The sequence below is a fragment of the Budorcas taxicolor genome, chromosome 14 (assembly GCF_023091745.1).
Source record: "Budorcas taxicolor isolate Tak-1 chromosome 14, Takin1.1, whole genome shotgun sequence".
Taxonomy (NCBI): domain Eukaryota; kingdom Metazoa; phylum Chordata; class Mammalia; order Artiodactyla; family Bovidae; genus Budorcas; species Budorcas taxicolor.
Window position 1 is genome coordinate 34,412,526 of NC_068923.1, and position 72,089 is coordinate 34,484,614.

At 42.5% G+C, this 72,089-nt stretch overlaps 1 protein-coding gene across 8 annotated transcripts; it reads right to left on the reverse strand.

Moving 5' to 3' along the window:
- Positions 1-10,390: 10,390 nt before the first annotated feature.
- Positions 10,391-58,152, reverse strand: PCMTD1 (protein-L-isoaspartate (D-aspartate) O-methyltransferase domain containing 1). Of its 8 annotated transcripts, none has more exons than XM_052651979.1 (7): positions 58,026-58,152; positions 44,284-44,366; positions 26,655-26,757; positions 20,670-20,859; positions 15,924-16,095; positions 14,328-14,451; positions 10,391-13,373 (listed from the first exon to the last, which is right to left on the reverse strand). In XM_052651979.1, the coding sequence occupies exons 5-7, from the start codon at positions 15,975-15,977 to the stop codon at positions 13,009-13,011; spliced, it is 543 nt and encodes a 180-aa protein (XP_052507939.1). In that variant the 5' UTR covers positions 15,978-16,095; positions 20,670-20,859; positions 26,655-26,757; positions 44,284-44,366; positions 58,026-58,152; the 3' UTR covers positions 10,391-13,008. The 8 variants fall into 8 exon arrangements, 7 of the variants coding, with proteins under 7 accessions (XP_052507939.1, XP_052507936.1, XP_052507937.1 ...); XM_052651976.1 differs by lacking the exon at positions 20,670-20,859 and adding an exon at positions 39,175-39,606; XM_052651977.1 differs by lacking the exons at positions 20,670-20,859; positions 58,026-58,152 and adding exons at positions 39,175-39,606; positions 46,687-46,792.
- Between the last annotated feature and the right edge of the window lie 13,937 nt (positions 58,153-72,089).

The following is a 72,089-nucleotide window of genomic DNA, read 5'->3' on the forward strand; positions in this document are numbered from 1 at the left end:
ACTGCTTGCATGCCCTTGACCGAGGACTGGTCCTCCTCTACTGGGGATGGTTGTCCCCTTCAACCGAGCATGCAGCTTTGGGAGGGATATGCAGGGAGAGGTGAGAAAGGAAAGGGGACACCCACCTAGCCAGCCAGATCAGCCAGATCAACCCTGGTGATCAACGAGGTGACAGACGTCAAAACCAGATCGCCCTCATGATGTGTCTATCCTAGATGCTCATACAAATAAAACCATACAATATATGTTGGTTTGTGTCTGGCTCCTTTCACCAAGCAAAGCATTTTCAACACTGTAGCATGAATCAGTACTGCTCTTTTACTGCTGAAGGATATTCCAGGGAATGGACAGACCACATGGTCTCTATCCACTTATCGGTCGATGGGCATTTGGATCACATCCTGATGAATCCTACTGCTAGGAGCCGATTCATTGGGAAAGAATCTGATGCTGGGAAAGACTGAGGGCAGGAGAAAAAGGGGGTGGCAGAGGATGAGATGGTTACATAGCATCACCAACTCAATGGACATGAATCTCAGCAATCTCCAGGAGATAGTGGAGCACAGAGGAACCTGGTGTGCTGCAGTCCAAGGGGTCGCAGAGTTAGAAACGACTTAGCGACTGAACAAGGAAACACTACTATAAACATCCCTGTACAGCCGTTTGTGTGGAAACACCTTTGTTTATCTTGGTTATCTGCCTAGGCTTAGGGTTACTGGGTCATATGGTAATTCTACATTTAAGGGTTTGAGGAATTGCCAAGTTCGCCAAAGTGGTTCATTTCACAATTCCATCAACAGGGTTCCTCCACTTCCTTGCTGACACTTGTTTTTATCTTTTCATTTTCACCATTCTCAAGGGTTAAAGTTGTAGCTCAGTCTGGCTTTGACTTGCATCTCCTTAGTGACTGATGATATTGAGCATCTTCTGATGGGCTTTCTTGGCCATTTGTGTATTTTCTTTCAACAAACAGCTCTTCAAATACTTTCCTCAGTTTTGACTGTGTTACCCGTTTTGTTGTCGTTGTTGTCGAGGTGGAAGGGCTCCTTGTTCTATTTACAAAAGACTCTTGTCAGATATATGATCTGAAAATTTTCTCCCATTCTTTGTCTTATTTTTTAATGGCGTCCTTGTTGCTAATTTTGGTAAAGAACTATTTATCTACTTTTTCTTTTGTCACTGTGCTTTTGGTACTATATCCAGGAATCTATTGCTGAACCCAAGACTGAGAAGGGATGTGGTGGAGGATGGGACCCTCAGGGTAGCCCAGACTCCCCTGGGTCAGATCCAGCCAGCCCCCTTTTCCAGCCTGCATTCTGCATAGGGGTTCCTCTTGGAGGTTCCGTATAGCAGATCACTTTGCTATAATTTGGTTGGTCCAACTCTTTGCGACTCCATGGATTGCAGTCCATCAGGCTCCTCTGTCCATGGACTTCTCCAGGTAATAATACTGGAGTGGGTTGCCTTTCCTTTCTCCAGGGGCTCCTCCCAAGCAGACATTTTACCATCTGAACTACCAGGGAAGCTTCCCTGATAGCTCAATTGGTAAAGATTCTGCCTGAGATTCTTTACGCGTTAGGGTCTGGCCTGGAGAATTCCGTGGACTGTAGAGTCCATGGGGTCACAAAGAGTCGGACGTGACTGAGTCACTTTCACTTTCACTTCCTATAGTTTGACCAGACTGGTCACCTTTGTTTGTTTGTTATTTGTTGTTTAGTCTCTAAGTCTGTCTGACTCTTGCGACCCCATGGATGCCCACCACGTTTCTGTGTCCATGGGATTCCCCAGGCAAGAATACTGGAGTGGATTTTCATTTCCTTCTCCAGGGGATCTTCCCAATTCAGGGATCAAACCCTCATCTCCTGCATTGGCAGGCAGGTTCTTTACCACTGAGCCAACAGGGAAGCCCATGCCTTTATTTACCATGTTATCAAATTCAACATTCTGCTAAGAAACAGGGCATCTTGAGTCTTTCACATTGAAAAGTCCTTTCACTAAGTGTACACAATTTATACCATTTCCAGCAGCGGTCCATTTTCTATTACCAGGTATTCAAGGCTGCTCTACTGAACTGAATCTTTATGTGCAACATGAAAAGTGGCTTGCAATCCTCTACAGCAGCCTTTGCCTTTTCTAGGAAACACTCTCCCCAAAAGAATCCTGCTCCCGGGAGTCATGTTTAAGAAAATCTTAGGAAACATGTAAATTGATATAAGAAGACATGGCTACTATGTAGAATATGATTTTAAAAGAGCATCAAATACTGATTGCAGTGTAATTTCAATGCAGTGCCTTGATATGAGTGTCTTATTTAATCCATTGACATATAATCTATAGGAAAGCTGTTTAATATCTCTGCAATTTTAATGGTTTAATGGTGACTGAAACAACAGGATTCTTTCACATCATAATATTCAGAACTTAAAGCAAATTTTCAAAGTGAAGTCTATGTTTTACATTTGGTCCCATCAATTCATGGCAAATAGATGGGGAAAAAATGGAAATAGTGACAGATTTTATTTTCTTGGGCTCCAAAAATCACTGCAGATGATGACTGCAGCCATGAAATTAAGATACTTGCCTCTTGGAAGGAATGCTATGACCAACCTAGTGAAAGTGAAAGTTGCTCAGTCGTGTCCAACTCTTTGTGGCCACATGGACTACAGTCCATGGAATTCTCCAGGCCAGAATACTGGAGTGGGTAGCCTTTTCCTTCTCCAGAGGATCTTCCCAACCCAGGGATTGACCCCAAGTCTCTCATACTGCAGGCAGATTCTTTACCAGCTGAGCCACAAGGGAAGCACAAGAATACTGAAGTGGGTAGCCTATCCCTTCTCCAGTGGATCTTCCTGACCCAGGAATCAAACCAGGGTCTCCTACATTGCAGGCAGATTCTTTACCAGCTGAGCCACAAGGGAAGCCCAAGAATACTGAAGTGGGTAGCCTATTCCTTCTCCAGCGGATCTTCCTGACCCAGGAATCAAACCAGGGTCTCCTACATTGCAGGCAGATTCTTAACCAACTGAGCTATCAGGGAAGCCCTATGACCAACCTAGACAGCATATTAAAAAGCAGAGACGTCACTTTGCCAACAAAGATCTGTACAATCAAAGCTATGGTTTCTCCATTAGTCATGCACAGATGTGAGAGTTGGACAATAAAGCATGCTGAGTGCCAAAGAATTGATGCTTTTGAATTATGGTGCTGGAGATTTTTGAGAGTCCCATGAACAACAAGGAGATCAAAGCAGTCAATCCTAAAGGTAATCAACCCTGAATATTCATTGGAAGGACTGATGCTGAAGCTGAAGCTCCAACACTTTGGCCACCTGATAGAAAGAGCCAAACTCACTGGAAAAGATCCTGATGTTGGGAAAGATTGAAGGTAGGAGAAGAGGGCAGCAGAAGATGAGATGGTTATTTAGCATCACCGACTCAATGGACATGAGTTTGAGCAAACTCCAGGAGACAGTGAAGGGCTGGAAAGCCTAACATGCTGCAGTCCATGGATTCACAAAGGATCGGAGAAGCTGAACAACAATTTATTTTGGAAGAATATCAGAATTTTCCTCCCCTCTCAACAATAATATTGTCGAACCTCAAAAGATTAAAATCAATGTAACTTCCAATGGCAATAACTAGCTAGTTAATAAAAATGCTTTATTAACCGTCATTTTTTAAAGGCTATTCCTTATTGCTTTCCAGAGAAATGTCATCAATGTTACTGTTTCTAAATTATCTATGGTGGGAAGATGAAAGTATTAGCAACTTTAGATTGCTGTTGATATTTAAATGATTAAAAGAATCATATATCTTCTGAATATAAGTTCACAAAAGAGATTTAAAAGAATGAGTTAAAAGTACGTCAATAGAGTAGATACAAAAGAACAGACACTGGTTATTTCTTAAAAAAAAAACTATAATTTGAAAATGTATATACCTAATTCCTCCATATTATTTTATGAAATTCATATAAATGATCAAAAAATGTGTCTATTATTGTAAGACATTTTCACACTTTAGAGTAAGATACACAGGCTATTTTCAGTCATTGTGAAATTGTATTCTGCATACAATTTACCCAAGGAAGGGCTTCTGAAATTTAAGGTTTCACAGTGATTCATTTTGTTCCAAAATTAAATTTGTACATAAGAATAATATAGCTTTTATAGGGCTTGTTCTCCCATAAACTATGTTGAACATGTATTTATACAGTAGTTATTTACATAGGTAGCTGACTTACTAATTAGTACTCTCCATCCACAAAGCACATTGGTGCAAATTTACAGGCTGATATGATTGCAAACCTCAGCAGAACAAAGGGAGAGAAATTTTGTATCCTCAACAGAGAAAAAGCTACATGGACAAAAGGGTAGAAAATCAGTGGTTCTAATATTTATTACCTTTATCATGAAATTAATCCATCAAGAAAAATACCAATAGCAACTTAATACACTGCTCCACTCATGGTCATTCAAAAGTATGGGGGGGACAGCCCCTCTTCTATCTGCCAGGTGGGTGTAGAGTGACCCCGCCACCCCGAGGTGTGATCCTCCCATTCTACCTCCAGCAAGAGACCCCCCCCAACCACATCTCCTCTTAGTCATCTCACACCTGCCAATCATCTCACACCTGCCACCCTGAATCCCCTCCTGGGCTGTAAGCTCCCTTGTGTTCAGAGTAGACCCCCATCTGCATCCCCCATCACAGACGCCTTCAGACAGAGGCAGGCAAAGTCAGCCCACCACACCAGGCTGTCCTCACCTCTGTCAGTGGCTACATTCTTCACAGCAGGCTCTTGAGTTGTGACTCAAACCTTCAACATTTTCACGTTCAAGGCAAAGCAAGGTAAATAAGATGCACAAACTTCCCTTTTCCTACGTGCAGTCTCACAGCCACCTGCCCACGTGTACACATGACACAACAGCCTAGAACCTCTGTCATCACTGCTCCCTCCTGTGGCAGGAAGACTCGACTCCTGCCTTTTACCCATGAGGGGGACAGAGTACCCCTCCGAGCACCCCCTCCACATCCCTGTGGTAGGAACCTCATCGTCATCAAGCAGAGGATGGTGGGCGCACCAGGACACTGACGCCCCAACAAGGGCTCCAGAAGCAATGATCCCCAGTAAACTTGGCGGCCAGAGTCACAGGGCTCCCACAGCACCTGGTGCCAGGTGAGAGCTCACCCACCCTCAGCAGAACAGGAGGTCAAAGTAGCTCCCAGCCTCACCTTCAGTTCTCAGATTTCTAGTTAGAGCCCTTTTACCCACAATTTAGACAGTGCAGAGCACACAGGCTGCATAAAGTGAGCTGGAGTCCGGGGTGGGAGGTAGTGAAAGTGTCCTCTGGGGTGTGACAGGAAGCAAGGGAGGCACAGAGATGCGGGCGGAAACAGGGTCCAGATCTGAGCAACACTCACAGACCCGGACCTGAATCGCTTCTCCGCAGTAGCCATGAGCCACACCGTCAGAGGCGAGGCCCCGGGATGACTTCACTCAGCTGACCACCTCAGGCTGGGGTGGGATGAGGGCAGGTGTCCACCATCCTGGCAGGCTCTGCTCCTCGCCCTGACCCTCTGCTCCCGGAGAGGCTCAGACACGTCACCCTCGTGTCCTCATCGTCTTCCTCCTCCATGTCCTCCTCTACACGCACCTGTAAGAAGCACAGAATTTACCCACTGCCTGGTTCCCAAGGACCAAGCACCCTCGAGGCATTTCTTGCTCCTTATTTATTCCAGACCCACAACTCTCCAAGTCAGGTATTGTTGTCGATGTGGATGAAGGAACAGGCTCTGTGGGACTGAGCATCTCGCCCTGGATCCCAGGGACGACCAGGAAGAGCCAGCTTCACACCCAGGTCGCTGAATTCAGCTCCTCCTGTGTGCAGCCCTAAGGCCTTCACTTGCAAACAACCGACCAGGACGGTTCTTAAAATAGCCCTTACGTCTTCTTCTTGGCGTCCCAATTCCTGCCAGAAGCTATATTTTATTTATGATTCAGTTTCTGCAAGTATTCTTTTCCAAAAGTATGCTCTTTTACTTTCTGAAAAACACTCAGAGATTTGCTATTTACGGTCCTGAGACTTGACAAGCCAGGAAGAGCATCCACTTTGCGGGAAGTGGCCCTAGGCTTAAGAATCTGTTTTGTGAGTGTTTCTAGTAAGACAATTCCATATTCAGGAGCATACAAAATTAACAAAATACTTAATAAAAATTACGATGAAGACATATGGGCCGAATAGATATGTTTTATATGTAACAGCCAACCACCAGTGTCAGCTTTCATTACCGAGCTAAAAACCCTCATTTCATGATTCCCCACATCCCACGCGGAAGTAGGATGTGGTGTGCTCTCCCAGCCCACAGGGGCCCCTGGGTGATGAACTGGGTGCCCACAGGCCCCTGCGCTCCTGGCCTGGTGGCGAGGGGTGCGGGGCCAGGGCGAGGGGGTGGTTTGGGGGAACCCGGAGCATCGCCCACCGGAGAGTGCGGGACGAGGCCCAGCCCGGAGCAGTACGCGGCGTGGACGCGAGCCCCGCGCGAGGTTACGTGCTATTTCCAAATGCAGCAGACCCCGCTCATTCAGGTCAGAGCAGGAAAGGTGGGAGTGGGGCGGGGTGGGTGTGAGAATGATGAAGGGACTAAATTGGGAATCTGTACAGGAGAGTTACCAAAGGAATGAAGATGACAGTTCTCCGTGGAAATTTCTGGAAGAAGTTGGAAAGAAGACGGACCCAGGAGCGCACCAGTTCGTTTCAGGACTTCACTGCTCGCGCTTTCCTTCCAGTCTAAGCGCGGAGGCCTGAGGTCGCAGGAAAGGTAGAAGCCAGCTCTGACCACCATCTGGGCCGGGCCCCGGGGATTGGGGGGAGGGCCCGGCGGGCTCGTCTGGGGAGTGCGGGGGTCGCGGGTCGAGGACCCATCCGCGCCAAAGCCGCCGGGCAGGCGCGCGTCCTTCCCCCGCGGTCGCGGCACCGTTTCCGGAGCCCAGCCTCTCAGCCGCGGGGCGGGCTTCGGAGCTCACGGTGACTAGTTATTTCGCCCACGCAGGACAGCTTTTCTTCTTTTTATCCGAAAACATTTCAAACCCTAACGGGCAGGTGTGGTGATAACTGGCTTATCTACGTGCACATACCCCCTACTCCTGTCTGCTCTCAAAAGATGGTTTCCTTTCTCTCTGTATATTGCGCTCCTCAGACACTGGGCCAGTGATTTCTGACTTCTCCCTGACTACTGAATATGTAACAGGACCAGTGTGGCCCTGAGCCCCCGCCCTCGCCCCCGGAGCAGATTCGCCCCCGGACGCGCGTGTGCGCGGAGAGCCCCCGGGGGCCCCGCGCCTGCAGACCGGGCGCTTGCCCGCTTCGCGCACCGGCACCGGTGGAAGGAGCAGCTTCTGCTGTGAATGCGTCTCTCCGTTCAGCGTGCACTTTCTGGTCGCTCGGTAAGCAGGTATGTATGAGAAGTTCTTGATTCTAAAGACTGAACTCTTCAAACAACTCTCATCCATAAAGTAAAACTTAAAATATATATAAAACAGAAAAACGAAGTAAAACTTGGTCAATTTAGGCAACAATTCCAGATGACCAGCGTGGGAGACAAAGATGGTGAGTGGAGAACGTTTTGTCAAATTTTATCCACCTTCTAAGTATGAGGGAAAACATTCATTCACCTTTTCTCAGTAATTGTTTAGTCACTTTCTATTCTACTGTAAGTGAATACTGCCCTCTTTTGGCAGAATGTTCGAACTTTCTAAATACGTGGGTTTGTTTTTTTTTTTTTTAATATAAAAAAAGAAAAAAACTTGTCTCCATGAACAAGAACGATTTATTTTAAAATAACCTTGAACTATGCTTGACATCATTCATGTGTCTTTTATTGTCTGTTATCAATAAACCACAAAGCCAGCCTCTTCCTTTCAGGCCGATTGCTATCATTCCAACACTCTTGCTGATGTTTGCAATTTGGAGAACTTGGCCAAGAGCAAGTTTATTACCATTTTCAGCTCAAAATATCATAAATATTACATTGTATTCGTAGCGCATTTTTTTCTGGAAGGAAAGACAAAAAACTTTCTAGTTTAAAAGCCTAAGCTGATGTTTAATGGGAAGAAAAAAAAACCTACTGTTGCCGTCCATGAATATAAGGCTAAGAACTGCAGGACCCAGGGAGCTTATGAATGACACAGCTGCATCGTGAAAATGCTAAGTCAGCAAGGTGGAGTCTTGTTTAGCTGGAGAATTTACTTAACTAAGTGATGCCAGAAATTCGGGTTTGATCCCTGGGTCAGGAAGATCCCCTGGAGGAGAAAATGGCAACCCACTCTGGTATTCTTACCTGGAGAATCCCATGGACAGAGGAGCCTGGTGGGCTACAGTCCATAGGGTCACAAAAGTCGGACACGACTGAGCAACTAAGCAAGTCACATTAACTACAGATTTGGGACAGCAGGGTCACAGGAGGAAGAGAAAAGCCCTTTCCTAAATTAAATGGGGAGTCTTCACTAGAATCTCCATCCTTATCAAGTTCAGTAATGGTGAACTAAAAATAACCCATCTACCCACCCCCAGCTCCCAGAGAAGGCAAAGAAAACTGTCTATTTCAAAACTTGCTATTCGAAAGGAGGAAGGGAGTTAAGTCTCCCTGAAGATGTAACATGCCCAGATTCGCTTTGCCATGGATGTTCATGCCACTCTCCCTGAGTGGTGTGAAAACCTTAAATCCAGCACTTAAAGAGCAGTGCTCAGAAAGTACAAGAGAAACAGGGCTTATGAAAGCTAGCTGATAGTAGGTTAGCTTTCACGAGAAAAAGCCCACTATAGAGTTCAGATACTGGAATTAGACACGGAATCAATCCTGAATATTTACTGGAAGGACTGATGCTGAAGCTCCAATACTTTGGCCACCTGATACGAAGAGCCAACTCATTGGAAAATATTCTGATGCTGGGAAAGATTGAGGGCAGAGCCTGTGAAGTTAGTGAGAAACACATGTAAAGACATAAGGATACAACGAAGGTTGAAAATAAAAACATCTTTAAAAAGAAACTATCTACAAAAATTTACCAAAGACCTGAATAGGAATTTTCAGTTCAGTCACTCAGTCATGTCCAACTCTTTGTGACCCCATAGATGACAGCACACCAGGCTTCCCTGTCTATCACCAACTCCCGGAGCTTACTCAAACTCATGTCCATTGAGTTGGAGATGCCATCCAACCATCTCACCCTCTGTCATCCCCTTTTCCTCCTGCCTTCAATCTTTTCTAATCAGTCAGTTCTTCACATCAGGTGGCCCAAGTATTGGAACTTCAGCTTCAGAATCAGTCCTTCCAATGAATATTCAGGACTGATCTCCTTGCAGTCCAAGGGACTCTCAAGTCTTCTCCAACACTGTAGTTCAAAAGCATCAGTTCTTTGGTGCTCAGCTTTCTTTATGGTCCAACTCTCACATCTATACATGAATACTGGAAAAACAATATCTTTGACTAGATGAACCTTGTTGGCAAAGTAATGTCTCCTTTTAAAATAACACTGTCTAGCTTTTGTCATAAGCTTTGTCATGGCTTTTCTTCCAAGGAGCAAGCATCTTTTAATTTTACTTTTTTATGGGAATTTTACCAAAAAGATTTTGGTGAATTCAGATTTTACCAAATTTTAATGGGAATTTTACCAAAAGGAAACCTGAAACCAAGAAGCACTTGAAAAGACGCAAAACCTCTCTAATAAGTGACAAAGCCCAACAGCACTTGAGTGTCAGATGTAGGTGAGGATACAGAACAGCTAGAACATTTAAACACTGCTGGAAGGGACACAAGTCTGCACAATTCTGCACCTTCTGGGAAAGGTGGACATCGTCACGGCCTCTGGGCAGTGGTTCCTGCTCCTGGCTGGGTGCTTGCGGACTCTGGCGCACACAGCCGCAGGCATGCTGAGTGGTCTGGGGGACCACCTGTCCATCAGCAGTAGGATGAACAGGTAACCAAGCTATGACCTAGCATCACTACAGACAACAGGGACCAGGCTCAGAGAGACAATGTGCAGTAAAAAGTGAGTGCACAGGAATCCATAGGGTGCACTCACATCGCTTAGAGATACAAGTGTGTATAAAACCACAGCGGAAAGCCAGATGCCTGCCCTTACATGTGCATTCAATCAGTCCTTAGACTTCACATGCACCTTATAAATATCCCTCATCTCTACTCAAATAGTTTATAAAACTTCTAAGAACCCCACAGCCTTCAGACGTGGCAGCAGTCAAAAGGCAATGAGATGTCCAGACACAGACACCTCTATGCTGTAATTCAGCGTACATCCGCAGGAAGTGAGCTTCTTCTCTAAACCTGAAAAGGGAAAAAGAAAATGCAGGCCACCGACAGTGATGCTTAATTATATGCCAAGTGTTTATTTAAAATAATTTTCCAAGTTTTCCTGTAATTTAACAGCTTTTGCTTCACTTTTATCCTCTTAAACAGCTAGAAACCGATGCTTACATTTTCTGTATTTTAACTACAAATGCTATTTTAATAACATCATTATTAATACTAGAACCAAGATATATCAACCAACAAGCAGCACAGATTTAAATGACCTTCCTGGTAGTTACAGTGTGGCTGGCAGTTTTGGGACTTTATCAGATGCTGGACACTATTCACGCCATCTCCAACCAGTGGTCTCAGGGAAGTGTTGCTCCCCTCTTCAGGCCTACCTCCTCTCTGCAAAATAAATAAAGCTTATCCTGCTGTAAAACCCCATGAATGCACTGCTCATCACCTTCAATTACTTCATCTTTATTTGCAACCTCTCCACTTATAAAGCATAATTATTCACACTCAAATATAACATGATTCATTAAAAAATAAACACCCAAAATATCCTCAATCATTCTAATATATTTCCATTAATAGATAAAGGGCTTTCACTTAAAATTTCATTTTTTATTTCTACTTCAATAGTAAAGTCACAACTGTAAAACAAATGCATTTAAAAACACAAAAGATACATTTCAATGACCAAAAATTGGCAATGATTATGAAAATCCATGGTACATTTTGCCAAGGCCAACAGAATGAAAGCTGATATGAAAAAGTCAATCTCCAAATAGATCCTTAACAAAAACTTCCCTCGTGAATAGTAAAACCATTTAAGAAAAGGTTATCTTTACATACGTGGACACTTGTTTCAAAAACAACAAAGCTGGGGTGAGGGTACAAGATAAAAATACGTGGGCACCAGGAACTCAAGATTCATCTCCTAAAACACGTTTCAAAATAAAATGACCATTTCTAATATAACTGTATGAAACAACTGTTTTTCCTTGATAGAAATAAGATGGGCATGCATCAGTAACTATAGCTTAGTAGTCCTCTAAGAAACCCTGTGGAGACACTATACCCCCAACCTCCTAGCCCCCAGCTCAGTCGCTGGTATAAAACCAGCAGCTTCCGTGAAATCATCTTTGACGTTACTAAAGGGATCCTGGGATAATTCATGCTCAGAATACTTGGAACACTTGTTTTTACATGTGTAGAGTTTTCAGAACTGAGGTGTTCTTGGAACCGTCCATGTGTGAACCTCTGCAGAACATCATAGTCCTTCAACTGCACTGTGACGGCATTTCCTCAAGCATGTCTGATCAACAGTTCTAACAGTGATGCTGGTGGCAGTAAGTGACACTCTCAAATTCTTCCTTCTAAAAATGTGTATAATCCATCAGAACACTAAATAGTAAATAGGCTACACTGTTTACTTTCCTAAGCAAGGAATGACTCTTCAGGCCCTAGTAAGCTAAGAATGGCCTTTACTACCTGTTTTACCACTGACATTCAAATAATGAATAAAGTATGTGATATTAAGCGAAAAATGAAAACCACTGTTATTTCACCACAAGAAACAACCACAAAATAAAAACATGGGAAGAAGTTAAATGAGCCCAATGCAGGTCCCAAGATTAAACTATGATTCCGGATTTTCAAAGCAAAAAGCATCTACACATCATTTCTGTGAACGCTCCCGACACCACAGAGATGAGTTTCAGACCAGGGCAGGCTGTCCTGCCCTACCTGTCCAGGGCAAGCCTGCAATCAACCAGAATCTCCCTCTGCTAAAGTGCACCTGTGGCCAGCCTGCTCGGGCCTGACTCATCCACGAGCCATCGACAGTCACACAGAACTACGCCTCTCCTGAACCAAATACTCTATACAGTGGATGACAAGGAGAACAGTCCTAAATATACCACTACCTTCTAAAACTTTGGAGTAACACAGCCTCACCATGTTTAAATACTGAAAATGTCAAGGGTCCATACAAACTAAGAGCTGTATTAAGCATGTACGTTTTGCTCTGATATTCACTTGATGAGTTCTTAAAATCTTGATGAGAGAAGCAGACGCTTTCCCCATGTCTTTTGGCAACAGATTCAAAAGCGAGAGTAGCGGTGCTGTTGAATTCCATGAAACGTGGGTTTTTAAAGCTAAATTATTCAGTATCTGCATTGTTATTGCACTCATACATTGCCCGGAGTAGGTCTACAGCAACTTGGCAGTGGGGACTGCAACGCAAGTAGGGGGTCTGCAAAGTGTCTGCCTTCCTTGCTAGACAGAGTTCCCAGGCAGGAACTGTACATGACTGCAGTTCAAATCCGATCACATGCGCTTCATGATTGTGTCTCCCTGAGGGAAGTTAAGTCAAGCCCTCACCACTAACTAGTTCTGTCAGGAACCAAACGGGGATCTGCAGACCCAGTCCTGACTACGGCTGAGTTCCACTCCTGAAGCTGCTCTGAGTTAAAACAGCAATTTTTCAGATTTTAAAGAAAAATATATTTTATAAAAGGGATTCTTTTTAATCACTGAATACATCATTTTTATTACTAAGACAGAAACAAGTTATACCTTTTTCCACTATAAATTCACTCTGATAAAAGAAAGAATTCTCTTTTAACTCCTAACAAATGCTACATTTTCAAGACGCAAGGAATTATCAGTAGGCATCCTTTCTTCTTGCTCTAAGCTATTTCTCCCTGAAGTATGTCAAGTAGGCTTTTAGAGACTCTGGCAGGGGCAGCTTCATGATCTTCTCCCGCAGCAGGTTTTGGGGTGGCTCCTCCGGCTTCAAGGCTTCGCCCGGCTCCTTCTCCTCCTCCTCTTTGTCTTCCTCCATCTTCTCGTCCTCCTCACTGTCGAGAGGCTGGGGGATGAGTTGGTTGCCCACAAAGACGTAAGTGTTAATCCTCTGCTTGACCCGCTTCCTCTTCCTTTTGGGCGGAGCCCTCTGAGGAATCCCCTTGGCCTGCATCTCATCGTTTATGAAATTCCTAAGTGTGCGTCGGATGTAAATGCGAGCCAAGTCCTGCAGGTTCCTGACAGCACAGGGGGCTAAAAACACATGGAAAACATAAAAAGTGAAACATTACATACTGTTCACTTCTCAGTGAACATTAGAAGACAGAGACATGTAAAAACTTTGACTTTCATCAAATAAAGACTCAGGGAAGAGCACTATGTGCAGATCACTCCAGCACCAAGGCCAGCGGACGGGGTGGCAAAGGGGTCGTGGACACAGACAGCTCAGGCACGTGCATAAACCCTCTTGGGAAGGACAGGTAACTCACAGCAAGTGGAGCACAGAGAACTGAACAGTCAGGGGACTGAGGGGCAGGGGCAGGGCTGGCAACAGAAATGAGGGTGTCATCAGCCCACCATAACCTGCTGTCAGCCCCATGACCTGCTAAGACCAGGGGGCAGACAGGGGAGGCGAACAAGGAGGGGTCGCTGCAGGAGGTGGGGTGGAGAATCACCCAGGAAAGAGCTTCCGAAGTTACAAAGATGCCAAGAAACACCTCTGTCTTCTCGGTGGCTCTGCTCCCGACTCCCCTGCACTCCGGGTGCTCTTTCGACACCTGCACTGTCCGCCTCTCCTGCCAACACTGCCTGCTGTCCCAGGGACCCACCACACCGATGCCCTGTCACAGCAGCCCAAGTTCAGAAGAACCCAAGGGCCCCAGAGTGGAAAAGGACTCAGACCTGCTTCAGCCACTTCTAACACTCCCAAGTCCTAAAATAGCTTCCACACGAGCTTCATTTAGATGTTCTTCTGATAATACAGAAGCTTTCAGACAATTCTCAGCCCTAATTATTCAAAAATAGTGTTTTTTGTACTTTTAGCCTCTTGGTTCCTAGTCATGAGAAGATCCAGCGGACCAGACAATACTAGTCTTGACTGCTATTGAATTGTACTGTGAACTGAAGCTCTCAGGCCACAACTACAGGGAAGGTTCTCTCTAACACACCCACAGGTCAGCTTTGTTTACCTCCCACAAGGTTACTTACGGAGGCCCACAGAGTCTGGCTTGCCGTTGTCATTCTTACTTGGCTGCACAAGAGGAGCAAATGACACAGCAAGGATGTTTTTACTTTCCCAAGTGTTCTGTCCAGTTCGCATAATTTGTGTTAACTATTTAGAGGGTGAAAAAAAAAAAACAGAATGGCTCAATCAGGGAAGTGTGACCACCTTACACTCACAAGTTTGTTTTAACAGAAAAATAGCAGAGATTACTCTATAATCACTTGTATTTGAATGCACCCAATTACCTTCATTTAAATATTTACCATAAACTAATACAGGAGGAATCGCAAGTACTGGTTTCACAACATATTCCATGTACACAAATGGCTTTGCAGGTTATATTAATATGGGGGTCTGATGTCATCAAGGGGTGTTATTCTAACACATACCTGCCACTGGCTCCCAAAACACACGTCTCACACAGTTGTGTAGTTAAAGTGTTATATCAGTAAAAACACATTTTGATTACTGAACCAATGAGTCAACTTCACAATCTTCCAGGGTGGTAATAAAATACAGATTCTAATCCCAACTTCATATTTCATGAGTAAATGTAATTAGGCACAAAGGGATTAGAGCTTTCCCACTCAGCAGACACCCATCAGCACTACATGGCTTGATCAGGACAAATCAGTATCCTCAATTTATATTATAAAAGTCAACCCATTATTATATTTTACATTAGCATAATGTATATAAGAAATATTCAACAAAATACCAATGGGAAACCATATTTTAGATCTTTAAAAATATATCTTTAAAGGAAAAAAGGAAGAAGATGATTAATCTGGGAGTCTCAACTCTGGAAGCATTCAAGTTAATGTGTTTCCGAGAACATATGTTAATGAGTGCTTTATATTCTCTCTTTTTAATAACTGACAAACACAGTGTGATGAAGTCCTCCGACCCGCAATTCACATGCTTTGAAAGTAGAGAACTCTCACTGATGCCAAGATGACCACACTAGGTCCCAATCATCTGGGACAGTCCAGCTCCCACTTACAAACTACAGGGTGTTGTAAACATCTCAGACTTAGGTTAGTATGAACATAAAAGAAATTTTTTGAAATGTATATTCATAAATTTTTAAAGTAAAAGATCCACCCATTTTCTGAATAGATTATTATTTCACACGTTTATTTTACCTAATAATTCCAAATCAAAGGCAGGCAACTAGGTGAAAAATAGTTTCAAATGAGTCTATGTAGTGCTAAAAGAAGATCTAAAAATTTACTGGTCTCTGAAATGGAGTTAAGTAGTTACAACCACTCCCTCAGCTAAAAGAGGCCACCACATTCCACAGTGAGGACACGGGTGGGTCAGGGGTGTGTGTGGAGGGGCAGCGTGGCCAACAACACACACGGGCAGAGCTCAGCTTGGCTCTTTATTCCCTAGGTAAGGGGCCTTTTCCACACCTGCTCTGGTTAAGAGCTGTGAGTCCATTTCAGTGCTTTCCTATAGATACCGGTGTGGCGAGTACTTCTTCCCTAACAATCACAGTGCGCCTTTCGCTGGTGCATCAGCCCCCATCCTACACTGAGCGTGTCTCCCGCGCCATCGAGCAGGACGGTGGCCGCTACCTGGTCCTCTATGGGCATGACCAGAATGCCCCCGACTTTCAGCAGAATCTTCATGTAGTTTTCATGGTCCTTCTGGACCCCAGCTCCACAGTAGATTCGATCATACTGATGACTGTCCGATGCTATCTGCAGGCAATTACCCACCACAAATGCAGGCTCACAGAACTCAAATCTGTATGGAGAAATAAAAAGTATTTTAATTCATTTAAACAAAAGATGAGCCCTAAAAAATTAACATAATCCAACTCTTTGAAAGTGAAGTTTTACCAAAATTAATTATAAGGATAAAATATCATAAAATTTGAATCTGAATTGTGTATATTTATGAAATCTAACAGTGATCAAATATATTGTTTTATTATCAATGACACAGTGTACATTTTTCCAAAACATCAACCTATTTTTTCCCCCACACAGAAACCTTACTTAAGGCTCAGAAGGTGAATCACAACACTCTTCTGACTGACAAACTGAAACAGTCTCTAACATACATAGTTAAAACCCCAATGCACTAATAAAACATGTACAGTAATTTTAAGAAATTAATTCATGAAAATACCCTCTCAATTTTAAGTTGATTGAAATTAATATGACCACACAGCAAAGTCAGGTTATCATCTGAGGACAAAATAATTTGCATTAAAAGGCTCAGCATCATTTTTATTCTGTAAAATGTATCCTGCCCTTTGGTAATTAACAGACTTATTACCAGGGATTCCCTGGTGGCTCAGACGGTAAAGAATCCGCCTGCAATCCAGGAGACCTGGCTTCCATCCCTGGGTTGGGACGATCCCCTGGAGGAGGGCATGGCAACCCACTCCAATATTCCTGCCTGGAGAATCCTATGGACAGAGGAGCCTGGCGGGCTGCAGTCCATGGGGTCGCAAAGAGTCGGACATGACTGAGCGACCAAGCACAGCACAGACTTTTTACACAATATGTTTCCATTAAATTCACTAAATATACAGACACCCCGTGGTCACTGATATTTAAAGAAGTTTCCCAGGATGATGCCCAGTCCTCGCTTCGTGTTCCGGGGTGGGGAGTGGGAAACAGTGCAGAGCCGGCCCTCTCCTCTCGACACCCACAGGGCGGGTGGTCCTAACCCTGGCTCCTTCTACTATGCCTGCCCAGTGCCCACACTTTCTGGGCATCCGCCACCCCCAACACCACCCTGTGCCCAGCTGCTCAAGACAGGTTCCCACCTCTCAGAGGCCACACAGGGCCCTTCTTGGCTCTGCCCCCATCCCAGAGACACTGCTGTAGCCATGGGTGGAATTACAGGCCTCCCATTGTTTAGAGGAAATACTACAAGGTCTGTGCTGTTCCTATGACTGCATGGCCCCTCCCTCTCTGCTGCTTAAACGCCCAGCATCCCTTCAAGATACAGTTCAAATACGAGCTACACTACACAAAGCACTCTTACCCAGCTCTTCAGGAAGATCTCAGTCTCTCTACTTGCGTAACACTCACGAAAGTATACACTTACGTATGTAAGAGACAGCATTTAATTTCTCTCTTATACGCAAGACTATTGGACAACCTAGGATTGTCTAAAATACAGCCAAAACAATCCCTGGGCCTTTAAATAACTAGATATTGTGGGTCACATGGTTTAATCATCTCAAAGTTACAGTAATCATTCTTTGAAAAGAAAAAAGCCTAGTATTTTCAACCTAAAAACCCTATTATAAAAATTCACTTTAAATAATTTTACAATAATTTAAGCCACTCTTAAAAATTTTCTAGATGAACGTGAGCAAGGAATTTAAGTAAAATTATTTTGTATTATTAAACCTCTTTTATCATTTAGTCTGTTAAATCAACTTAAAAATATGCTTATAGTTTAAAAGCTTCCTACAGCTTACAGAACAATTATCTACAAAAACACTATTACAAGTAAACAATTTAGAGTAAAACTGCTTCTGAAATTAGTGATATTTTTATACACTCTCATCCCAGCAAAATGAACTAGAAAGTGAGTGCCTGATTCTAAAATCAAATGTGACTCTGGTCAAGTGGCCTGACACTAGCAATTAGCACAATTCACTCCAAACACTATTTGTGAAGCCCCAGTTGTGTGTAAAGACTGGATATACAGTGGGAGGCACTCATGCCTAATGCAGTGAAAGAGACAACAATCTCACCAATTAAAGATGAACTTATGAGGATAATAAATGCTCTAAAGGAACACCACCACTCCATAAGTATGGCTGAGGATGCAAGGGAACTGACAGGCCTGGGGAGCCAGAGTAAGGCTCACCAAGAACAGTGAGCTGGGATCTGAAAGGTCAGACAGGGCAATCAACCCCACTAGCCACCAGCCTTGTGCAGACAGGAGCCCTGAAATGTGGCTGGTGGAAAATGAGATGCACGGAAAGGATAAAAATCATATGAGATCTCAGTATCTCAAATATTTAGCATGTAAAATATCTCAAGATCTCGTTTAAATACGTGTGTGTGTGTGTGTGTGTGTGTGTGTGTATTTCAACAGCCACATAAACTGAAAGCACTAAGCAACTGCCCTTCTACTTTATCAACTGTGAATAGGAGCTTCAAATACTTTCCTGAGTACAATCTTTCCTCTGGGACATTCTCCTGCTTTCCCTGATTATCTCTTTGAACATGTCTTCTGAACTTTATATCTCCGTCACCTTTTACAGTCCTCAAGAAATATTTATTAAGTGAAAAACCTAAGAAATGTAATTGACTTGTCATCTTTTCCACCTACCAACTTTGAATATGAACTCAAACTTGACAAATATACTAATCACAAGAATCTCAGGACTAGAGATTTGTCCAGAAACGGTTACAGAAAAAAATATGTGCCTGTGGCACCCTCTAAATCAACATGATGGTTCTTGCTTTACTAAATTGGAAGCTATAAATAGCTGTAGTTTCATGTTACAAAACACATGATTTTTCCCACAAAGTACCAAAAAAAGCAAAACTTAAACAGTAAAAAAGCCAAAACAAAACCGTGCCTTTAATAAACCAACTGTCGCCTAACTTAAAAGTGCTTTTTAGTGGCCTCTCTGAAGATCTTAAATAAGCCACCCTTGTTTATTCTAGGAAACAAAGGCTTTTCCCCTACAAGGCAGATCTGAGCCAAGTATACTATCTTATATTCCATTTAGGAAGTGTTACAAAGAATCATTACAGAGAAAAGTTAGACCTTTACATTTACAAATGATTTCTACTAATGCAAATGGAACATACACTTCTAACATGTATATGGGGTCTTCGAAAGTGTGAAGACCCTTTCATTTAGTATACCAAATTTATTTCCTTTACCAGCACACTCAATTTTGAAAGTTTAACTGAATTGAGGCAACGTTCCAAAAGGAGTAGTAGGACTAGATTATTTCTAGATACAAAATAGTAAAGTTTCAAGGACATAATCAGGGAGAAAGGTGTGGCATTTTAAAATATAAACACTAAAACACAATGACTTAATAGTTACAAGAAACAGCCTAGCAGAGACAGTGTTTCATCTGGGGACTGTTTATTACATCCACACCTGTGGCTTCACCTTCTCCACCAGTAATACCCAAGTCCTTCATGATAGTAAAGGAAACAAAACAATGCTCAAACTGCTTATACTTAAAACATTATTTTCTAATACATACATGGATTAAAGATGATCCCTTCTAAAAGGACTTAGAGATGAGTGTTAGCATTTCTGACTAGGTAGAGATGGGGATCTTACTTAGACACTTTATATTCTGACATTGAAATCATGGCTTGTTTTTATAACAGAATTTCATGTAAATAAATTCATACAAATTCTACTGCTAACAATATTTTTCCAAAAGTCTATGATTAGAATTCTTCAGGCAAATGTTTACGGATATGCTCATATATGTATAAAGAACAACTGACTGATGTGAGGCAAGAATGACAGCTACCAGGTGGTCAGAGTAAATTACAATTGCTGTTAGTGTTTCCAGCGTAAAGAGGAAAATAAAAGTTTCTTCCTTTTAGCTTTAACTAGATTCTGAAAGCTGCACCTTCTCTAAGTCTCCACAAACCTCTGTAGGCAAAGGACATATTTTATACCATAAACACAATTCTGTATAATCCAGAAGTCTGCATTAATGAACCAACCAGAGGTTTTCACTATTTGAGATTTGCACATAAAATCTAGGTTTGAGAACAGTGAAGAGAAAATCTAAATTCCACTTTTCACATCAACTATGGAACCCAAGAAAGGAAAATAAAACAACAAAAAATTTTTTTTAATGGCAAGAGGCCTACGAAAAGGATATTTTCTATGGTTGTAATTTTAATCCTAAAAGTATCGATCTTGTGTTCTCTCCTAGTTTTCATACTTTATTTAGGGCAGCTCATTAAAATTTTTGTCTGTTAGTAACATGAAAAGTAGCAATCATTTTTATTCTTTGAAGAAATTTTCCAAAACAAAATTTCCCAGGTACAGATGTCTTACACTCCTGAATTCCACCAAGTTATACTTCCTAACCATGTAAATTATCTGTATACAAAAAAAAAAGAAGTAGTTCTGAACTGTAATAACTACAAATTCAATCACTTTAGACTTATAATCATTTATTGATTTAAACCTGAAAACCTAATGGCTTTTTAGACTTACATAGAAAGGGGAGAGTATCTGACATACCCTTACTAAAACAAAACATACAAACAGTATTTGTGGGAAAACCGAGAGCACAGGTATCTTGGTTTACAACATGAGCGCTTGGCCAAAAGGGCGCCGACTCCATCACTTACCTCGGCAGGGGTCTCCTTTACAGGTGCACGCTGGGTTATCTTCATCTCCAGATGCACAGACGTTCCATTCACAGCAGGGACCTTGCCAACGTGCCCACATAATTCTCTGATAAGCTGCTAGGAGATCAGGGTGACCTAGCCTTGCCCTGCAGCTTCCCTCTTAGACGGGTATTCTAGGTCTAGGAGCTGACTGAGAGTAGAAAAAACAACATTCCCCTTCAATACACTGTTGAAATCGGGGCTGAAAATTTGCACACCTAGATTATCACGTGCCACAGGATGCTGTCATCAACATTTTAGACTATTGTTCCAGCACAATAAAGGATTTCAGGGACACAGGAAAGACTCCTATAGTGTTCTCATACCTCACCCAAAACAACCTGCCAAATGAATCACAGACACTTCTTTTTCTTAAAGTACTTTGTCAGAATGTGCATTTTGAACTGTGACAGCTATGACAACTTCGTTAAAACAAGACAAACTTCACAACCTTCCACTGGGAAGAAAACCCAGGAAAATAATCATCTCTTCTTTTCCAAATACAGTTATACCATTCAAAAACTCTTATAACCAAGAATTAAACTATTGAATTTTACAAAATTTAAAAAACAAAGACTTTACCTGTATAAGAGATTTCCCTTCCAACTGCACCAAACTCACCTCAGAATAATTTAAACATTATTCGAAGTGTTAAGAGTAAATACACACATTTTTCACTGAACAGAGCTTTAGGAAACGCCATAGGACCAAAAACAATCTCTAAACATTTTATAGGAAGTGTGACCAGTACATGATATGAAAGTGAGCCCTCATATTTCAACAATAATTTCTTATAAAATAACTTGGGCTACAAACTTTTATTTCTGTCAGTGTTTTATTCTTGGAATAGTTTCTTCTTTTCCTGTGTCAGAAGCCATCAAACCTTCCTTCATGCCATTTCTAACTGATGGAAAAATACATAAGTGATAGCTTAGAGGACTATTTTTAAGTATTTCTCTGTCCCACCATCTGAATGTCTGTCATGTTTAAAAACTGTGTTTAAAATCTATATCTCTCATAAAACTACCATCTGAACATGACTGATATACCCAAACGTTCAACTATCGTAGAAAGAGTTCAAAATCATGTTGACTGTGTATCTAATAGTAAAATTTCTTCAAGCATGCCACAATTCTCTTCAAGATGGAGTGGGACTGCTCCAGTGAGAAAGGGGCCAGAGCACACTGTCAGTTCATTTCCTCCAATCCAATATCAATCATGTGGAAAAGGAGCCTATAATCAAGAATAAAATTAGGGTACTACACCCAGCCACGCATCCATTAAGTCTTCTAAAACGTAAGTGACTACACTAACCCTGAATTTAATTTAGAATTTATACCTTGACTACACCCGAAGAAGGCACGGCCTCTCCAGCTCATCTCTGACCCCCAGACATCCACCCTAGAGACAAGTCTCATTAATGAACAGGGCAGGTGGCTCTGTGATAAAAAGGTTATCATGCATTAACCAGGCTAAGAGCACTCCCAAAATTCTTATCTAGAAAAAAAAAAAAATGATGGAAATAAAGGTGCCGCTTCAACCTCTGTTATCTGGGGCTAAGCTGCTAGACTGTAATTCATTGGCAATCTTACTGCTGGGAAGAACATTAGAATGTATCAGTTTTTACATCATTATAGCTAAATCAGACTAACCAACAAGACAAGCCTGGCTGAAGTCATGGCCTGTCTGATCCTGTCCTCCCATCTAGGAAGCATGGACACCAACACTGCCTCTAGGACTGTGGGTACAGCTCAGAATAGTGCAGACGACACACATTAGCTGCTATCATTTTCATCATTTCATTACAGTCTTCAGTACTCACACTGTGACTCATTTATACAACAAACTACAGGAAACAATGGTCCTCCATGCAAACAGAATGGAAAGCTTCAATAAAGCAGACAACGCTGCACTCATGTGGCTTCTGTCAGGACAGCATTTCCAAAACAAGGTACAGTGTCCTTGGAGGGGAGAGGAGACAGGACCTACTGTCTCACAGGAAACAGCTCACCCCAAAGCATGCCCTCCAAGGAGTCAGGTCGGCTGCATGCACATGTACACATATTACACAAACACACACATGTAGTTGTGAATAAATGCTATGCCAATTATCAACTCACGAAGCACTTACAGGGTATAATCCAGGCTCCTTTTATCTGACCTCCTCTTCCAAGTAAACACAGCTGGAGAGACTGTTTCGCTTATGGTACATGCACAAAAGTGATTCAGATGATCTGGCCTTCCCCCATGAAAGCCAGATATCCAAGGGACGTTAAACCTGGGGCTGGAAGACCTGTTTACAACAGAACGGGCTAAAGGAAGGATGTCCTGGAGAACGCGTGTGAAGAGCAGAACAGGTCCGCACACTGCGGCCAACAGGCTGCATGCAGCCTGCACTTGCTCTGGCAATGATGTGGACAGAACCCCCCGCCCACACCTGCTCGGGGAGTCTGAGGAAGGCTGTGTCCTGCCACAAAGACCACCTAGCCCAAGAAGCCAGAAATGTTTACTATCTGCTCCTCAAACGCTCGCCAGTGTTTCAGAGAACCTGTGAAATCAAGCGTCAGTTCATGAGGGAAGGTCAGTGAGTCTGGCAACACCGGAGGCAGAGCACAGGCAGCAGCCACATGGAGAACCTGCCTCCTCTCTCGCTTTGGAGCACAGTGAGCTCACAGGAGCCTCACCAAATCTTCAGATTTGCTGATATAGAACTGAGACACAGAAACAAAGTTTACAAGTATTAACACTGTATTAAGGATAATTTTTTCTAAAAGAAGAAATAGTACCTTTAAGACTCAGGAACCAAGGCTCCTTTATAAAGCATACACAAAAACATACACCTGCATTTTTTTTTAAATCTATATCTTACATTAAACATTCTAATGTTGAGCAGTTTATTGACTCTATTCTCACCTACTACATTTGGGAGTTCATTATGATCTCCAATAGATACACATAAGAAAACTTCAAAGATACAGTTTAAATCATAAGTGATATAATACTTTTGAAAAAGGAACTGGTAAGATCCAAACCAAGAGGATAAATAAGACTGGATAAATATTAGGTTTTAGCTTTCTATTGTCTTCCTGTTACAAACAATCAAGGTGGCCTGATCCTAAGTACTAAGGGATACATAAATAGCAATTTTGTTTCCTGAGTTACTTTATATTTTATTAATTAAAACAAGTATTTTGATGACCTGTAAACAACTAAATATATAGTAAAACTGCTTAGGAATAGAATTTTTAAAGTCACTTTGCATGGCAAGTTTTTTAAATTTAAAAACTGAAAGTAAATAGAAATATTCTCCACAAACACCAAGAAAAATCGCAAAGAAATCATCAAAACATAAAGACAGGAAGAAAATTGCTACATCTTTATCATTTCTATCACCAAAATCAAATGATAAATGACCCCAAAAGGAGTCCATTAAATGACCCATCAGCTTTGACTACTTAACTTCCAACCAAGTCATGACTTTATGCAAAACGAAGCATTTGCCAGTACCTGCTACCTTTGTAAGCAAGACACCTTTATAATCTGAAGTACAGAACTACTATTTCAGAAGCTACCTGAAAACCAAAATAGGTAACATTTCCAGGACTGTTTTTTTAAGAATAGTCTGTTAACAGAAGAATCTGTTTTAAAAATAAGTTGTAACATTTCAGAAACAACCATACTATAAAGTTTGATTATTTTAACTAAAATAATAAGACCATTAAAAATTATGAAGAAACATTTAGATCAGTCATATCACCATATTTGAGATGATTCACCATTTTAAGAATAACAAACCTGTATAACACAGTCTAACAACACCACTCAAGAAATACAAGCGAAGGACATTTGGTATCTCACGATTACACGAAAACAATTTTAGAGAATTTTTTTAAACTTGAGACACTTAAATACATATAGCCTTCAAACTTAACTGTGTTCTAGATTATTCAATATTTAAATTACATCGACACAGAAAGCAAGTGCTCTGGGACAACCCAGAGGGATAGGTGGGGAGGAAAGAGAGAGGGGGATTCAGGATTGGGGGGACATATGTATACCTGTGGCCGATTCATGATGATGTATGGCAAAAACCATCAGGATATTATAAAGTAATTACTCTCCAATTGAAATAAACTAATTTAAAACAAAAGACAGACTTTAAAGAATGACATATTTTACTGTTTGCCAGGACCATGCCCTTGTCAGCAAGACTTGTCTCCATAGATACTGTAGAGGTGCTTCCATGATTCAAAGTTCTTCCTTAAGCTTGTTCTGCCTGATTAATGACCCAAAAGGGAATTATCTGTGCCTTTATGTGTTAATACCCGAAATGTATTATTATCTAATATATTAAGATAAACCTTAAACATATGCTTTTACTAATATTCCTTTCATATTTTCTAAGTTTAATTGTATTCAAATGGTCTTCTGTGTATAATTAAGTTTCAACATCAAAACAAATACTTACAATAGAAATTCAATAAACTCCACAAAATTCCACAGTTCTAATAAACAATATAAAAATATCCATGCCCAGATTTTAAGCACTTACCATAGCACTAATTATAAGATAGACAGAAATGATGAAGACACAAAGGGTACTACAATTGAATCTCAATTTCTTACAAAATAACTTGGACTAAAATCTATTTTATTTCTGCCAAACAGTATGTTTTTCTTGGAAATGGAAACAGAATATGAACCAACATGGTAAGCACTTGAAAAATGATTCAAAAATGTGAATTAAAGGTTAACTATTTATTAAGACAGAATAAGATAAAAGGACAGTGTTCAGCAAACTGGTGCAGAAGATTCCAGTGACCTGCTCAACGGACTGATTACGGAACAAACCCAAAGCCCAGCATGTGCAGTCTCCTGGCTCGCGGGTCTCAGGTCTGGACACCCTCCCACACACTCCAGCCCCCGCTCTGTACTGAGCACTGAAGCTGCAGCACAGGCTTCTGTTCCTCAGCCCACTAAGTGCCACTGCCAGGGGGTGGGAGGCAGAGGAGGGAGGCGAATGGGGGAGACATGCCAGGAGATGCCTGAACTCAGAAGACAACCTTCAGCTCAGACCCCTGCCCACTCGTAGATCTCTCACCCCTACGACCACGGCCGTGGCCAGATCAGAGCCAAGTGAGGGAGGCTCACACCCAACAAGCTGGGTTGGAACTCTAGACCGGAACTCTGGACCAAAGCTCTGTCATGTAAAGGGACTAAGTTCTAAGCTCAATTCTCATCCTTTGTTAGCCTTTCTCTCTTTGAAAATATGACCAGCTGAGAGAGAAATGCCATCTAAAATTTTCAGTTTCACAGTACTATCCACATTACTATCACTGCTTGCTGAATAGTTAGGGACATGGCACACCAAACAGACTTCCCTGCAAGGACCAATGCCTGTGCAGTGTTTTCACCAAAGGAAAGTAGTTCAGAACAATGGTTTTATAAAGATTTCTCAAAACACAGCTCTCACAGGATATAGTGAAATATTTCTATGATAATTTCAGTTAGCTATATCATTAAGTAACTTTATGTTTTTAAGAAAAAATTCCTACATATGCTAAGAGGTATCACTCGTATTTAATTACTATCCCCAAAGGTATAAACACAGTTGCCAAAGATTCTATGGCCAGGAACATCTTTACCTTCGATCTTCAGAAAAGGTACCTGTGTGACGTTTAATGAATGGAACAATACCCTCCTAATAAAGTGACAATAGCATATAATTAAAACATGAAAGTTTTTTACTTGTAATCTACTATATGTTTACACAGAGTAAGAATTAGAACATAGTTTTCTAACTTACTTTCCTCTTGCATTTTATAGTGTTGATTTTTCCTGCACTCAAGCCAGGATCAATAAACTAACAGTAGTGAGGAACACACAAGTCACTCGTACCTACGTATCAAGTGCTTTCAAAGCAAAACCATAGATATGAATACTTACTTATCAAAGCTATCACTATTTTTGATGAAGCTCTCCAGTTTTTCCTTGGCATATTCCACCACATCTGAATGAAGTTCAATCCCATGATTTATTCCAAAAGGACCTGCAATTGTAGCAGCAGCATTTATAAACAGTATTAAGAATGCCTTTACAGAGCTCTTTTAATTTCTGTTCATTTATCTATCACAGGAGCATTTAAAGAGAACTCAAAATGTATCTGCTAGCCACAGATTTATAAAGCTATATGGAAATCTATTTACATTGCTTTAAAAAAGTAAGTCATAAAGAGTTCTCTCAGGAATGTAGTTTATCTGTCAGGACAACACTGCCCAAGAAATAATCACATTTCTATATGAAGTTTAAGTCATTTGCCATTGTTTTCCATTTCGCCATCAAAATTTACCATTATTTATCACTTGTTAAAAAGCTTTGTTAACTCTGAAATGTCTCAATGGGCTGACACAGGTGTGCACCCCATTGCCCAGTGAGTACTAAATTCTTCCAGGGCTGAGACCACACCCTGTCCCTGGAGCTCCCAGTGTCCAGAGGAGCGTGGTCACTGGGCAAAGCTGATTGACACTCCTGTTCCAATGCACTTCTCACTTCTTACTTGGTATTTCTTCCTGCACACAGCCAAGGATGGGTGACCATCCAGGAATGAGGAGCAGGGGGCAGTCCCAGGATGCCTCCTTCCCCAACCCTGGTCCCGGCCGAGAACATGACCACCTGGATTCTATTTCCTAAGGCGATTGTGCCTCCTGCCTGCCCTGCGACCCCCTGACAGTGACACTCTATCTCACCTAGTCACCTTGCTCATCCCAGACTTCTGACACTGAGCCAATCGGGTTTGTCACTCTACATTTTTTCCCCAAAATTTGTTATGTTTTTATCTTACTTTGTCACTGGTCTCCCAGAAAAAAATGTGTGTGTTGTGGGGGGAGGTTGGCGCATGGGTGTTATTTTTTGGTTATCTGGTACGTATCTTTGGAACTACCTGAATGTGCCCCTACTGAATGCTATTAAAAACACAACATATATGGGAGTGCTACGGACCTCGAAGAACTTTAAAATAACCACGAAATCACATTCATATTCAAATAAACATTTTTGAATGTACAGGAAGGGTATGAAAATACCAGCTTGTAATCTAGGAATTACCTAATGACAAAAATTAAACAAAAATGTTCAGAAACCATCTTCAAGTCGAAAGCAGACAAACCTACTGTATTTCTATTGATTTGCTTAAAAAAAAAAAACTGATGCTACTTAAAAAATGTATTTAGATGAAAAAAGTAAAAAGGTACTTGATCCATCATACCACGTAAGAGCATTAAATTCCTTTGCAATGCTTTTATACTTTTTTAAAGTTATTCTGATCAATGTAATCTTAAATGATTCACTTCTCAGTTTTTGTTTCATCAAACCATTAGCCTTTATCTGCAAATTAGAGCATCCATTCAATATTATTTAAGATCTCTTATAATTCCTTATTATTAACAAAGACAAATAGACAAAAATTAGATTTTTTTCAAAAAATAAATGAAAATGGCAAAAAAATTAAACACAGAAGTACATACAGTGACGTCACTTTTTAATTTAGTATTCAATCTTGAGTAGTGTGAAAACTTGGACTTCGTTAAGGCAACAAAAAAGGCTAAGAAACCCTGAACAAAGTTTTGCTTTGTTGTCGTTCGGTCACTCAGTCGTGTCCGACTCTTTGCGACCCATGGACTATAGCAGACCAGGCTTCCGGGTCCTTCACCATCTCCCAGAGTTTGCTCAAATTCATGTCCATGGAGACAATGATGAATAATGATAATGAATAAAGTTTTCCTCATTTAAAAACCTCAAATTACACAATTACTTAATATTATAAACATCGTAAGGAAAATATTGCTCTAGGAAATCTAATTTTTCTTTTACCCTTTTAAAGTAATCCACTGAATGTAAAACATTAAGAGACTTTTGTATTTTCATTAACTATTAAGAATCTAGTTGTATGGATGAGAGATCACTAAAAGGTCAATATTTCTGGGGTTGAAGTTTCCAATAGAACTGAATGAATAAGCACTGCAAGAAAGGTGTCAAGTAAAGAATGTAGAAATCTAGGCTGCTATTCAGTATTTCAAACTGCTTTACTAGCAGAGGGAATCAACCTGAGTGCTCTGGATCAAAAGGGACTACATACGCTGTCACTTAAAACAGCTCTGGTCTCATTTTCCTTTTCTTGCTTTCTGCTCATATAATATCTAAGTGCAAAGTGGCAACTTTTAGAAATAAGGCTTAAAGTCTGCTAAGAAAATTTAAGACTTTTTCACATCACCTTGACACAAAATAAAGACAACTTCATTAACATACAATGGATTTGACAGATAAATGTACATACTATCATTAATTCTGATACAAACACCACTGATGATTTAATGGATGGACTTAATTTTAAAATAACATGGAGGTATATCTTTATTATCACTAATAAATTAAACAGTAATTAATATACTGAAAAGAATGCACTAATAGAAGGCAGAACTTATATGGCATGTCACCAACATCTCATTTATTTAGAATGTGATATACAAGTAGAACACATCGAGGATATGATAGAAGTGTATGTGATGCTTTTTATTACAGTTCAATTGACACCTCTATTAAACAGAACAGAAAAATAGAACATAGAAAACTGAAAAATATGCAGCTGCTTCCAAAGAAGGGGACAAAGAGGTCTGGGTGGGAAGAGGCATTTCCACCATTACACCCTGTTGTCAAAAAGTGATGTGCTACTCAGAGATTTTTTTAAGTACATGATTTTCAAAGAAATGGATAAATAATACAAAATAATTCTAACAGAAAGGTATAAGCTGTCACTGGAGAAAATGAAAAAGGCATGCAAAAGCAAAGCCTAAGACTTCCTAACATCATCTTACAGGTACAGCATGCATCTGACTGCACTGAGCAGATTCCAACATTATTCTGTGTGTGCCAATGGGAAGAGATCTTTTTAGAAATAAGAGAAGTTTAATTTCTGTCATACAATTTTTTTTAACTTTAAAAACCTTGTCATACAATTAAAAAAAAAAAATCAAAGTACTAACAGTGGACCACTATCTTTAATAGGTAAGTATTGAAAGAGAAACTTATACAGAAGTCAACATTTATTAAGACAAATACAGTTATTAGAAAAACCTAGATACCCTATATTAGAAATTATTTTTAAGGCTGGCAAAAGTTCATTTACTAAGAGCAGTAACAAATACAATAAAATGTCAATATAATAATAAGCTCTAGAGAATGTTTTTCTTTTGTGGTACTTGAATTAGCTTATTTATCACCTTCCAGTTAGTCAATAATCAGAACTTATACATAAAGGTCACCGATTATTATGTCTGGGTATCAGATGCCTATCAACACCTCCATTTCTCATCTATATATCCCTTACTCCACTCCTCTCTGAAGTACCAGAAAGGTGACAGAGTGTGGCATGCAGGCGGAAGGCTGCCCCTGGCAGGCGCGGGAACCTGAGAGCTGCCTGAGCCGAGGACACCCGTGCCCTCCGTCCTTTGTGGAGAGCTAATCTGTGGAACAGCCTTAGCAAGACCACTTCACAGCACACAGCACGTGACTAGAGGAGCCCTAAAGATGCACTTACTCAGTCACTGGTGGGGGGTGGAGGGGGCTGGGGGGTGCAGGGGGAGACGCAGTGGATTCAAGGCCGTGCCTCAGTTTCCAACTCTGGCTCCTACAGCTGCAGTCAGACCAGTCACATTCCCCGTGAGGTCCTTCCTACTGTGTGAAATGGGTCTGTGGGAAATCACCTAAATGATGTCAGAGTCTTTCATACCATAAAATACAAGACAACTACAAATCACCAGAAATTCAAGCATGCTCTCTCTGCAAATACACAACTGGTTAATCATAGCACCAAAACCGCACCCTGTTTATAAGTGGTTCTCTACCCTGACTGCACGTTAGAATAACCTGGGAATTTTTAAATTAAATGTAAAAATAGATTAAATTTATTCTAATTTAAACTGTGAACAGGGGCAGAGAGTCCCTCAGGGAGAGGCCCAGGTACTGCAGGTGACCCTAATGGGAGGTTTTGCTGATCACACTACCCACATTCTCCTCATTACTGCAGTGCCCAACCTAAATGTGTGTTTAAATCTCTGGACCATCAGATCTGTGCTCTCTTGGGTAAAATGACATAAGAGAGATCACCACCACCAAAAAAAAAAAAAAAAAGAGAGAGAGAGAGATCACCACCACAAATAAAAGCATCAGGATAAAACTAAGCATTTACCACAAGAGGGAGTAGGTGGACCAGTTATCGGTTTCTAGGAAACCAGTGCAAAGTTTCTCAGCAAGAATTAAAACATAGTCATCCTTCAGTATATGGGAGTCGGGGGAGTATGGGGCGGGGCAGACTCTGGGACCAGACCCTGAAAATACCAAAATCTATGGACTGTGGACACACAAGTCCCTTGTATAAATGGAAGTAGTATTTGCATCTATGACCTGCACATCTGTACATCCTCCCCTAACCGTCTCAACTACTCAATACCCAATACAATGTAAACGTGAATGCTATGCATATAGTTGTAAATACAATGTAAATGCTATGTATACAGTTGCCAGCATGTGATAAATTCAAGTTTTGCATGGCAGATGAATCCTCAAACCCTGGATACAGAAAGTCAACTATATAGGGGAAAAACACCCTTAAACAAACTGCAATGATACTTCGTTACTAATTCCAGGTATCTTCGGGAAGATTCAGGAGTAATTTATAAGGATTCCAAGACAGTAGTAACAGGTGGAGAGGAGACATGAGCAGGTCTCTTTCTGAGAACAGCCTGCCAATGTAGTGCAAAGAGACAAAGCAGTACAAAGGAGGATAAAGGAATGGGGAGGAAAATGAATCAGCCAAAGATTAAGGAACCAATATACAAATTAAGAGAAACTTACTAAGGTACACCTATTTTCCTATGGTTTCTCCATTTGATTATATGATGCTAAAAAAGCATATTAACAAAAGCACTGTCAAACATTTACTCAATCTTGCCACGTTAAAGCTTCAAATTCTTTGGCTAGCAGGGCACACCTAAGACTAGAAACCTGCTTGCTAGGTTTGGCAAAGGCCTTGTGAGGCAAGTTTTGTAATTAAAGAGGAAGTTCTAGTCCCGTGGGCTTCCCTCAGCTTATGGATAGAAGTGCTGGTTCCCCAGGTGGCTCAGCAGTAAAGAATCCACCTGCCACTGCAGGGTCGGGATCCTGGGTCGATCCCTGGGTCAGGAAGATCACCTGGAGGAGAAAATAGCAACCCTTTCCAATATTCTTTCCTGGGAAATACCATGGACAGAGGAGCCTGGCGGGCTACAGTCCGTGGGATCACACAAGAGTTGGACACGACTTAGTGACTACACAACACTCAAATCTTAGAAATATGTTTAACAAAAGCTGAAAAGGTTGGTTTAAGCAATTATGGACCACGGGCTCAAGGCCCAAAGTAAAATGCGTTCCTAAAATGTCAAACTATCAAGAACAGATGTCAGAACCAGCTGTTTTAGATACCTCCATCCAGAGGGCTGATAATACCCAAGTCTAATGTGGCTGAGTAACTTACGACTGGAACTCACATGTCTACACTGGAACATTACACCAAAGCAAAGTCAGTAAACTGAGGTGTGCTCAACTATAACATAACAGAACATGGTTTAAAAGGTAATGTAAACAGCGTTCGGTATCAGTCCACTTCCCCTGGAAGCCATTTCATCAACTCTCACTGCACTGGGTATTCACCTGTGAAAGATACTCCAGGGCCAATGCGAGTGATCAAGTCACAAGTAACCAAGACACATCGATACTCAACAACTATTTCCTGACCTAAACGAAGAACAGCCAACAAAACTGACCCAATGCTCCTGCTGCTGGTTCAGAAATAACACGCACGATATGTGGGATGTCTTCTGCACAGCTGTATGCTCAGCAGCTCACAAAGGCACACATAACAAATACTCTTTGAAGAAAGATAAAAGTACATAATGGGAGCTATGGTCCCAAATTTTAAAAGGTTTACAAGTAAGACTGAGGCCAATGATCTATACAAAGCATAAAAATGTGTATTTTTCATGTCTTTGTAAGTATACTGGCAAAAAGCCACATGTCACATCTATTTCATCACAGAATGAGGCATTGTACAGAAGTAAATCTTACACAGAAAAGTATATTCCATTCAAAATAAATTTCTTATTAATTTTAGTGGTTTGCTAGAAATCTTCTAAGATGCAATACATATTTTCCTTCATGTACCTAAGAAAATTCTTCTGATTTCAAGTCAACCATCATCCCCATAAACATTAAATGGAGTCTGTGCAGAAGCAGAGGTGTTCCCAGGGCTCCATACGCTGTTCTTCAAGTGGAGAGGGCAACCAGACAAAGTGGAGGAGAGGCAGGTAAGGAAAACCTTTAAAAGTATGCCTTTTGATTCTTTTGGATTATTTAACTCTGTGAATGTATTGCCTATTCCACCAAATATAATTAGAGAGAAGAGAGAGTGGTGTTCAGGTTTCTGCCTTGAGTCACCAAAATGGATACACAGGTGGCAGAAGCCAACCTCAACTGCTCTGGTGTTTGGCTAGGGTGAGGAAGGGTCACTCGAGGTGGAGACAGGTTGAACTTTCAGAATCTCGTGCACACTGAAGAAGAGATACGCAGTAAGCACAGCAAAATCAAGTATCCAGTTTGTTGGTCAGCTTGGAAGATGCAGTGTCCAGAGCTCCGCAGACAGACCTGGTGCTGGAAACCTGTGAATCCTCTGCACGTGGAGGTAACCTGAAGACAGAAGAGGAGCCACCCTTCACCATAGGCTGAAGGCAAAGAAGCTTCCACAACAGGCTAAAGTAAATGTCTATAAAGGAAACGCAAAGAGGAGTGAAATCCATCGAAAGAATCTTTGCAGGCAGAAGGCATGGGGCGGTGGCCAGGCTGATGCTGCAGGAGCCGCCCACACAGGGTGTGAAGGCCAGCACAGGCGCAGCCCGGCGACACAGGTAAGCCGCTCACATGGGCGCTAGTCCAGCACATCTCAGCCAGGAAAGACTGAGGAGAGCGCCGAGGCCACGGATGCCCGCTCTAGAGTAGTGACTCACTGGAAGTTGGAGATTCACAAATTATTTCACACAGACACACAAACTCAGAAAGGTTTAGTCACTTTCTGAAGCATCCAGTCAGTACTCATTATTTGCGGTAGTTTATGTTCTATTAAGTCCAGAAAAACAATATGCAAATGCTGCACCACCCAATGGCTTCAGGGGAAGAGTGTGCATATACTCCACATATATACCTACCTCAGACAGTCAGCAATGTTCAGTCCTAAGAACTCACCCTAGAAGAGTGTTTTCTCTTATGAAAGAAATGAGCTCCAAACTGGCCCAGCACCACAGTTGTTTGCACCACGCTGTGACTGCATTCTCCGGCCACCGCCCTGAGGCACGAGCAGGACCGCACCCCTGACCTGGCCCAGGGGACCATGTCCACAGGATAACTCACTCTGTCCCCTCTCCCCGAACACATGCACCAATGACGAATACTGATGTGAGGGTTACAGACACATTTCAGCAAGGCAGCAAATTCACAAATACAGCCCAACTGTTCTCAGTTGACAGATAATGCAGATTGGGGAGCTAAGCCTGAAAGTAAAAACTCAAGACGCCTCACGATGCCAAGAGATCCACCTGACATCCTTCACAGCACTGAAGGAACTGCCTTTCAACCTCTAAGGAAATATGCTCAAATTACTGTAAAAATTTGCAAAATTTCTAAAACTTGTATTGTACACGTGTATGCATGCTCAGTCATGCCTATCTCTCTGCAATCCCATGGACTATATAGCACACCAGGCTCCTACACCCATGGGATTTCCCACAGGCAGAATACGAGAATGGGTTGCTATTTCCTCCTCCAGGGTATCTTCCCAAACCAGGGATCAAACCTGAGTCTCCTGCAGCTCCTGCACTGGCAGGCGGATTCTTTATCACTGAGCCACCTGGGAAGTCCCTGATTACAGGGTCAGTCAAGTCAAAGTCAGTCGAGTTCGACTCTTGCGACCCCGTGGACTGTAGCCCTCAAGGTTCCTCTCTCCATCGGATTCTCCAGGCAAGAATATTGGAGTGGGCTGCCACTTCCTTCAGGGTATATGGACAGAAAAAAGATGCACAGAAGCCCAACTAGGACTAAGAAGAAACGGTTTAAATGGTAAGGAGCTTTACTGATTTCAGAAAATCTTAGTAGCCTAAAGGAAAGGGTTCTTTTCAAAACAGATTCACTCACAGCCCAAAATAAAGCACGTACTAAGAATAGTCTTTGTAATTCCTTAAAAAAAAAAAAAAGTAGGGTAAAAAGACAGAGGGAAAACTGAAGTTTGGCTTAATGCAGAGAAGAGAATCTGCCTTAGAGAGAACCATGGAAACCTGCAGAACTGTGTTCTGTCCAGAAAAAAAGGGATAGGGGAAAGGAGGCTCTGGATCTCCCTCACTCTCAGGAATCAAGGGAGGCATGAGTTTTCTAAAGGGGTGCTTAAAAGGAAATGAAGAGAGATTTGAAAATCATACTTCTGAAAAAGGGCTTGTACTTAAAAGAACACTTACAACTCATTAATAATAAGGATACCAACAATGTAATTTAAACATGGAGTGAAGAGCTGAATAGACATTTCACCAAAGAAGATAGAGGAATGACCAAAAATCATAGGAACATACGCTCCACATCATTAGTCATCAGGGAGGTACAAGTTAAAACCACAAGATACCATGTTATGCCCACTAAGATGTTGTTTAAAATAAAACAAAACACCACCAGTGAAGATATGGAGAAACTGGAACTTCATACATTGTTGGTGGGAATAGAAAATGATGCAGCCACTCCAGAAAAGTTTGGCAAGTTCTTAAAAAGTTAAACACAAACTTACCATACAGTCCAGCAATCTCACTCCTAGGAATCCACCTGAGAGAAATGAAAACGGATGTCTCCACCCAGACTATTACACATGAATGTTCACATCAGCATCATTCAAAACAGGCATCAAGTGGTGAAAGAACAAAGTGTGGTCTACCTACACAACGGAATGCTACTCAGCCACCAAGAGGAATGGAGCAACGATGCATGTTACAGCAGGCGTGAATCCTGAAAATCTAACGCTCAGGGAAAGCAAGCCTACAGAAAGATCGTACGCTACACGATTCCACTGACATTACATGCACAGGAAAGGAAAACCCAGAGACAGAAAAGAGGCAAGCGGCTGCCAGTGGCTGGGGGAGGGAATCTTCACAAGCGATGGAAGGGCTCTCAAAATGCATCACCTTCATCAACGAAGGACTAGATTCTCTGTGACAGTTCTTCATAGGAAGACTCTTAGAATATGAATGTATCTTCAACTGGAAACTGAACAAGTTATCTGAAATGAGGTATAATTTAGAACTTGGAATCATCCATCTTCTCTGTATGGGACAAAAATAAATTCCATTTATGAATAACTGCTTCAAGTGTACTTTAATTATGAGAAATCTCCTGAAATGAGGATAAACCTCCTCTCACCGAACAAGAGCTCTCAAGACTGCAAGGTGGAGATTCCTCAAGAGGCCTCCTCCGCAGACCTACCCTCTCCCCACCTCAGCCTGGACCCCCAGATTACACCAGCACGTCACTGGATGAGAGCTGCTATTGCCAGGGAGCACCTGTCACCCTCGTCTTGTGACTGAAGGGCAGGGCTGAGCGCCAGGGTGCGAGCAGAACTTAGTAAGACAAGGTCATGGGAAGCACCAGGATCCAGCCTGAGGCACCACACTCAAATAATTACAGGGAGCACGTAAGCACCCTCCTCTGGAGTGAGTGCCAAGTGATTTCTGTAGATGTGTCCCCTCCTTGATTTAATTAAATGCTCAAGAAACACAAACCAAACAAGGAGAGCAGCAGAAAAATGATTAGCTTCTCAGACGCTGGAGAGATCCAAGATTTATTAACTGTAATCACAGTTTTACAGGCTCTGTTCTTTCCTTTTTAAAAGTTTTTATCTTTCTCATCAAATACCTTCCCCATCAAAAGGAGAGAAATTATACCTTGATCTTGACTGCAGGCACACACAGACGAATCCCCAAACAATATCCAGTAAGGGTAATCATGCCTGTGACTGAACACTTGTGACTCCCTGGAGCCTGGGAGCAGGAGGAGATATCCTCCCTGTGAACTGCCACACAAGGGTCTGTGTTTCCACACTGCCTTCAGGCTGGAGGAGGAAACACTCCAGACACAATAAATTAACGCATATACATGGAATCTAGAAAAACAGTACTGATGAACCTATTTGCAGGACAGGAATGGAGGTGCAAACAAAGAGAATGGACTTGTGGACATAGCAGGGAAAGGAGAGGGTGGGACAAATTAAGAAAAGTGGCGCTGACATATACACACCACCATGTGTAAAACAGACAGCTAGTGGGAAGCTGCTGAGTAACACAGTGAGCCCAGCCTGGCGCTCTGTGAGGACCTAGAGAGGTGGGATGAGGTGTGGAAAGCTCAAGAGGGAGGGGATATATGTACAATTATGGCTGACTCATGCTGTTGTACTGCAAAAATCAAAAGAATGTTGTAAAGCAATTTCCCTCCAATTAAAAAAAGTCAATAATATTGGCAGCTGGCCCACAAAGGCAGCTAGCCCCAGGAAGCCCATTTCTTAGGGACCAGGACTAGGGAATGAACTGAGTGAGCAAGGCTGCTAACTGCGATTCCTTTTCTCCCCCCTCAGGCCTTTGGCTAAAACTCCCGCCTGCAGCAGGAGCCAGCTAACCAGCTGGAGGAGCAGAACACTTATCTGAGGCTGGACTCGGGCACTAGTGGCCACAGCTAGTAAAGCAGCACACTGGCTCAAGAACAGCAAGCTCACTTTGGGAAGAAGCTCTCTCTACCACTCCACTCTGCTCCTTGGATTTGGAGATCTCTCAAACCCCGCATCCCTTTTCTAGAGTCTCTCATGATACAAGAGTTGGATTTCTGGGATTCCCAACCTGATGAAAATGCTATCTCAGAATCACAGAGATCACCAAACGTAAATGCAAACTGCTTAAATTCTCTCTGGGCAAAAACGAATAATGGCACCTTTCTGACCAGTTACTACGTATCAGGAACTGACTCCGTAGTGGGATAAACAGGCTTCTTTTTAAGTGAAACAACTGCAGGCTCCATGACTGGGAGAGAAGTATAGAGACAGCCAGCACAGAGCAATGGGATTTCAGGCTTGAAAACGCCTGAAGCCATACAATGTGAGCACATAATTTACTGTCCAAACTGGGACACTTTGGCAACCAAAAGGACATTACTAATACTGACGCTAGGATAATCAAAAAAATCAGGACTGCTTAGTCACAGGGGGATCACAGTCATTTCTCTGAAGTCCTCCAATGATTCCCCAGCACTCCAGAGTGAACTGTAAGCCACAGCCTCGTCCTTGTAACCTGGGAAGACACCTCAGCCACAGGACATGTCACAGGGGATAAGAACCGCTCACTTCCTGTCTCTCCACCCCGGCCAGTCTAGTCCGCAAACCCCAGGGCAAGTCTGTGTCACATGGGCCTTGGTGTTGCACCTTGATGCCTGCCTGTCACGTGGTGGTGCCCAGCAAACACCAAAGGGAGCAGTGACAGCTTTGGTTGTGCATCCTCTGCCCGACGTCACCGTGTCTTTCAGCAGTGTCTCCCCTGGCATGCTTTGTCCACCCACAGGCTCAACTTCACAGCTCTCATCTCCTAGCTATGGCACCACAGGCAAGTCACTGAACTTCAGTGACTCAGTTTAAACACATAGGAACCATGACAATACACACTTCACAGAGTTACTGGGAACACTAAACAGGTTACTAGACCATGTCAAGTGCTTTCAGCAATGCCAAGCCTTCATCGTGAGCACCAGGAAGCTTCAGGAAGGCAGTGCTGTCTGTCCCTTTTGATTACTGCTGCATGCTTGCTTCAGAAATAACGCTTGGCGGACACGTAACGACCCACACTCTTCCCCCTCTTCCCTGCCCTGCGTCCTGCACTTTGCCCCAGCAGTGCCACATCTTCCGCCCCCCACATGCTTCTAGATCCCTAACAAGTACAGCACCACCCACTTCAGCACAGGACACCAGGGCCCACCAAACTCTCCCAGCCGCTGTCAGGATGCTTGACCTCAAGTAGGCTACGAGATGCTCCTGAGCCTCCCATCTGCCAACTGCTCAATTGTACAGTACAGACGGTGGTTGGGGGATCAAAAACAGTTCCAAGAACTTTTCACGTCTAGCACTGAAAGCGAAGTTAACTATGGGGGTCAGGGCTGAAAATAAGAAACGATGACTACTCTGACCTTAAGGAAGGAAGGTAACTACTTTGAGCATTCAAACATATGCTGTATACAAAGTTATAAACCCTGTAAATCAGAAACAGCAGTACAAACTCAGCTTACTTTTTAAAAAAGAATTTTACAAAAATAAAATTACCTAAAATTAAGCCCACCATTGTACTTAAATATCCGGTTCCACTTCCCAGGTTAAGAAAAGACAATCCTGGTTGAAGTTTCAATGCTTCCATAACTTCAGAATAAATGCAAGGTGCTGACAAGTGTATGTTGCCATGCTTCCAGGCTAAGTCTTTGTACGCATTGTCTCGGTAGCCTTCCAAATAGTAATCTCCGCGATCAATCGCTCTGAAGGCTTGCTCCACTCTTTCAGTGCGGATATACTGGGCTTCTTTTAAGTTATCAATTAAGTCATCATTATCTTCCCCAGCACTCACAGCTCCTCCCATGATAGTATTCAAATCAAACCATAAATTTTAAACTGTAATAAAATTAGCAGAAATGGCTTCCAATAATGTAGTGTGGTTTTGTTTTCCTTTTAATATTGCACTTGATTTCCAAAAATAAATTAATCCTGAAAGGGAAGAATAAAAATAAACAGGTTTAAATGAATGCTCAAAAGAAAAGTAATTCTAGTTTATTAAATATATAATAGTCATTATAACTAACGACCACTTCTCAAGGACACAGTCTCTTCCAGGCACAGAGTTAAGCTCCTTAAATATAGTATTTATTCTTAAAACCACCACAAAGGGTAGCTTAAGTGTGATCTCATCTCTCCAGAGAGGAAACCTGGGACACAGAAGAGTTAAGTCACCTCATCTTGTGATGCCCAATATAGCAGCCACAGGTCACACAGGGCTGCCTAGACACAGGCTGATTAAAATTAAATACACCTAAAAATCCAGCCAGTCACACCAGCCACACTCCAAGTGCTGAACAGCCCCACATGACCAGTGGCTGCCATAGTGGACAATGCTGCTCTGGAAGGTGATGCTGCTGGGGTGAGGTCCCTGGTGGTCTAGACTTCAGAGACCATGCTCGTCATCACTGAGTCATGTGGACTTCTACAGTGTGGAAAGCCTAGATAAATATGCACGTGTTGCTTCATTTAAAATTCCTAAACAATCCATGAACAATTCCTAAATACACCACACAAATTCAAAATGTTAATAGAATATATTACCTAATCACTGAATACAAAATGGAACTTAAAAACAGGCTCATATATTTAAAATGTGTATTTAAATCTATATATATATATACATACATACATACATACATACATATACAACTATTAAGATTTTGTTTGGTAAATTCTGTCATGATGAGACCGCAAATTTTGTTAACAACTTTTAATAGTTTAAGCACTAGAATGTAAGTTATACACACACGTACAACAAACTTCTTTAACAAACTCAGCATAGTTGAACAGAAACATAAGTATAACTTATTAAAATAAGAATTTCAATACTGAATACACAATTTAAGCTTTATTCAATAAGTTAATAAGCAAACTCATATATCAATTAAATTCTGAATTAATAAATCAGGTAAGGGGAAAAGTGAGAAATGAAATAGCCATAGCCAAAAACAAGCATTCCGACGCCCACTCTGGCCAGGAACTGGAGAAGAGAGAAGCAGCGAGAGGAGCAGGGTCCCTCACCACCAGGCTGCCCCACTGCCTGAGCCCCTCTTGTCTTCTCCTACTTCCTCCACTCTGAGAGTCTGATCATAAACTCCCCTCTCTACTAAAAAATGAACAAACTGGAAGTTTTGCATACAATTTCAGAAGGCTCCTGAATTCCCAGAGACCCCTGAGTCCACTGCAGCTTAGGAACATCTACTACAGGTGACAGTAAGTTAAGTCACTCAGTCATGTCTAACTCGTCGTGACCCCACAGACGGTAGCCTACCAGGCTTCTCTGTCCATGGAATTTTCCAGGCAAGAGTACTGGAGTGGGTTGCCATTCCGTTCTCCAGTGCATCTTCCCAAGCCAGACATCGAACCCAGGTCTCCAGCATTGCAGGCAGACGCTTTACTGTCTGAGCCACCAGGGAAGCCCTTACAGGTGACAGTAAGTCAAGAATTAACACGGGAAATTACATCTCCATTTAGAAAGTGCAGGGCATCGGTGTTTCAGATCTACCACTACAGGCCTGAGACACAGGCACTCAGAAGGCTGGAGAGACCACCATCTTGTCACCCAGGTGCACCACACACTGGAAGCAGACTTCCCTGAAACCTTTCCCTCTAGTCTGGCAGGAAAGACAAACAGATCTGAACAGAAAGCTCAAAGGGTAATAATGCAGGAGGAAGTCAGGAAAGGCTTCCCGGAATATAAGGTACAACCTGCCATGATGCATGTTTCTTTAACACAAATGAAAGTTACTTAGTTGCTCAGTCATCTCGGACTCTTTCCAAGTCTGTAGACTGTCTCTGCGGACTGTGGCCCGCCAGGCTCCTCGGTTCACGGAATTCTTCTGGCAAGAATACTTAAGTAGGTTGCCATTTCTTTTTCCCCAGGATCTTCCCAACCCAGGGATTGAGCCCAGGTCTCCTGCACCACAGGCAGATTCTTTACTGTTTGAGCCACCAGAGAATCCCAACACACAAATGAGCTCACATTCAACATACAGAGTAATGACGTGGAGATAAAGATGAAGGTGTGGTGGTCACAATATATGTGCATGTTATGAAATGACAGGAAGGGACAAGCTTCTACACTTTAGAGCCACACCTCAGCAGCTTACGAAAACTTTCAACAAAAAGCTGAGAATAAAGTACCTTCCTGTAAGACAATGAGACAGTGTCTTCAAGTGATCCGGGGGACTGTGCATACAGATGAAAAATCGCTAAGACATTTTCCATGAATTAAAACAGGCTGCTGCTGCTGCTGCCGCTGCTAAGTCACTTCAGTCATGTCTAATTCTGTGCAACCCCATAGACGGCAGCCCACCAGGCTCCCCCGTCCCTGGGATTCTCCAGGCAAGAACACTGGAGTGGGCTGCCATTTCCTTCTCCAGTGCATGACAGTGAAAGTTAAGTCGCTCAGTCGTGTCCGACTCTTAGCGACCCCATGGACTGCAGCCCACCAGGCTCCTCCGTCCATGGGATTTTCCAGGCAAGAGTACTGGAGTGGGGTGCCATTGCCTTCTCCATAAAACAGACTAATGAAGGCTATAACCAGGTTCAGATTTTTAAATTTTAATAAATAAAAATGACATGTCTCCAAGTAAAATGGTATCCAGGGCCTGAATGTCAAAGCAGGTCAAATGTCAAAATGTCAAAGCATGGTTAAAGCAGGTCCATGAACACTGGGGTTACAACTGTGGAGGAGTGATTGACTAAAGCCAGGTCCAGACCCCAGCAGAGACTTAACTGCTCTAGAAATTTTATTGAGATTGTTGTTTCTGCTGGTACAGCTGGCTGCACAGGCTTTGAATGTTACACCTAAAGCTATGCTTCCCACAAGCCCAGCCGTTTTGCAGAACAGTAGCTGTTTTCAGAGGTTACAGTAGAAAACCCAGGACAGACTTCCCAGGCCCTTGTAAAGCTCTCAGAAGACATCAAGGACCCCAGACCACATGTGGAAAACAACTGGCATAAGCAATTCCAAAATCAGATGAGCATAGAAGTTACATGAGGATGTTGTAGGGCACCCAGCCCAGACACAGGTGGGATGAAGAATCAGAAGAGTTGCCTGGAGAAGCACAGACAGCAGAAGGAAGGAAAGGTGTCTGGGGATGTAGAAGAGATGGGGGCCACATGACCACTCAAGGCACTATACACAGCACTGCAAAGCTCAGCCTGGGGAAGAAAGCAGTGCTGCTGAGGCCAGAAGAACCCAGGATCTAGGCAAGCTGTCAGGCCCCGGGACACAGAGCCTGGGCCTCAGACTGCCAGGGAAGGCTCAGAGACAGGGCACACTGAGGGACTAAAAGAGGATGTTAAGGGAAAACCAACACTCACCGGAAAACAAAAGGACCTTTAGAATGGGAACTCGTTATTTGGTCTGTAGAAGACAATATTTAGTATTTACACAGTAGTATCAGTGCAAACATAATTCCTGATTTAATCTGAATAGTAGTTTAACCGCCCTGGGCAAATGAGAGTAGAGATGTCAAGGGGCATGGGAGCTAACCCTCTATCTGTAATGGAGAGTAAGAGCTGTCTACGCTGCACAAGTGTCTCAGTGTGCACTGTGGAGGCAGCGTTCCCGTTCTGTGGCGGCTCCATGCCGTCCCATTCCCTCTGGTGTCAGTCTCCTGCGCAGAGACAGGTGGAGCCGGGAGCTGCTGTGCTGTCGTCAAGGCCTGTAGTATCACTTAACCTTCTCAACTGTGTGCATGCGTTATGTGAACAAAATTGACAAGGTAAAAATAAAGAGAGCAGTATTGATTTATTTAGACCAGATGAAGTACAATAGAGACACACGGACAATAATTTCCTAAGGAATAAAAATACACTAAATAAAAGTATACAGCAGAAAAATCAAGGAACAGAAAAAGGTCATAATATAAATAATTTACATCACAGAGCTTCAGAAATGTCATTTTATCATATACATTTTTCTGAAAAAAAAGTGAAAGATGATTCCCATATTACATATAAAGTATATGCATAATTATCATAAATTCCATTTCATAATATTCACTGATTTGATTATAATAGTAGTATACGAATTCACAGAAAACTTGAAAACCAAGTAAAATAAAGATTACTGATAATCCTAACCTTCAAACAGCCACTATTATTTACTTTCTAAGCATGAATATTCTTGTTTCCTTAACACAATGTTGGTATTATACTGTATATATATATTTCAGACTTTCACTTGATACGTCTTAATTATTTATTCATGCCATCAAAAATACTTGCAAAATCCAAGGCCATGATATGCCACAAGACAGATGCATCAAGTAACCAATTCCCTGACTATGGAGCAAGAGACTGTAAATTGATCAGAATCAATGTACATATGAGGAGTTTGCAAGTTAAATCTGTAGTGAATATTTTGATAATTCAACCATAATCCCCTAACTTGAAATACAGCTCATTTTTTATGAGTAAAGAAAACCCATTACAGCAGTACATCATGGGATGTGTTTGCCATTTAATTCTGAGGTAATTCCATCTCAACCATGCAAAGTACCAAACACAAGTCAAGAGACCAAGGTCCAGCCTTGACCCCAGTGACAACTCTGCTGTATGGCCTCTAGGCATCCTTCCAGGACATCATTTCCTCACCTGTGAAATGAAGAGGCTAAATTCTCTGATTCCTAAGGTTCCCCAGGGCTCTGACTTCTCTGCTAGTTGGGCATCGGTTAAACCTGCATTTGAACACAACTGAGTTTTAGTTATCTAGGAATGAGTATTCTTGTCTCAACATTTCTGTTACTTCAATCACCATTTTTTCTACTCCCCTCCTGCCATTTTCTGTAACACAGAAAAAAAGTTTAAGAGGTGTTCAAATCCTACATTAAACATAATAGCAAAATAAGGACTCTAAGAAGAAAGGATGAAGGTAGAAAAGGACAAAATGTAGAATAAAGGACTGAATAGGTTAAGGAAGCAGTCACCTTTACTCCTAGAGCATAATCTCACCCACAGCCTTTTCTCACTAGGACGTGTCTGGCGTGGAAGAATAGAGGGCACACTCACAGAAGCTCACCTGACATGATTCGTAAGTGCTCCAAAAGTTGCTTGCTATTCTTTCAAAATCAGATCTGTGACTGGAATGTATTTGGCTGAGGGGAAGAACTACTGGGCGGCGCAGTTTAATATTATGGTGTCTTTCAGGCAGCTCAGGGATGTTTTACAGAAGGTTAAAGACAAGTCAAAGGAGGTGGGAAGCAAGCAGATGGCAGACAGATGTTATGAGAGGGGAAGAGAACAGACTGAACACTGACTCCTCCTTCCCCTCCTGGCTCAGTGGCAAGCAGCCAATGGCAGCTCCTGTGTGCTCCTCTCTCTGCAGAGGTGGGGACAGAGAGCACCCAGCTTTGGGGGAAGAAGATGAGTGACCCACACAAAGCAGAACACGCTATCTGAGGGCATGAACAAAGGACCTTTCTTTTTTGGGCCCTCAAGGATCTTGTCATGGGACCCGTGGACCAAGGTTGTTTCAAGTACAGAGGCAACCACACAGGAGAAAACCTTTCTCAATGACGACAAATAGATATAAGGGAATATAGAAAAAGAATAGGATAAGCTAGGCTTCACTACTCCATGCCAAACATTGCTGAGAACATCCACTTAACTCTACATCAATGGTAATATAAACCTTACCCTTGTTTCAGCAGTGGTAACACACACGGGCAATTTCCTATGCACCTACTACCTACTAAGCACTGGAGTCTGTATCTTCAGCATACCTATGAAGAGGCACCCACTTTATTTTACTGAGGACAGAGCTCAGAGACCATGAGACAAGCTCACAGATAGCAAGGACTGAGCCACAACTCAAATCCGGTCTGTCAAGCCATGAACCTTCCTGAAACACAACAGCTGGCCCATAGGCTCTTGACCCCTCACTCAGAAGAACTTCCCATTCTCTTAGCTGAAAAGATGTTCAATTCAGCTCTCCTTCCCTCTCCTCAACCTCTCATTTCCTCCTTTTCCTGTCTTTTGGACTCTTGGTTCCAAAGAAAGATCAAATCAGAGGGAAGCAAAGCATCTGATGTCATTTACTGACCATGTATCTCAGGGCAGTTGTTTAACCTGTGGTCTTCAGTTTCCCTGTCTACAAAATGGAAAAATAACCACATCATCAACTTGTGAAGAGTAAACAGTGAGCTACATATAAATTTCTCAACATACACACCATGAGGGTATATCTTGTGAGCTGGATGGAATTGGAGGAATCAATCTGAACACATGATATGAGTTTACAGTATTTATGTGTAGGTTGAGAACATACATACATACATACACACACACCTCGTTTATGAAGGCCTAGAAGATTGACAAGGACTGCTTTTCACTCTGTCGACCTCCCCATCCGCACTGAGGGCCCTAAGGGTCCAGGCCCCATCATCAGCAATGACTCTGGCATCTGAGCTGCAGGTCCTCTGCTGCCAGACCTAACCATCATCTTGGGCACCCTCACAACTGTTCAAACTCCAAAGCCCCAACAACTGCACTGCCGAATCTCGGAGGAGCTGCTCCCACTGCCCCTCCAGGTACTCATCTCATTCTCCAAGCACGTCTTGTATCGAATCCCTGACCCTTCCACCACTGTACTTAACCTTCAGGCCTTGAGCTCCTGTAAAAGGTCAGACCGCACGTATTTTAGGATTTGCAGGCCAGTTTCCATCACAGCTTCTGAACTGTGCTTCCAGACCAAAGCAGCCACAACCAGCTTGTAAGTCAAACAGGGTGGCAGTGTTTCAGAAGGTTGATTTATGGACACTTGAAACCTGATTACATACAATTTTCACATCATAAAATATTACTCTTTTTCTGGTTTTTTCCCAACCATTTGAAAATGTAAACATCATTCTTAGTTTGCAGGCTACACATAACTGCTGGTCCAGTTCAACCCATGGGTCAGTTTGCTGACACCTGTCAGGACCACCCTCTTCCCAAAATAAACAGGCCCCACAAATAATGCTTCCTTCTCATGCTCTCCTGTTCCTCTCAGCTCCTCACCTTAACTTTCTGCCTCACTCCTCTTGCATACTCCTGACCTTGGACAGTCCGGTCATCTCTTGGCAGGCTCCCACAGCTCAGCAGGGGTCCCTGCACCCAGTTCCCTCAGCAGCCCCCATGGGCATCTGGTGGAAAGCGGCATCTGGTGAAACACCTCTCTGTGAACATCTCTGCCTGGTACCCCAGAGAGCAGATTGCTGGCAACTTCCATCAAGGAGGCACCACAACAACTTCTCTGCTGTCGGCCTGCTTTCTTCGGCTTATGGCCCTTTCCTCTGTTTTCCAAGCAGCCCCATCAGGCTGAGTGCTCACTGTGCCTCCTCGTTCCACTTTTAAGGAACCCTGTGATTACACTTGGCCCATCAGAGTGATACAGGATACTCTCCCCATCTTAAAGTCAGCTAATCAGCAACCTTAATTCCCCTCAGCCATACAGGATGACACTGTGACAGGGCCCAGGAATTAACACAAGAACATCTTGGGGAAGGAGGCATTACCTGTCTGCCATACCACCCAAACTCTATAGTAGGACGCTGCTCCATGGGGAATTAAATCTGTACACTTGGGGACTGAATCCATTCCCACCTATTACTCACCCAAGATCCAGGAAAAGAAACAAGAGATCACAGTATAATCGGCAAGAGATTTGCTCATGTTCCTTTATAGAACTTGGTATTCACTTCTCTTAAGTAAAAGGCATGATCACGTGAAGACAATCTAAAGGCCTCTGAAACAATAACAACTATACCACACACTAACTGAACAAGGACTTTAAAGGTGACCCTGAAATTCCACTTGATGTACTAACTGTAAACACTACAACAAATAAAACCATCAATGTTTTGCTTTGGTTATTCTTAAGCCATGTATCATTTTTTCCTTAGACAATGTATGCCCAGCCCTAAGTCTTGAGCAGTATCACAAAAAAACTTTAGCATCCCTAATATATTATACCATTGGGAGAAACTGTGCTCAAGCTTAAAACCACTTAGGGCAACGATCTGCTTCATTCCTGACCTTGCTTTTAGGACAGTGTGAAGCCACTACACAGATTCTGAGTGCTGACAGAAAGTGAGGACAGCATGAGTAAGACCCCATATGTGAGAGTTGGCACCTTTTCTCAGTTGCTGGTACCTTTCAGGATATTTGCAGCAGATTCAGAACTGTCCAAACTTGAATGCAGTATGACCCAAGTTGGCCTCAAGAGGGAGCATGCTTTTAAGAACACACTGCCCTGCAGGTGGTGCTTTGTGTGTTATCACTAAAAATGAATGGAAAGACGTGTGAGCAAAAAGGATATTAAGACAATTAAGAGCAGGACTTGATTTTAATAACACTCTGCACAACAGAGCGAATAATGGATATAAAAGGAAGCAAGCAGACACTGAACTTTATAAATAAGCTTTGAACTAAGTGAGAAAAAGGCCCAGAATCAAACATATTTATGAAGGTCTAAACTCCTGGCCTTTACCTTAACACTGACCATGAACCTTACTATCAACTATACTGTTTTAAGAATCAAATAAAATGTACATATTCAAGTTTAGTAAAATTCATTTTCTCTACCACCACAGACAGCCAGAAGAACTAATGCCACAGATAACTGAAAGATAGTTCTTTAAGCTTCAAAGAGTAAAATAAATTGATGAAAGTCTTCCTACAGTGTGACAGTTCCACAATCTTAGAAAACATCTGATGTAAGTCAACATTTCTTGATGGTCCCAGATCATTACCAAAAACATCAGTGACAACAGTATGTTAGGAACACCTCAGGGACCAACGCATGCAGGACACATGCTCCACAGTTTAGAATTCTGTCTCTCCCTTTCGCTGTAGGAATTTCTCATTTCTTGTTGACCAGATGACTCAAATCTGCTATTTTACACATGACCATGTGGACCTGATGTGGCTCCAGAACCACCGCTCTCCTGGCTCCTCCAAGGCTCTCTCTCCTTTCACTTCGACTCCACCCACATAATACTGATGTGAGACTGCTCCCAGGCCTGGCCTCTCATTTAAACTACTGCTGTGTGAGGTCTCATAATCTCTGAATAGCGTGTGACTCCTATTACTGTTTAGCTGCTAAGTCATGTCTGACTCTTTGGGACCCCATGGACTGTAGCCCACCAGGCTCCTCTGTCCATGGAATTTCCCAGGCAAGAATACTAGAGTGGGTTGCAATTTCCTACTCCAGGGGATCTTCCCAACCCAGGGATTTAAACTATGTCTCTTGCATTGGCAGGCGGTTCTTTACCACTGAGCCACCACGTGAGGTTCCATAATCTTTGAAAAGTAGTATGTGACTCCTAAAACATTATTATCTTTATCATTAGCGCAACTGTCATTAGCTGAGCACTTACTATATATTAAGTTTTGGCATTTTTATGTACATTATCTCAAAACTCTGTGTAACAGTATTACTTCCAAGGAAAGGGGTTACCTAACTTGCTTAGGAGACAGAAAAGGCTTTGAGTTCAAGGTCTATTCTTACATCAAGCCCTTTGTCCTTGAAGACTGCAGATCATTTCACAAGGAAAAAAAAAACAAGACTCAGGACAAGGAAGTAACTCTGAGTCTCAATTCCTGCATCTATAAAAATGAGACTAGTGATACTCACCAGACAAGATCCTCTTTGACAAGGCTGTTGGAAAGATTAAATAAATAGTTACAAGAGAGTGTGAAAATGTTAAAGTACCAAAATATCAGCATCTCATATCGCACAGCTCCCAGATATGGTTTCCAGGTGGCTCAGTGGTAAAGAAACTGCCTGCGATGCAGGTTCAATCCCTGGGTCAGGAATATCCCCTGAAGAAGGAAATGGCAGCCCACTCCAGTATTTTTGCCTGGAGAATCCCATGGGCAGAGGAGCCTGATGAGCTACAGTCCATGGGGTTGCAAAGAGTCAGACACGACTGAGTGAGCACGCACGCACTGTACAGCTCACAGGAGCATCGGCCACACACCTGTGAGACTTCCTGAGGCAGCGCAGGGAATGGTGTCTGTGAAAACAGGGCATTCAGGCATACGTCTGTGTGCAGGTGTGAACCACACACATATAAAATGTACCATGGAGGCACAATAAAACCAGGGGTTGTTAAAATAGAGTGACAACTGAACAATTCCTTAACAAGAAGAAAGCCTGCAGAAAGCTTTTTTGCCATCAACAGTGAGGTAACTCAGCTAGTTTAGGACCATGGTGATTTCCCTCCCTTTCCTTCAGAACCAAACCAATTTCAGAAACAGATACAATATAGATATTTATATAAATTGCTGTAGAAAAGCCTAAATCTTTCTTTTTCCATTTCTAATTTCTGTGGTTCAAAAAAGAATAAAGGTTCAAAATCACTCTGTTTGCAGGAAAAAAGTCAAGACCATTAAAATGGTTTAGAAGTATTTGAAGTAATTCTTTCACAATGTATTTTTTCACAACATACGTTAAATCACTACAGACCACTGCCAGGCTTTTTCTTAAAAGCAAAACTGTAGTAATTACTTTCACGTATTCCAAAACTTGCTCCTATATTTGAGTATCAAGATGCCTGAGCATGAATTTAAAAATCTACTCTAGTCATCAAGAGACTACAATGCAAACAGGGGACTAAGGAGGGTGATAAACTACACCCTCCTTCTAAAAACTGTCTGACAAATAAAGGCTCACTCTTTGGTGTGGGTGTCTTTGTGTGTTTTTTTTAGAGCTATGGCATTTCTAAATATTTCTAAGGCACTTAAGATCCAGTATTTTAAAGATGGACTACAAAAATACAATGATTTGTTATCAGAGTGAGAGCTCTGAACTATTAACCCAGCAACAGAGGAGGGTACTAACACCCACTGACACAGGGGGCTCCCTCGGAACAGCTACACCACTCAGCACTTGACCACGTGCACAAACAACCTGACGGCTAAGCCAAGGCCCTGCCACAGTCCTGCTTACCTGGCAGAGCATGCAGGTCAGATAAAACTCAAGTGATCACAATTTCCAAGCTTCTATCACCAAGTAAATATATCTGTCTTATTTGACAGCAGGATTTATAAAGCTGGGCTTTTCTAGCTGGTGTTCTCATTAATACAGAAATCTCTGAGAATTAACTAAAGGAGACACCATCCCAACGATTGCATTCCCAATGATCTATTTCTTTTTTATCCATATCTTCTAGTCTTTCTACAGTGAATTCATATAGCTATAATATGTGGTGGGGGTCCGTGGATGAACAAAAATAAATGACCTTTTATTATCCTGTTCAGTAACCCTATTCAGTAAGCCATGCTTACTACACCACTACAGATGAAGCACAGCCTGGGAAACCTTCCTGGACCAGTTAGGAGTAACCTGGTAGAACAGCTGTACCACTTCAGCAGCTGACACATGCTGTACACCACCACTCTGCATTCAGAGCACCCTTGGTCTGAAGGAATCAAGGAGCACTCACTGTCTACCTGGTATCCACCATCACTTACTTGTTAATCCATACAATTCTGACCTTTATTAGTCTTACCATTACTTGCCATTCAGTAGGATTCTGACTGACATGTCTAAGATGCATGAATGTTATTTTTGTTTATACATAAACTCTGAAAGGACTCACACCACACTGTTAAAAAGCCATCATTATTACCCAAGCAACCCATGAGGAACAGATGTGGATGGCAGAGGTTTGCTGAAGGAGGAATTTGTTTAACTTCATTTATTTCAGTACTTTAAATCTTATCTCTGAACACACAATATTACAGTAAAAAAGTTAATGACCTCATAAAATATATTGTGTTGTTGGCCATGACATTTCCTTCCAGACAATACCCAGATATCTTATTCCATTCCCTGAAAAGGTTGCCTATGTTAGATATACTACTATAAGCCATAGTCCCAGAGATGATTTTCCAGTTATCAAGAATCATTTCTGAGCACAGAACTTGCAAACACAGGCATAGCTGGCCTCGCCCAGAGCAGACAATTGGTCCCAGGAGCTGCTGCCATTCACCACTGCCATCCCCCCCTCTTCCCATTAGGCTGTCAACAGCTCCCAGCATCCTCACATGGTCCCCTTCTTCTCTCCATTCACTCACCCGTCATCAGCAGCCTCAAAAGGCATCCATCTGATTCTCCACCAAGAAACAGCCATTTTAGCTTTCAAATTTTATTTTTCTCTAGAAAGATCTTCCAGTTTTTATTTCTCTTCCTTCAAACAGTTGCTTCAATGGATGTGTGTAACAGTAAAGAATGGGAAACAATCTAAATGTCCATCAGTAGGGAATATGGTTAAATAAATGATTTTATATATATATATATATAGTCTATATATGTAGTGATATACAGCTGATCCTTTGAGGCTGCAAAAAAATTTTAAAGAATGAAGAAATTCTTTGTCTACTGTTATGGAATATCAGAGATACACTGAGTAAAAAATGCAAGTGAAACTATTTGCAATATATTATACCTCATCATAACTTGAAAGAAAAATATTTATTCAAATATAAACAAACAGATTGCTTCTTCTATATCATTCCAGAGATAAGTGACTACCTCTCAGTAGGGAAAATGGGAGGTGGAGGAGGAGTCACTTTCAGTCTATAAACTTTTTATAACACTTATACCTTGACCCATGTGACTATATGTTTTTAAAATCAATTATTATAAACTTGCTTAAAACTTTTATCTTCAGAGAAGTATTTATGATTATTTTAATCCTTTATAAAGTTGAGAGCTGGAAGACTGACAAACTGATTAGTCTGAGAATCAATAACACTTTTATTATTTAAACACTTTTTTTATAAACTTTTATAAACACTTTTATTAAATTCCAATGCTATCACCGAGATAGCCTACATTCTCAACTTCTACCAGAAAGGATTATATTTTTATATAACAAAGCAAAAACAAATTACTTAATAAAATACTTACATTAATACAGTACTTACAGTAATGTAATACCTAAATTGTAATACAAGATACAAAGGCAATATGTTGTTGTTGTTTAGTTGCTCAATGGTGTATGACTGTTTGTGACTCCATGGACTGTAGCCCGCCAGGCTCCTCTGTCCATGGACTTCTCCAGGCAAGAACACCAGAGTGGGTTGCCATTTCCTTCTCCAAAAGGCAATATAGAGAAATATAAAATGAATATAAATGATTTTATAATGAATGAATGAATATAAAATGATTACTCTGCATGGTAGACATGTGCAAGGTTAGACATGTGCATGTAAAAAAACACTTATAAGTAGTTTTACAGATAAATTACTTATCACAATTACCTAGAAATGAGTCTGAAAATTCAACTCATTTGATAGCCTACAACAAGGAAATCCGGTTTTGTTACATACACAAAATTAAAAACTCCATTAAACTACTGTGTCATCTACCAACTAAAATAAAAAACTACTTAAATTACCATTAATGGGGCAGGTGACCAGAGATCATTTTCATTCACACACATCTCCTAAGCATCTACAACGCATTTTCTGCTTTCTAACATTTTATAATCCAATTACAACTGTTAGAGTACTCAAAATTCAGAGTGGAAGGTTCTCATCAGGAGGTTAACAACTATATGAATGAGAAAAGACCTCTCTAGCAGACAGGGAAGAGGAGCCCTAGGGAAATACAGCCCATCAGCTAGCCTTTCTGCACAGGGACCTCCTTGAAAAGCAGACATGGGAAAGGGAGTAAATCCTGAAAGAAAATGTATAAGAAACCAAAAGCTTGAATAAAACAAGAAACAAATGTGAGAAGGAATGCTGGGGCCAGGTAAGGCACTTCTGAAAGGCAAAGGTGAAGAACAGGGACTGTATCCCAGAGTTGATAACAGCCATTGGGTGGAGGTACAGAATTCTTCAAGAACACAGAACTGGTAGACAGGCTTGGGATTCAAACTCCAGGTCTTCCACCTATTAGCAACTCCTTCAGGTTCATGAAGTCCCAAATTCTTTCCCTGTAAAGTGGCACAACAGTACCTAAGACATAAAGCTCTCACTCATGAGGACCAAATGAGACAAAGCATGCCAGCACAGTGACTGTCAGAAGAAAAGGTAAATCTGGAGCTCTGCTTAGTTCCCTGCAGGGAAAAAAAGGATCAGGGCTGCCTTTAGGACAGTTAACTTGATAGCAGTATGCATGATGGATGGCACAAACTTAGAGATTATGGTTGTCTCCTGTTAACGACAGCTGAAGCAAAGGGATTAAAACTCACCGCTGTGAAAATGCAAGACAGGAGAATCAGGAACAATGTGCAATAAAATGACAAATCATTTCTAAAAAAAGTAAAGTGAGGAATCAAAGATGTCCTTTGAGTCCAGATGACTAAGAAAACGTGATTAATGTAAACAAGTTAATGGAGAAAAAAATTAAATCTCCAAACAAAACACTTCAGTTCTAAATGTATTTGTTACATTTAAATGACAGCCACTTAAAAGAGTTTTTCAAGGAAACCAAGTTAAAGGCCAAGTCTGAAGCTTTGGAAAGAAAATGAAGCTATGCAGAACTCGGGCCTTGCAAAGAGGGAAAGAACAGTGGGAACAAGGGACCTGTGGTGGCCAAAAGGGAGAAAACCAAGCTCCCAAAGGGAGATGAGGAGGCCCTCTTAGGTGATCTGTACTTCAGTGAGGTGAGAAAACAAAAGTCACAGGGCCCAGGAGTCCGAGATGCTGGCCAGGAGGAGAACAGGGAAGACAAGGGCCTCAGGGTACTTCACAGCCCACAGTTCTCAAATGCTCACTGCACTTGAGATTACACACTCAACTGACTCATGATACTGTGGTCATTAAGGGTTTACAAGAGCCTGCAGGTTACCACATAGTGTTAATTATTCCAACTCAACCCCCAGACATACTTTTTTCAGTATCTCTAAGCTCAGAGAACTGTAACTTTCACATTCTTATTTCCCTTGACCTCCATCCACATAGCTGACTCCCCTGTCTATACTGAGGGCCAACTTTCAGATTTTCTCCCCTCTAGTTCTGTCTTCAAGATGTTGCATCTGAACTAGCTTCTCCTTAGAAATAAAGTTGTCAGGGAACAGGTCCTTTCAGCAATTCCAGAGTTGTTTTACACTTAGCTTTTAAATCCCATCTCGATTTTAAACTCTAGGTGATGTTGATGCTACTGTTACCATTCATAGGATGTAAAAGTTTATTGATTTCTGGCTACTCATGAATGCACCCCCCGCCCCCCCCCCCCACCCGCCAACCAAGGAAAGGATTTTTTAGGCTAAACTGGAGAACTTTTTATTCCTACCCACCAGTCATAAGACCTCTATTACTAATTTCTGAGAATATGCACACACAGTATTGGACTCCCCATCCTCCTAGGGCTGGGGGTACCTGTGTATCCTAAAGACATCTTGCTGGTGTTTCACTGTAGTTTATATCCCACAACTATAAACCCACTTACATCCAGCATGAGTTGTCTAAGAGACAAGCAATGGCAGATTAGCCACTTAAATGTGCATCTAATTACATCCTTTAACAACTGCCAAGAATAAAAGCTCAAATATTTTCCTATACGTGGGTTTCTTCTCAAATACATATATATTACAACTATCACACTTTAACTTCAGTATTTGCCTTATTTCTTTAAACCACAGTTTTCACACATGCCAGAAAACCTAAACAGATTAATAACCATAACATTATGACATAGATGCTATTAAATTGCCAGTCACATTAGCAGACCAAAATAAATATGGAAATCAATCTTTTTAGGGCCCTCTTTGTATTCTTTTCATCATATTAGTTTACAAAGAGTGTAACTGGGTTCATAAAAAATTCTAAATGAAATGAGATTAGTCTTTAAGGAACAGAATAAAAGTATCTGTAAGAGCTACAATTTACTATGATGCCCAAATGAGCATGGCATCTAGTGCAGTAACCAAAGACTAAAGTAACACAATCCCCATCTTCCCACTTAACGGCATCACTCCAAGGTATTCAATATTTTAATAACACACCATCAGAAACCTCATCTAAAAAGATATCACTAGAGATTCACACTAACTATCCTTTAGATCAATTTTCAATGCACACAATTATATTCATGTCTCTACTCTTAAGTAACATTTACAAGCCAAAAAGGAGAAGGAAACTCTGAGATCAGTGATTTTGTGAGGTAATTTTCACTAATGGGGGGTAGCACGGCAGAGCAAACCACATGCTCTTGGCAGCATGTGTGGAGCATGAAGCATGCCCAAGTCTAATTTAGCCACTACCAGTAAAAAGGTAACAGGGTTTTGAGCAGTTGACTTTCAGAGCCTCTGTTTAAAAATCTATAGAATGGACAGCATGCCACCTAGGCTGTGAGAAATATATGAAAGAGTGCTTTTATTACCAGCCACGATAACTAAAAATGCCATGGATGTTTCTGATTCCTTCTGAACATAGTTTCCCAAATAATAAAATGCTACACAGCTGGGCCTAAGATCGCCGTCTACATATGCTGAGAATCAAGTGGTTCCATGTGAATCCCTTAGTAAGTCATCCTCCCTGGAAGGCAAGATGAACATGCTGTACATTTTCAATAAGCACAGGGCAGTGATTAAATCACCAAAGCCTCCAGCATCTGCACACAGAACTATAAAACTTAATAGCAACTTCCTAGCTTTCTATCTTACTGAATGGTAAGCAACTAGGGTCACCCTTCCACTTAAGAGCTTACCTCCTACCCGCCTGAAACAAGAGCCTGTGGGCCGCTGGCCTTCTATCCTACCTCCTCCTCATACACAGTCGTTTTCCTTTAAGTGACAGAATTTGCTTTCAACTAGCCCTATGGAATTTAAGTTTACTCTGAAAAGTACACTTAAAAAAAAACAAAAAAGAAACTATTTCAGTAACCTGCTTTGTGAAGTCATCCAAGCCTCCTGCAAGCTGCCATTCAGTTCTATGTAAACATATTACTCAATTTTCTAATATGTAAGTATCCTCAACTGGCCTCAGACATTCTTAAAGTTTTATTATGTTTCAAAGTATCACTTTGTAGACTTTATTAAAAGCTAAATAAAAGCTAAGATTATAGAAATAATAACAGTAACAGCGGTTAAATGTACATATATAGCTCTGTAGTTTATTGAAACAATGAGGTATGTGAAAAAAAAAGGGAAATAATCGTGATATTGTTGACCAATAAAAACTATGTGCTATGTATGATCCCATTTTGTTTTTTGTTTTTGTCTGCTTGAAGTATAGTCGATTTACAATAAGTTTAATATGCAATGAAAAATCCTTAAAAGCAAAACACCACACTTTAAGACTGATTACACTCTGGGTATTAAGGGAGGGAGGGGAAATGGGTGAGAGTGAGGGGGGTGAGGGGAAGGAGACTTCTGTATGGTTAGGCTGCTAAATTTTTTTCTTCAAAGAGCATGTAACACTTTAGTAATAAAGGTAAATTAAAAACTAGGAAAAAAAAAACTACTGGCACAAACTGTACCTCCTCCATAACCAAATGATTCTAATAAGTAACATAAAAAACATAGGTTCTCTAAATGTTAAAGAAGACAGATGAAAGCATAGTATTGGGGTGGGGGATGGCCGCAGACTCGTACAATCCTCCCCTCCTTGCTGCCCCGTTCCTGGGTCCCATCCACGCGGGCGCTGGAACCCCCCTAGGGACCAGCCCGCACTTCACACGAGTAACCGCCCAACCCCAAAACCGAAAGTGGGAACAGGCTGCGCCGCTCCAGCCCCAACACCCCCTCCCCTCCGCTCCGGCCCCAGCGGGCAGGTCCGCCTCCTCCAAGACAACAACAAAGTCTCGGGGGCGGGGAACTGCCCAGCGGCGGGCGCGACCCCGGCCCCCGCGACCCTCCCCACTCCCTAGACCCTGGACCCCTCGACGCCCCTCGGCAGCCCAGCCCCGACCCCCGCAACCCTTCCGACTCCTTAGAACCCGGGACCCCAGTCTCCCTCCACCCCCCCGGTCCCCTCGACCTCTTCAGCCGCCAGGCCCCGACCCCCGGCCCCCGCGACCCTTCCGACTCCTTAGACCCCCGGACCCCAGTCTCCCTCCACCCGCCGGCTCCCTCGACCACCTTAGCTGCTCGGACCCGACCCCCGGCCCCAGCCCCCCCGACCCTTCCGATTCCTTGGACCCCCGGCCTCAGCTGCCCCTCGACCTTACCCCCACCTCGACCTCAGCCGCCTGGCCCAGAACCCCGACACAGACCCCAGATTCCCCTTCTCGACTCCTGGGCCCCGACCCACCCGACCCCCAACCTCCCTCACGCCCCTCAGCCTCCGGGCCAGAGACCACCCTCCGGGACTCACCCCTGCAGCCTCCATCTCCCCATCCGGCCCCTCGGACCGGACCCTTGGGCCCCGCCCCCGCCCTCAGCCTTCGACGGAGGCCTTACCTGTGGCGACGCGGTCGGTGGGCCCGCCGCAGCCGGTGCTAGTGAGGCGCTGGGTCTCGGTTGGCTCCTCAGCAGCCAGCGCCGCCGCCAAAACAACACGTCCGCCGCAGCCGCTGCCGCCGCCGCCGCCGCCGGGGGGAGGGGCGGGGCCGGGACGCAGGTGGGGGAAGCCCGAGCGCCGCGGCCTCGGAGCCCGCGGCGACCGGGCATGCGCGGACGGCGGCGGGCGAGAGGACGCCGATGTCAACAAGGCCCGGGGACGCTCCATCCGGCACCGCCCCTCGGGTCGCCCCGCCCCCAGGCCCAAACCACGCGAGGTCTCGAGGGTCCCGGGACGCGGCGTCAGAAAAAGGAAGCCCGCGGAAGCGGCTTCCGTGTTGCAGCTGCTACCCAGCGCTCTCTGGCAGGTCCCCGAACCGAGACCGGGGCGCTATCTGCAGCTGCTCTCCGGTGCCCGCCGCTGTGTGGGCACCTGTACGTCAGTCAGGGTGGGCGGCGCCGGGAGCGGAGGCAGGACCGAGGGCTGCCCGGCGGAAGGGCTGTGTCCGCGGCTGCGGGCCTTACGAACGTGCGGAGCATGTCCGCGGGCAGCCTCCGCTGTGAGCCTCCCGGTGAGCAGCTAGTTGGGGCGCCCGGGATGCCTCGCTGACCGTGTACGGAAGCGTTTAAGTCAGATGCTGTTGGCGGAGAACCTGCGAGAGCGCAGGCCAGCAGAGCACTTGCTGTCCCGTTTGCTATATTTGCAGCGGACGGAGCAGGAATGCAAGCCCGGCGGCCGCCTTCCCGGGTCTCCTGCAGGATCGCTCCATCTGCGGCGCCCGGCCCCAGGTCCCAGCTGTGACGGGCCTACGTAACAGTCTCGGAAGGTTCGCTTTCTGCCGTACCAAGCAGGAATTTCAGCACCCGAAAATCTCCTATCATGGGCTAGATAACTAAAAATGGTCAAGTTAGGAAAACTGCTGAAACACCTGCCACAGCATTTTCTCAGATTTTTCCATTTCTTTCTGTGTTTACTTTCTGCAGTCTATTATAGGAATTTCTCAGAGTAATTGACCTCTTTTTTTCTCTTCTTCCGCAATTGCTTGAAAGCTGACCACAGGTCATTTGTAACAAGACTGCTAGTAAGTACGGATTATCAAACAGGACCCAGTGCTGTTCTTGTGGGTGAGGTGTTCGACAGCAGACAGCAGATCAGGGGACAGCTTAGGGTCTTCCTGGGGTTCTCCACCTTCAAACCATGTCTGAGTATGCCTTCCAGTTAGCACTTTTCGTGAATGATTTCCTTCTGGTGAGTGTGCGTTCCTGCTGGTGTGTGATCCCCAAAGTCTGCGCCCAGGCCCACTTCGTTCTCTGCTGCTCTCCAGCGCCCAGTGCAGGGTCTCCTGCAAGACTGGTACTCTGCGTTTGTTGAATGGCTAATAGTATTTTAAACTATTCCATCGTCTGGAATTATTTAGAAATTTATTTGGACTTTACTAATGTAGATTCCCACAAGACAGTTTATTCCTAGAGTTCTTGGCTTGTAGTTGCAGCAGGTCTGGCCCTGGAAACAGGAAAGTAACCCTTGCTCCCTTGCCTTCGTAAATTAATTCTTCACACCAGGTTGCTTCAGTTTTAACTTTAAGCACAAAATAACCAGAGTGAATACACTGCGAATACAGAACCCTGGGTTGCCAGGAGCCTTGTGATATCCAAAAGTCTCTAATTTGCACACATGAGGCCGTTGACGGCGGGGCGGTGGGGGGGCGGGGCGCGGGGGGAAGCACCACATGAGCATTGTGAGTTAAGTTTTATTCAGGGAAATGAGAGCTATAGCCCAGGAGACAGACAGCATTTCAGGTAGCACTGAAGAACTACTCCCAAGTGGTAGGGGTGAAGGTTTGTGTTGCATATAATTTTAGTGAAGGTGGGGTACATATGCATTTTAGCAGACTTGCTGCTAATCACAAGAAGCAGATGTCATCAATGATGCTTTTAGACTTTTCTAGCTATGGGGAGATACAGGAATTGGGCTCATAAAATCTTCTGAAAATATCTGATTGAAGACCAGTTCTACGGGTTCTTCCCAGAGCACAGGTTTCCTCATTCCTGATCTCCACCCTGAACTCCTTTCAGGGGATGTTGAAGGTCAGCAGCTGCAAGGGCTCATGATTTAATCGTTGTAGAGGTAGATAGATGGCAAGTGCCAATTTGTACTTGGCAAAGCATTCAACAAATGCTTATTAAACGAAATCAAATTCAGAATACAAACTACTGTAACCATCCTATAAGTTCACATTTCCCAAAGTCTTGACAAGAGTTGTTGCCTGTTTTCTTCAACCTGGGGATTGGAGGTCTCTGTGGGTTGCCCAGATTAACCTTAAATCATCTAGTCATTTGCAAACACTTCTGTTGCATAACGGGCCTTGGTTATGATTTATAATGAGTGCCAAGTCTGGTCTGAGGCCTGGAAGAATTTCCTTCTATCTTTCATTTGACCTGCAATATCTGGGGAAAATCCAGAACTAAATCCTACTAAATATGGAAATGTTTTGTTCTGCAATTTTATTTCCTTGTACTATTTTCAGTACAGTTACAAGTCCATCGCCTTCTCCCTATCCCCCCCCAAAAAAACAATAAAAATAAATACTTCCTCTCTAATAAAAGAGAATTAGTTTCACTGTACTTATTTTTCTCTGAAAAACAAGGGCAACACAGTGGCATTTCCATACTGATTTTAAGAAACATGAATTTAGTTTGTTGGGAAGATGGCAATATTTTCTAGAGTAGAACTAAATTTAAATGTGAACAAAGCATCTAACTACATTCCTGAGAAATGATATCTATATAATTTACAAATTGAGGAACTATAACACAGCCTCAGAGCTGACAGGTAAAAGGGCAACTCTGAACTTGGTGACAATCTTTACAGCCATCAACACTTACTACAAGGCATCTCCTTAGTGTTGTGTCCCTCCATGACTAACTCCACATCCTAAGAAACATCATAGTCAAAATTAAGGATTTCTCTATGACTATCTAGGTGGCTATCCTCTAGTAGAAAAGTGAAATAGACTTTGTGTAAATTAGTGGTTCTCAAAATGTGGTCTGGGCCCAGAGACATCAAATCTTAAGGGCACTTCCCAGAAGTGCAAATTCAAGGGGCCCCACCCCAAGCTAACAAGTCCCCTGGGCAATTCTGGTCAATGCTGAAAGCTTGAAAATACACTTTTTCAGTACTTTTTCCTCCCTATGTTACATATAATTTGTACATATGAAACTGGGTGGAAATAGACTTGCTTTGGTGAAAACTCTCCATTCCTGGTATTCCCAATGTTTGTAAATCACGTGGCTAAGGAAATTGTACCTACTGTTCATGGACCTTCTCAAGGGTTTCTTCATGAGGCTTTCTCAATCCTTTGACCCATGATCTGATGTTTTGTTGATCTTGTTCACATTCAAAGATACTACTCGTGACTCGGGGTGTGAAGGGACTGAGGGTGTGAAGGGAAAGACTTCTCCCACAATCCTTTCCAAATGGGAAAGTCACCCAGAATCATGCACCACTGCTGCTTCTGGGGGCCTCAACCTTTAGTGACTGTTCTTTATTTTTTATTTTTCCCTCCGAACTATCAACCTAGAATGCCAGGCTGATCTTCAGACTCCATTAGTTTCCCAGCATTTCAAAGCTAGTCTGTATTTTCTGAAACGTCTTACTGTGGGTTTTTTTTTTTTTAAACTATGACAAAGTTTATGTAAAGTTACTTTATGATGAGAGTGTTTAAAAAAAAACAACCTGGAACAGTAAGGAATTTAATTCTTTTGAGACCAAACAACAAATGTAAAAACATATACCTTGCTCTGTCCACCCACCTGCCTCCACCGAAGTATTTATAGCAAAACACTTAAAAAGCAGAAAAGTTGGTTTTAGCTTCTCAAATTCAGTAACCATTGAAATCAAAGTAATAAAGGAATTGTATGTGCAATTAAAAAGAAAATACTCAAAAAAAAAAAAAAAAGAAAGAAAATACTCTCCCAAAGTCACTTCCAAAATTTCTGCTCTATTTAATATTGAGAATGAAACCTGTTGGTGAAGACTATCCAAATAAAAATGAATTTTAATTAGAAATTTAATCTCTTATATTAAGCCGTAACATGAGTCTGTTACATTGCTTTTATATGTAGATGCCGAAGACATTTAAATGATTGTTTTAGGCCTCCTTGCTCACATTTTCAGGAATTTACTTGAAAATAACTTATCTGATAATGGACTACTGATTCCTACATCAACACTGTTTCTCTTTTCCATTGGTTTGGAAGTCTTTATATTCAAAGAAAGCTATGCAGCTAGCCCCTTACCTAAATTGATAAGTCTTAGGATTACTTATCTTGTTGCATATGCCTACCACTCCAGTTGTATACTATGTAATATTAAGTTGGCCAGTGATGTGTCGTATCCATTTATTACCAAGTAAATCGATAGATTCAGTGAAAATAAGAATAAGAAAAAAAAGACAAGTGCCAGCCAAGTTAAGGAGCAAATTTCATTTCTAAAATCACTTGAGAGATTGCTGTATTTATGCTCATATGTTTTTATGTCGTGGATCTAAGATGTTGATGAATCAAATAGTTTATTACCATATACACTTAAATAGATGAAATAACTATTTTGAAGTGATGACATAAATTGCTTTATCTTAAACAATTGATAATTATTTAATGACTGTATAGTTATCTTAGCCTCCTTTTTCACTTTCCTTGGAACCTGTCTTCCCTCCACATATCAGATTTTGCCCCTCTCTAGTAATTTAAAGTACAGAAGTTAGAATCATTTCCTTATGACAAATACTTACATTTTATCTTAGTTTCAAAATTTGCAAAACAGGCTGCTTTCTGGAACTCAAGTATCATTATGTGGTTAAGAAGTTTAGGGAAGAAATTGCCATAATAAGCTAACTTTATATTGTAGGCTTATATATTTTAAGTTACTAACATGATATAGTGAAGATATTTTTGTTGACAAAAATAGCATTTTAGATACTCTGTTTCCATGAAAACTTTCAGCTCTCTTTCCTCTCCTTTCTCCAAGGAGACAAGTTTTCACCATCTTTTCTACTGTGGGCAGTCAGGCACTAATAAATAGAAACAGGAAGTTGTTCCATTTTTAGACCTCACTAAACATTAAGAGAAGAGAAATCTAACCCTCATCCTTTTTTCATTGAACTTTTTATTTTGCACTGAAGTATAGCCAATTAGGGCTTCCCTGATGGCTCAGACAGTAATCTCCCTGGCTAAGACTTCATGCTTCCACTGCAGGGGGCACTGGTTCAATCCCTGGTCAGGAAGCTAAGATCCCAGAAGCTGTACAGCCAAGAAAAGTTAAAAACAACATTAGCCAAAAGCCCCATAATAACATTAAAAAAAAAAGGTCCAAAATTAAGAGAATTTTGTATTGTAAAGGTAATAAGAATGGTTATTTTAGAACAAAGGGTAACAGAGTAACACTGAAATATTAACAGGTTGTTCATAGTGTGCTTCTTAAGAGCAGAGATTATCTCATCTGAACGTAGGGTACAAAGGGGTAAGGGGGACTAAGTCTGGCAGGTAAACTGCAGCTGGATTTGGTGTCATTAGATTCTCTCAGCAACAAAGAACCAAGTTCATTTTCTTTATGTGCCCTTGACCCCAGAGCCTTCTATCAGAGCTAAAAGGTCTACTGTGTGTCACTGTTGCTGTGAGAGTTTGTTATCCATCTGAGAGTTTGCCTCAGTGAGTCACAGTATAAACAGACTCTGTGTGTGTGTGTGTGTGTGTGTGTGTGTGTGAGCCTTGGCATCTGAATTCTGAAAAGAAAAGGATAAATTCCCTGGTCAATAAGCCTGTCTTTATTGACCAAAACTGAACCATAGCAATGAATAGTCTAGGCACTGAAGTGGTACCTAGTATTTATAGATTCTTCCTGCTCTAAATAGGTTGATAATCTTGAACACAGTAATTAGGAGGAATTGACGAGAACCAACTGGCCTTCGAACAGAGTGTTTTTAAAAATCTCATTAAATGGAATAGTTTGCTAAAAATAATACTGAAAATATGGGTTGTGTCAACAAATCCATTACTAGGACAGAACAGAGAATTTAAGTGAAAAATCCTAAAACAAAGCCTGGGTCTAAATAATCATCAGCACCATTCCATTTAGCAAAAATGCTAGATAAATCAGAACGTGATTTAAACTCTATGCTTTTTCCAGGAGCATATTTACAGATATGGACTCTCTATTTACAGAGTCTGGTCCACCCCAAACACTCTGGACGAGTATTCAATGTAGCCCAATCTGAAGGTCACGGTTAGGTGACGGAGGCAGTCCAAAAGCACAGGTGCTTGGATCACATGGCTCCCACTGCCCCCTGCCAGGAGAGACATAAACCAGGACATAACACAGGCAGCACCTCAGCTCTTCTCCTCCACCTGGCCCCTCACACTGCCTGAAACTGGGAGGACCCAGAGTGGCCGCCTCCCTGGTCTTGTGCACACTTTCCCCCACTGTGTGATCTTTTAAACCTGCTATTCCCTCCGCTTCTCATTGATATGTCCTGCTGGCCCCAGAACTAGCACTGTGTTTGAAAAAACTTACTATAAAGGGATTCACATCGAGATGCTTCACATACAAAAATCAACTTGGTTTCCTTCCAGGAGTATATTTCCCAAGACAACTGTTGAAAAAAAAACTAGGATCCTTACAAAGGAATTAACTAACAGAGTTCTAATCACAGAGGACTTCAACCTCAGTAGTAAGCCCCAACAGAAGGTTACAGGAGGAGGGCTTTCTGTTTTCTGAGCTTCCTTCCATTTCTGCTTAAATGGCTGAAAGATGAAATACATCTCTGATACTGGTTTATATTTTTATTCTGCACCTTTTCCTTTTCCCTTGATCTGTTTAAGCAGGTACCCAAGTCACATGGCTCCTTACTTTGTTGAAGAGATGAAGTTGTTGGCAGGGCAGAAGGATGACTTTGTTTGCATAACAGTTAGGCCCCAAGGCTTCCCCAGATGGGAATGAAACAGATGACCTGGGTCTAGTGAGCAGCAAAACAAAACAAAAGCTTTTTTACCAAGCAGGGGACAAGACCTCGGAGGAAATGGATGCACAGTATAGCTAGAGAGGCTGGTCTTTTTCCCTTGACGTTTCCAGCTTCACTATGTTTTTTCATGCCTGTAGGGTAGAATGGACTCAGTAGAACCTCCAGGAGTGAAGGGTCCACACTAGTGGAGACAACGGGCATCTTAGCAGTAAGCACTGTGAGATGACGGCCTCCGATCAGGAGAGCCACCTCAAAAATTTGACCTCACCAAGAACCCAGAATGTTTCATCTATATGAATGTGTGCATGCATGCTAAGTTGCTTCAGCTGTGTTCGACTCTTTGCGACCCCATGGACTGTAGCCTGCTAGGTCCTCTATTCATGGGATTCTCCAGGCAAGAATACTGGAGTGGGTTGCCATGCCCTCCTCCAGGGGATCTTCCCTAACCAGGAATCAAACCCTCATTTCCTATGGCTTCTGCGTTGCAGGCAGATTCTTTACCGATGAGCCACCGAGGAAGACCCTTTATGGGCACAGGAGATCTGAAAGTGTAGTTCAAATTGAAATTTCTCAGTAGTTCCAGAGATTATGAGCTCACACCTAAAACTCACTTGACTAGGAAAGAATATTTGTTTTAACTTAGGCTCTAAAATTGCACAATCTGCTGCGGTTTGAACTGCATTCCAGCATACCACTGGAGAATGTTATTGAGCAGCTGTCTGGTTGTCAGACATTCTCAGGCCACAGACTGAAGATGACCATACATCCTGGTCTGCTTGTGGCCATCCCAGGTGACGACTGTCCTCTCATCATGGTTATTAGTAGAGAACGCTTTCAGGGTCAAGTGTGCAGATTTGGAGGAGACACTGTGTGGCTCCCTGACAAAACCCTCTCTACTACTCTCAAGCTGCACAGGGAAGACTGGGCCGCTCTTACAACACAACACTGCGCTGGCTCCCAGGACCCAAGTCTATCAGGTGACCTCTAGGTCGCTGTCCTCAGTGGGCTGGCTCAGCACTCCAGACCCCACCATATCAACATGTGCTCTGCACGGCCCTTACCATGGGGAAAGAGAGCTCTTCAGCTAACTCATGCCAGCAGATGAATAATCCAACTTGCTGGCCAGAATTACTCTCACGGCTCAAGCTACTGGCAAAGGTTGAGGGCGAGGGGCAGTAATTTTCCAAGAAGAAAAGAGCAGAATAAGAGTGTGAAAAGTCTCTCTGCTAGATATTCAAGCCAGAAGCCCAGGAATCCTGTTTACTGCTGCATTATGAAGCTGAGAAATGTGCTCTCAAATGGGAAGCCACTTCCTTCCTGCTAAAACACAATTCTAGTAACAGCTACCCTTCTGAGGACCCCAGGCCCAGTTCTCAGAGGCAAGATAAGAGGGTTTAAAGTTTTGTTTGCCACTGAACCGATAAAAGAATCGGCAGCAGACAAGAAAAAAAAAAATTGAAAATATGACTCAAGATCATTTCAGTCTGAGAACGGAACAATAAAAGTCATGAAACAGAAATGCACCCAGCATAAATGTACATGTATTGCCCCTAACTTAGCTAATGAAGAAGTGAAAATGTTAGACAGTCATGGTCAACTCTTTGTGACCCCATGGACTGTAGCCTGCCAGGCTCCTCTATCCATGGAATTTCCCAGGCAAGAATACTGGAGTGGGTTGCCATTTCCTTCTCCAAGGGATCTTCCCGACCCAGGGATCAAAATGGTCTCCCGCATTGCAGGCAGATTCTTCACCATCTGAGCCATCAGGGAAGCCCAGAGCTCCCTCAGCCCTCCTGCCTGCCATGTGAGGACACAAAGAACCCAGAACTGCGCCTCATTTGCTGTGAGCATCCGAGCGTGGCAGCCGCCCTGAAGTTCATCATCAGATCCTACTCACCCAGGGATTCATCTATAACGGTCCCTGGAAAGGCTTTTATAATTTGCATTTTTCAATTGTATCAAAGTCACGTGTGTCATGGTGAATAAAAGCCAAATCTTGCTATAGAACTGAAACCATCGACAGTTCCTCCACTCATCCTTCCTTATCCCTGACCCACTCTCCTCACCACTCCTTTAAAAATGCTTAGGACGCGCATTTCTTTTTCTGAAATCACACGTTAACTGCTGTTCATTGATGATCACATGCAGACGCTGTTCTCTTCCGACAGCAGATGTGGAGACGGTTCACTTACCTCACTGCTGCTGCTCCCCTGCATTTGCTCTTTTGCACTTACGTCTCCTACTACCATTCCCGTCTTCAGGACCATCTGTGTCAGCCCTCGTCTCCTGTTGCAGCCTCATACTCCCTTCCACTGACCCTTCACCTCTTCCCTTCCCAGTTTACAACCTCTATGACCTCTCAAGGTTGTTATCGTTTTCTAATATTTGTAATACAATTATAATGATAGTGAAATTAGAAGTGTTCTTCCACCTGGGACTTTATAAACATAGACTCAAAAAAGGACTTGATGAGAAGAATGACTAGAGAATGAGGATTGTGTAGTTTACAGTTCAAGCATGCATAATTTCTTGCCACAAATTTTGCATACCATAGATTAACGGGCTTGAATTGGCTCTTCCAAATGAGCTTTGAATATCTCTTTATTTAGAATTGTGGAGAGCTTTATTTAGTCAGCTGGGTCAGTCTGTTGCAGGCTTTCCTGGTCCTGTTCTGTGGGTCCAGTGGACCTGCTTCCTGGTTTTATTCCACACTTGTTGACCCTCCAGGGGTGACTTAAGCTGTTCTCAGGCGTTTGCACCTCCAGTCACTCCAGGTTTCAATTTCTATGAATAAATTCCTTTAACCTCTAAGAATGTCTTGCAGGGCAGGCAAAATACCTGATTCAGGTTTTACATGATCCAGAAAGTCTTCTACTAATTATGTGTATCTGCTTCCCCGAATCTTAATAATCATAATTATTGTGGACACACAGAGCATAACACACTCTGTGCAGCTTACAGTTTACTGTCTCATTTGCCATCTCTTATTTCTCACCCTAATGTCCACTTCTCAGGGCTGGGTTCCCTCGAGGCCTTTGCTAGTCACTCTCTACCCTATGACTCTGTTTTATTCTCACTGTAGCTCTCATCCCCATGGGAAATTGAGCTGTTTATGCATTTATGAAATTCACCCTTCTAGATGGTGCGTGCATGTGTGCTAAGTCACTTAGTCATGGCTGACTCTTTTCAACCCTATTGACCACAGTCCACTGGGCTCCTCTATCAGTGGGATTTTCCAGGCATTAATACTGGGATAGGGATGTCTTGCCAGAGGGTCTTGGCAGGGGGGTTCTTTACTACTAGCGCCTCCTGGGAAATGGCTGTAGAAGGTGAGCTCTGTGCACACAGGCACTTGTTTGGCCTTCTATCTTTCTGTGTCTGGAAGCCGGGCAGTGCCTGCAGCAGGCTGGCTCAGTGAGGGTGGCTGGTGTTCACCACCATCCACTCTCCTGCCTCCTGGTGCAAAACAAGTTATGTTTTCCAGCAGCACAAGCTGAAGCTTGGCAGGCTCCATCCCTGGGGATTCTGATTTAGAAGATCTCAATGGGCCTCGTGGGTTTGCATTTCTAACAAGCTCACAGCATCATTCAGTGGAAACTGTGTCCCACGGCAGACCATATGCCCTTCTTTGTGCCAGTACATCTGTGGCTGCAAGAACTGAGAGATCCTGTTGTTTTGTTTTATTAACTACTAAACACTTTTCTGTAATTTCCTCCAAAGGAATGTAGCCCACAGAATCTCTTCTCCCGAAACACAGGAAATAAGTGTACCAGGACTCGGTCAGAGGCTGTTTGAGCAATCAGTTCACCTCGAATATCTCAAATCCACCTTCCCCTTTATCCCAGAATGGAGCCCCTGCACTTCACCTTCCCTCTGTCTGAGAACGAGGACTTGCCCACCTGGGGCCCGTGGCAAGCTATTGGAGAGGGCCTTTGCGTGTCTTCTTGAGATGGCACTTGTACTGTCTTGGGGTCTTAATCCAAGTTCTAAGCAAGCCTGGTTTGAATGGAGCTTGGAGACCTGGCTTACCACCCAGCCTGTGCCGGGACTGACGCCCTGCAGGCCTGTGTCCTCTGCTTCAGCCAGAGGGGCTTAAGGCGATGGTGTGAGAAAAACAGGCCACTAGAAAGTAAGACGTGTGTCGCAGGAAGAATGATGATGAACCCAGAGTTTTGCATCTTCCCATCAGAGAGAAGAACTAAAATGATTAACTTAAGATAACTTTGTGACTGCCAGTAACCTTTTACTGAGATGTAGACTTGCCTGCGTGTATTCCCCAGCCGAAAGGATGAATAAAGTCACCTCTCACTCCCACTCCCACTCCCACTCCCACTCTTTGGAACAACTTCTCAGAGCTCCCGAGAGGTTACCTCCCAGGCTACAGTTCTCCAGTGTGTATGTGTGTATATTAGTTGCTCGATTGTGTCTGACTCTTTGTGACCTCATCAACTGTAGGCCACCAGGCTCCTCTGTCCATGGGATTCTCCAGGCAAGAACACTGGAATGGGGTGACATTCCCTCCTCCAGGGGATCTTGCCAACCCAGGGGTCAGACCCAGGGCTCCTGCACTGCAGGCAGATTCTTTAACATCTGAGCCACCAAGGAAGCCCACAGTTCTCAATAAGACCTTGAATAAAACATCTCACAGCTCTTATGTTGAGCATTTTTCTTTCAGTTGACACATGTGAGTTACCTCTGCAATCAAGGTTCATCAAAAACCCTTTAGGATCTCATTCTGTGAGATCCCTGGGATCCCTGGGTGTCTACTCTGGTCCGAGAAAACACCTCTATAAATAGGAGTTGACTCTGGGCCCCTAATTAACTTGGGAGGAAATAAGTAGAGAAGAAGTATTTCACATTTTGCAGACAGAATTAAATGAATAAGATGAAATAATGTCTTGTTCACAGAACTTTCAATTTAACACTAAACCACGGGTCTTGTAAGCCTTGCTAAGACACCATGATATTAATCCATACAACTTTCACTATTATCTGGGTTTTGCAGAGAACTCAAAATAGTAAACTATAAAACACACGTCAAGGACAGTCAGATCCTAAAAGCGGTGCTAGAACATTTCCCCAAGGACTGACCAGATGCTGTGAAGTGAGTTCTCCCAACACTAACAAGTCACCCACCCCAGGCAGCGTGAAGGATGCTGAGGAATTCTGGGTGGGATTGAAGAGGCAAGAGGGAGAATTTGGGGGAAGAGCTGGTATTTGCTGGGACCACTTCCCTCCCTTGCAGGAGGCCAAAGGAGGGGCTCTGAACAACATAGGGAGCTGTGCTCCTCTGAGACTCTGCGGGTCACAGGACTGCTACATTAGTCAGTTCAGCAAATGTACGCAGGTGTCACAGTGGCTGATGTGAGTGTAGGCTCTGCTTCCTGCAGCAACTTGAGCTTGGGTGTGGTCCTCAGTGTCTCCATGCCTTTGCTTCCTCATCTGTAGACTGGGGTCAGAGAGGACCCATGTCCCAAAACAGTCATGAGGATTTAATGATCCTTGTGAAGAAACAGGGCCTGACATGTGGTGGTGCTGTATGTGTTAGGAAGTCACTAAGTCATCCTTGAGTGCCAGGATTGTGTCTGTCATTGGGGAAGCAGCAGATAACTGAAGGACACAGCTCTTTGTGATTCTGATAGTTGTCAACTGTGATCTGAGCATCTCTGATGTGAAGATGCTTCATTTTTAAACATCTTTCCAACTCTAACATTGTATTGAAAAGGGAAATACTACTACATTGATAAAGCATGTATCAATTCAATGTTATTTTCCCACTGTGTGATGGTTAATTGTAAATGTCAAGTGCCTGGCTCATTGTTCCTACATATTTGGCCACCAGTCTGGATGTTGCTGTGAAGGTATTTTTAAGATGGGATGAACATTTAAGTCAGTAGGCTTTGAGGAAAGCAGAGTACCCTCCACAAGATAGGTTGGCCTTATCCGATCAGCTGAAGGCCTTAAGAGAAAAATACAACTCAGACAACTCTGATGCAGGTGGTCTGAGGATCAGAGTTTTGAGAAATAGGGTCTAGTCCCTTATTAAATTTCAAACTCAGAACTTTTAAAATATATCACAGTTTAATTGAATAAAGTACCTGAAGTTTTTCATTCTTTGCCATTTTAGATGAGATGAGAAAAAAGAATTTAGTAACAGTGATGCTAGATTTTTATAAAATGCAGCACATTTTTACAAAATGTGCAAAATGTTCTTTGAATAGGAGCAGATTCCTTTATTTAGCATTTCTCACCTACTCCTTAATTTCACATTAGAGTCCTGAATTCTTCATCTATTTTGTAATTGACTGAGAAGCTTCAAACAACTGAGGTGCATGCATTCCAATCATCAGTCATTTGGATCTATGCAATGAGTACAATTTTGTACATTGGGATTTTGTTCATTGCTTTGCAATCAGCATGAAAGACAGTCCAACGATGTTTTAACTTGTTGAATCAAAAATAAGAAAAAAAAATCATGATGAATCATGCTTTTAAGATAAATGTTTTTAGCCATAAGTTATATAAGAGTACATGAAAGAGTGTTTTGCGCTTTTTTTGAATCGATAAATGTGGGTAAATTTACCTGAGGTTCAACCTCTAACTTTATCCTTATGTAATTATTAGAAAATAGCTCATATGAAACACTTTTTAAAAGTACCATAAATAAATGTCACATCTCACAGAAATCATGACTTTCCCAAAGATGAAAATGACAGGAAATAGGACTGCTGAATTCTAGGAAGCTGTTGTCTATACCAAGGACAATGGCCTTTTAAATTTCAACATTCCTTCTCAGTCGTGCCTTTTCAGATAAGCCCATGGGCCAGTAGGTGGTTACACACACAGGGACTTCGGGTTCTGTTGATGGATTGTGAAAGCTCTGCCCTTTTCGAAATGCTCAAAGTCATTATGTGTCATAGCCCAGCACCCTCCTTGAAAACAAGAAGGAATGTACTAATGAAAAAGCCAATATTTATTTCCTTGAAATATTTTTTTCCCTAAAGTA

Excerpts from the sequence above, each read along its gene's own strand:
- PCMTD1 (XM_052651976.1), bottom strand. The coding sequence starts at position 39,481 with ATGGGAGGAGCTGTGAGTGCTGGGGAAGATAATGATGACTTAATTGAT. Across the intron at positions 26,758-39,174 it reads AATGGTGGGCTTAATTTTAG|GTCCTTTTGGAATAAATCAT; the intron begins GTAATTTTATTT and ends CTACAATTGCAG. Across the intron at positions 13,374-14,327 it reads GCCAGACTCTGTGGGCCTCC|CCCCCTGTGCTGTCAGGAAC; the intron begins GTAAGTAACCTT and ends ATGTGTTTTTAG.